We start from the raw sequence: 72,089 nt of genomic DNA on the forward strand, positions 1-72,089 counted from the left end.
AGAAACATTCGAGAAGCTTGACACCATCCAAAACAAAACAGCCTGCATGATTGGCACGCCATTGCCAACCTAATACATTCACTTCCTCCACCGCTGACGCACATTTGCACAGTGTAGTGTGTTCTATATAGAAGATGAGCACTGCAGCAGTTCACCAAAACTTCTTTTACAGAAACTGACAAAAGCCTGCAATCTTCGCCACTGAGAAAGACAATGGTAACAGGTGAATAGAAGCACCACCTGCAAATTCCCCTCCAATGCCACACATTATTCTGACTTAAAATATTTCATTGTTCCTTTGCTGTCAAGTATTCAAGATCCTAGAACTCCCTCCCTAAAGCATTGTGGGTGTATCTGCCTCATATGGACTGCAACAGTTCAAGAAGGCTGCTAAAGGATGAGTAGCAATGGGCAATCATCTTTGGCCCAGCTTACATTTCATGAACGAATAAATAAATATATATCACATTAAATGATGAGCTGTATGATTGGAAAATTACTCCTTTTGGTGATATTTCTCTTTATCTGGCTTAATAATAAAGTAAATTATATTTTGAGCTCACCAGTGCCAAAATGTACTGCAAACATTCATTCAGTCAAACATCCTAGACAGCCCAACACAGCTTGCAACCCGGTAATGAAAATCCAATGGCATTCCCATTGAATTGTAATTACCATCGAGCCAACACCTTAAATGGGCAATCTGTGTATTAACCATGCCACAGAGCAAACAAAAGCACTGTTGGAGGTGTCCTCGTGCCTACTACTGTCTTTTAGAATGTTTTTATCTGCCTGATTTCTAAGTAAGCAATGGGTAGATACAGAAATTGAGACGCAAACGCATTCCACTGTCCAGCAACTAATTGAAATGCATCATACAATGATTAATAATCTGTTGAAAAAGAGATTCAAAGTATAAACCAACACACAAGTTAACTTAGTTTCCACGCAATGAATAATTGAACAAAAAGCAAATTGATAAGATTTTGTATTTTGTATGATACAGAAAATGAATAAAGACATTTCTCTGAAAAAAAATTTCAATATACTTGAATGGATCTGAACAATAAGAGAGCTAATTTCCTGCAAGGCAAAAACTGCTTATGGCGTAGATATGCTTGCAAATGCTGATTTACTGTATTATTTTGGAATGTAGTTGTGATTCTCATTTCTGGATCACTCTCACTATTTTATCTTCATCCCACAGACAGCAGTTTTTTTACATGAGAGCAGATTATCTCCTGCATAATTACAATGTGGAGGTGCCGCTGCTGGATTGGAGTGGACAAGGTCAGAAATCACACATTACCAGGTTATAGTCCAACAGGTTTATTTGAAATCACAAGCTTTTGGAGTGCTACTCATTTGTCAAGTGAAGCAAAGAGAAGCATATAGGCACAGAATTTATAGGCAGAGAGATCAAAAGATCATACAAATGGTGTCAATGGAGTGTCGACGGGCTGAATAGGAAGTCTCTGCAAATGATCAAAAGTGTCAGCTTGTAATTTCAAATAAAGCTGTTAGACTATAACCTAGTGTCGTGTGACTTCTGGCTATGTAATTATATATTTTAATTAATGATGTTCAAAAACTGCCACAAGAAAAATGAAAGAAGTGCATTTGAATGCAAGTTTTTTAATAGAAAATCTGCACTCAATTTTCTGTGGCATTGCACAAGGTGCGTCAAGCCCGAATGTTGTCTTCAGCTGTTGAAAGGGAGGAATTAGATGGACTACAGCACACAGTTGAAATTTATTCCAGTTTGAAGTCAAACATTTTAGATCATAGAATCATATAATCCTGACAGTGTGGAAACAGGCCCTTTGGCCCAATAAGTCCACATCGACCGTCAGAGCATCTCACCTAGACCCCCTAATATACACATCCCTGTACACTACAGGCAATTTAGTATGGCTAATCTACCTAGCCTGCATATCTTTGGACTGTGGGAGGAAACTCGAGCACCCAGAGGAAACCCACGTAGACACAGGGAGAACGTGCAAACTCTGCACATACAGTTGCCCCAGGTTGGAATCAAACCCAGGTCCCCAGTACTGTGAGGCAGCAGTGGTAACCACTGAGCCACTGTGCCACCCAAAATCGTTTACTTAGACCAATGAGCCACCCCCTATAATGCTTATATTTCCAATTGCAAATAGCCTATGCCTGTTATGTCATCTTGCTGAATAAGGTGAAATAAAATAGGCTCACTAATGTCCTTCAGAGATGGAAACTGCCATCCTTACTCAAGTCTGGCCTACATATGATTCTAGACCCACAGCAATGTGGCTGACTCTTAACTGCCCTTGGTGCAATTAGGCATGGGCAATATGTGCTAGTCTAGCCAGTGACGCCCTCATGCCATGAATGCATTTAAAAAAAGAAGCAAAGGAGATAGGAGCAGGAGGAGACCAATCAGCCTGTTGATCCTTCTCTGCCATTCAGCATGATCATGGCTAACCTTCTAGCTCAATGCCATTTTCCCACACTGTTCCCGTATTTTGTCTTTAATATGTGCAAATATTTCGACATATGTCTTGAACGTACTCTGAGCCTTCAAATTCCTCTGGAGTTGAGAAGTCCAAAGTGAAGAAATTACTTATCATCTTAGTCTTAAACAGACTATCCCTTTTTTCTGAGATTATGCCCCCACTTCTAGAGTCCCCAGCTCCATGAAACATACTTCTTGCATCTACCTTGTAAAGCCCTGTAAAAATATTGTATGTTACAATGACAAATAATATCACCTCTCAGTCTTCTAAACTGTAAGGAATAAAGGCTCAGTCTCCTCATAGGAAAATCCTGCCATCCTAAGAATCAGTTTAGTGCAATCTGTCCATGGTAAGCATAACACTCTTAAGGCTGCAAGACCAAAATTGTACTCTTTAAGTGTGTTCTCATGAAGGCTGTGCACAACTTCAGCTAGACACCTTTACTCCTCTGATGCTGCCTCTATAGGAGGTCTTTAATAGGTCTTCATCTTTACTAAATGAAAAGATTAATTAGGCAGTTTCCATGATAATTGGACCAGTTGACAGGAATTGATGCAGATGTCAGATTTTTAATACATTGACAGAAAGAAACCCTGTTTAAATTGTATATCCTTGATGTTACTTAAACTCTGCACATTGCAGGTTACTTAATCAAATTTCAATACTTTGAACATTCAAAAACAATTACAAATTGTCTTGTTATACTGTCAATTACTTAAATATTCTTACGTCTAAATTTGATGATCCAAGTAATGCAATGGGATTAATGATTTGAATGCAACTCATGTAATTTAACCTTCTTTAACAATTTTTCTAATTATTCACACCATAGAATATAACAGTGCAGGCTTCTGCAAGTCTTTGCTAATAGATATATGAATGCACCTAATAGATGTGGTAGAATTTTCAGGTTGTGTGTGATAAATATTTCAGAGCATATGAAGAGAATGTAATGTAACTGGAAAAATACATGGGCTCTTGTGGAGCAGTGATAGTGTTCATTTGTCTGAGCCAGAAGGCCCCAGTCAAATCCCATATGCTCCAGGGGTATATCCTAACACAGTGATAAAATACGATAATACAAGCTATTACATATAAAAACATTTATCACTGGAGGGGTGACCCAGTCAATCAGCAAGTCAGAATGAAGACTACACACAGAGAGCGGACTACAATTCCCATAGGACTTTGCGCGGAGGTGCATTCTGGGGCGAGGTGTGGAACTCTCGCGAGATCTCTCTGAACTCCCTGTTCTTTAGGCCGGGAGGCCCCGTAGACAACCTCTTTTTCTAAGATGGCTCCGAAGGTGAAGAAGGAAGGTGAGAGGCTCCGGGCCTGGTGCTGGAGTTGTTGTTTCAAACACCGACAAACAGGCTGTTGGCAGTCTCTCCGGCAAGAAGGAGACTCGGCTCTTCCTCATAGGAAGCTAATTGCTCCGTATCAATTCTAAATCGCCGAGATACTCACCTTCGGTCGGATCGGCCGCCCGCCAACGTGGTGGCTGCAGGGCCTGAGGCCTGGGGTTTCAGGCTGGCGAGGGGGTGTTTGACAGCACCGAGTCTGGGTGCTGGCGGTTTAACCTGCACCAGGAGTGAAAAATGTCATGGGGATCCCGGCCTGGACTGTTCCAGGGCTCGGTCCCTCATGTGGAAATGGATCCAGCAGTTCAAAAGCTCTGATAGCAATATGGTTTTGATTTGGCTTGGATTGGCCGATGCTGGTGTTTCTATGCCAAGTGCTATTCCTGTGCCGTTTAGAAGCCTCTAGTTGGTGAACTGTAAATGTATTAATCGTTAAAATCGGGTCTACGAGTGTCCGGAGTACATTAGTGCATTGCAGCACTATCATATGTGTTTTAATAGCCAATTGAAAGCAAATTTCTGCTCATTTTGAAGTTAGCGTGTTTTATAAAATGTATAAAGGTTAATGGGATCTGCAGGAGGACATCTCGCCCATCCCCAAGATTCATTCACCAAGATCATACTTGATCTTCTGCCTCAAAAGACTTTCCCACCAAATGTCTCATTTGGGTCTGCCTAGCTCAGTTGGCTCAACTGCTGTTTTGCGATGTAGAGTACTGTTAATATTCACGGTTCAAATCCAGCAGTACCTGAGGTTATCCTGAAGGACTTCTTTTCAACCTCTTCCCTCACGGCCCATCTATTCGTTAATCCAAGATAATAAAGTGTGGAGCTGGATGAACACAGCAGGCCAAGCAGCATCTTAGGAGCACAAAAGCTGATGTTTCGGCCCTAGACCCTTCATGCTCCAATGGAGGGTCTAGGCCTGAAACGTCAGCTTTTGTGCTCCTGAGATGCTGCTTGGCCTGCTGTGTTCATCTAGCTCCACACTTCGTTATCTTGGATTCTCCAGCATCTACAGATCCCATTATCACTATTCTTTAATCCAGCTGGATTGTTTAGCTCAGTTGGATAGAAAGCAGGGTCATGCAAACAGTGTGGATTTAATCACCACACTGGAAGAGATTACCATGAAGGATTCTCCTTCTCAACCTTTTTCTTTACCTGAGGTATGGGGACCCTTGGGTTAAACCAGTTGTGTGTATCTTTTCTCTCTCTAGTGAGAGCAGCCCTATGGACCGAAAGGACGATGGCAACTTTGTTTCTCTTACCTGTGGCCTAACAACTCTACTCGTTATAAATCCAGTGATTTGTCTTGAAAACACAAAAGATTCTGTTCCCTCTGCATGAAAATACCCTCCTAACCTCTGCCTTAAATGGTATTCTCTTTATCCTGAGAAACAGTCCCCTCCCTAACTGCCCTGTTGAGCCCTGTAATAATAATCTAAAATTGCTAAGATTTTAAAAATCAAGCTGTGTATAACAGTTATTAAAAATGATGTTTAATGTTCTTGCTGGAAATAAGATGGGGCAGGTATAATAAAAGACTCTTTATCATCTTTAGCTGTCCCTGCCAAAACGGAGGCTAAATCCAAGGCCTTGAAAGCAAAGAAGGCCATTTTGAAGGGAGTTCATAGTCACAGGCAGAAGAAAATTAGGACAACACCTACCTTCAGGAGACCAAAGACACTCAGACTGAGAAGGCAACCCAAGTATCCCAGAAAGAGTGCACCCAGGAGGAACAAGTATGTCTTCAAACCATTCATTTTTTTTTCAATCAGCTTTACTTCGCTTAATTGCCATGAGGGCTTGTATTTGAAATTCTCATCTTTTCTAGAAAGGAGAGTAAACTTGGCATTTCTTTTCCTGGAGAAAAGCAAAGCACTACTGATGCTGAAAGTGTCAGGTTAACATTTCAGATTAATGACCTTGCACCAGAACTGGTAAAAAGAGAAATATTGATTTCAAGGAAGGCTAAGATACTTTATGCCAAAGTATGAGACCCTCAGCAGCCATATGTTGAGTTGAATTGACTCTTCACTGTGTGTTGGTCTGTGGCTTTTCCATTGCTGGCAGTGGAGGTTTTCACTGGTCCGCAACCTGTAGATACTGATCAATTTTGTTAGTCCAGTTAGTGTTCCCTAATCCAGTATAGATGCTGGGTTGAGAGTTCTTTGTGTGTACTAAATATTCAAAGCAGTAGAGTCATAGGGTAATACAGCATGGAAACAGGCCCTTCGGCCCAAACTGGTCCATGGTGCCTACTTAGTTCCAATTGCGTGCATTTGGTCCATAATCCCTGTTAAACCCTTCCCATCCATGTAGCTATCCAAATGTTTTTTAAATGTTAATATTGTACCTGCCTGAACCACTTTCTCTGGCAGCATCCACCACCACTCTCTGCATGAAGAAGTTGCCCCTCAGGTCCTCCCTAAACTTACTACTATTCGTAACATTCTTGGAAATTTTCACACACTTTCCAGTTTAACTATGTCTTTCCCAAATCAGGATGACCAGATCGGACACAATACTCCAAGTGTAGTCTCACCGACAACTTATGCAACTGTAACGTAACGTCCCAACTTCTATACTCGGTACCTCGACCAGCGAAGACCAGCATGCTAAATGCCTTCTTCACACCCTGTCCACCTTTGACACTGCAGTCGCTGAATAATGTACTCGTCCTCCTCAGTCCCTGTGTTCCACAACACTCCTCAAAAACTTGCCATTTACCATGTAAGACCTACCTTGGTTTGATTTTCCAAAATGCTACACGTCACACTTATCTGTATTGAATTGCATTTGCTAATCCTCAACCTACTTCCCCATCTGATCAAGACTCCTCTATAATTTTTGATAACCTTCCTCACTATCAGCAATACCTCCTAATGTTTTATCACCTGGAGACTTGCTAATCATGCCTGGTACGTTCACATCCAGATCATTTATGTAAATAACAAACAACAATGCCTCAGCACCGACCCCTGTGGCACTCCACTAGTCACAGATCACCAATCCGAGAAACAACCTTCTACCCTTGAGCCACTTTTGAATCCATTTAGCTAGCACTCCCTGAGTCCCATGCAACCTAACCTGACTAGTTTTTACATGTGGGACCTTGTCAAAGGCCTTGCTAAAGTCCATATAGATAACATCCACTGCCCTGTTCTCATCTATCCTCTTGGCTATCTCTTCAAAAAAACTTTAAAAGATTTGTCAGGCATCACTTCCCACGCATGAATCCATGCTGATTACCCCTAACAAGACCTTAACTATTCAATGTTGGTTGATCCTGTCCCTTAGTGGCAGAAGGGTTATTGGAGAGGATACTGATGTCAGACTTGCTAGCCTGTAGATCACTGGCTTGCCTTTGCTATCTTAAAACAATGGAGCAATATTAGCCACCCTCCAGTCTTCCAGAACTACTTCAGTGGCTAAAGATGAAGCAAAAATCTCTGCAAGGGCCTCTGAATTTCTTCCTTAGCTTCCCACAATGTCAGAGGATGGACTTGATCAGGCCCAGGGTCTTATCCACCTGAATGCAAACATCTCCTCTGGTAAAATGTATGCAGTCCAAAATATCCCTGCTTGTTTCCCTTATTTCCAGTAGAATACAGTTAAACTCAGTTCGTCCATTGATTCACTAGGGAGTGGACTGGTCTTGCACTTTAAGCTTTGGAATAGGAAGGTGTTGGTGGTTTTAACCTTCTCTTTTCCACATTTAAACACCTTGCTTTATACCTTCCCATTTCTACTTGTACATTAGATGTAAATGTTTTTTGACTGTTAGGGAAGACAATAGCTTGAGCAAAAAGAGAAACAAAAAAATGGGTTTCTGTTTATACATAAGAATTTTCAGGAACATAGCGGTGCAGATGATGTCTTTTAGCGATCAAAGCATGAGAATTTATGATTATCACAATTTTTGTACTGATGCACCTTTACTCTGCAGATACAGGCAGTACAGTTTTTTTGTGTTGATAATTTGTAGTACTTTTTGAAATGTTGAGTTCCTGTTTTCCAGCAGAGCTTTTACCTATTTTTCATGAGCCAGATTTCACTATTCAAATTCTTTTCGCATACTGTCCTCAGATTGGACCATTATGCTATCATTAAGTTCCCTCTGACTACTGAGTCTGCAATGAAGAAAATTGAGGACAACAATACTTTGGTTTTCATTGTTGACATCAAGGCCAACAAACATCAGATCAAACAGGCTGTCAAGAAATTGTATGATATTGATGTAGCTAAAGTCAACACACTTATCAGGTGAGCAAAAGAATATCAAATGTGAATGCTGAATGTTTAAGCACTGATCTTTGTTGTAAAAAGTGAAATGTATCAGAATATATCTCAAATTTGAAGACCTGTGTATTGAATTTGGAAGTTGGCTTTAGATTGGATTCCTGAATTGTGTAAGTTGGTGAATGCTTGTCTGACTGTTTGTTTGTTTGTTTGTTTTTGCAGCATTTACACGAGGATTTCAGTAAAATTGGCTGGTGACTTTATTTTCAACTGCACTATTTGGAGAATAGCTTAGGCTGTAATGTTTAGCATTCATCAGCTTGGGGTCAATGCAATAGTTAGTGTCCCAAAAAAATGTTTTATTGCATTAAGTATCCTCCTAGTTTGCAGTAAAATACCTGGTTGTGGATTGTTCTGTTGGTTAGAGAAGTCACTGACCACCAGGACTGATATTACAAGTTCTCTGAAGTAGTTTAAGTGGACCTTTTGACTGTTAGGAAGTTTATACAACCATTTTGCAGACTCCAACCCAAAAAGTAAGATTGGAGAACATGCCTAAAGGTATGTGTGAGGTTCAAAAAGTCGTGTTTTGTGTTATATGCATATTTGATCAGATTTAATCTCAATCTTGCTACTTACAGATGTATATCCCAATATTACCATACTGTGGAGGCTACGTATAAATTGTGTAAAGTTTTTCTTGGTGCTAAATTTGATGGATAGTTCACTCTTTAAACATTGTAAAAACTGACGACTTGTACTGTACAAATGACAGCAAACTCTAGGAGGCATACCACCTAGTTTAAACTCTATATGGTCTCATAGATAGCAAAAGTTCATTTTGTAACTAGTGGTAAAGCTTATGGCATCTATGGCTTATGATGAAGATTGCTTCTATTGATCTCTGGTATGGATTTCCCCTTTGCATGATTTTGAATATGCCTTCAAGTTGATGAGATCACTAGATGTCCAATAGGTTATCAAGCTTGTTTCAGCTAATTTCAGTAAAATATTCTCAGCCATCAAAATAGGAAGTAAAATGCACCGAATCTACTTACTGTAGATGTTCATGTAGAATAGCAATTGGGGCATAATCATGTCGACATGTAATTTTTAATTATAAAAACCCCATTGGTTAATATAACAAGATATCTCAATATGTGGAGTAGATTTTTCTAAATATGCCAGAAATTGATAATCTAATAACGGTATCACCAAAGGGGAAATTATTCAGTCTTGTCTTTTCTAAAAGATTGTCCTCTGTGGAGATTACATTTTAGTTATGGTGGCTGAGTTGTAAATATAGACCTGAACATGGGAGAACTCTGCTCTCACCCGAAGAATGAGTTGCTGTTGCAGCTTGCTATTGGATTTGGGATATTGCAGTCTTTGAACAGGAGTTTGAAACTCTTAACTGGTAGTATGTGGTCTGCAGAACTTTAACCTAGGGCTCAGAATTAAAGACACAGGATGATTCTTGCTGATATTTGAACAGTGATACAGAGCCTAGGATTGGTGATCTGAAATAGACTGAAGAACTTGAGTCTTTATGCAGACCTGACTTGTGATTCGTTAGAACCATAAAATTGTATAAAACTCATTGTGTACAATGATGGAAACTGTTTCACCTGATCAATGTGAAGAATTTGATTCAAAGGAACCACTGATGCACAATGATAAACTTTGGGTATGCTTTGGTCCCCTTTGGTTTTTTTGTCTCTGGTTTCTAACAATTGGTCTCTTCTCAGGCCTGATGGTGAAAAGAAAGCATATGTACGACTGGCCCCAGACTATGATGCATTGGATGTTGCTAATAAGGTAATGGTTTGAATGTTTACAGAGTTTGTTGTGCTCTCTCTCACTTGTGTACCTGAAGATAGCAAGCTGCAACAGCAACTCATTCTACACTGCCTTTTAAATACTTTATAGCATAGCCTCCACACTTTGGGTAAAATAATTTACAGGCATTCAGCCTCCCAGAGAAGAAACACTCTTGCCTCTGATTTAAGTTCTCAGTTCACAAATTTGCCATAGTTAAATCATTAATTAAAAATCCACTGATACTTTTTCTTCAATTTAGTGTATTAAATGCCCAAAAAAAGTCTTGTAAAACATTTGTGCTTTATGTGCCATTTCTGCTATATATCCTATCCCTGCAGTACAAATAGAGGCCATTTGGTCTGTCAAGTTGGCATAGATCCTCTGAAGAGCATCGTGCCAAGACCCAGCATATCCATCCTATCCTGTAACCCCACATTAACATGGCTAATCCACATAGCCGGTGTAACCCTGGACATAATGGGGCATTTAAAGTTTGAGAAGTTTTTGTAGCTCAGGTTGTGGATGAGGTTTAGACTTGCTCGCTGAGCCGGTGTGGTTGATTGTAGACATTTTGTCACCTTGCTAGGTAAAATCATCAGTGTGTCTCCAGTGAAGCGTTGGTGTTCTGTCCTGCTTGTTATTTATATGTTTCTGTTTGCCCTTGTAAAACAGAACCAGACGTGATATCAACCACCCCAGCAAACCGAGACATATAAATAACAAGCGGACAGAACACCAATACTTCACCAGAGGTGCACTGATTATGTTACCTAGCAGGGTGATGAAATGTCTGCAGTCAATCACACCAGCTTGGCGAGCAACTCTACTGCCTCATTATAGGGCAATTTAGCATGGACGTTCTGCCTAACCTGCACATCTTTGAACTAGCATTAAAAGAGCAGCCATGAGTTTCTTCCTAGTTCTTCAGAAATACAACTTGCCCCACTGCCTCCAGTGTCCTCTGTCAATCCTTGTCTCTGGGTTTTCAGATTCAATTATCAACAAACCACACTTGAGTGAATCTATTCCATAATTCTTTCAAAATTCTATTCCTTTTTGAATAAAGTTTATGCCTCCTCCTTTCCTACAGAGAAACTTGAATTATAGAATGTGGAAGGTGGTCATTCAGCCCATCAAATCTGTGCCTACCCCCTCCCTTAACCCTGTATTTACTGTGGTCAATCCACCTAACCTGCACATCTTTGGTCCGTGGGAGGAAATTGGAGTGCGCAGACACAGAACGTGTAAACTTTGTTCGTGTCTGCTGGCAGCACCTTCTGTTCTGATGGATTCTGCAGAGTGCCACCTGACGTCTCAATGGGTTTCTGTTTGTATGCTTCTATGATGGTTTATAATCACATAACACTTTTTTTACTGAGGTGATGCCATTGTCACGTCTTGTTTACTTAAAACTAACGGGTGTTTATAATGTTCATGTCAAAAAGTTCTCGAGTGATTTTGCTGCTTGTACAAAAGTGCAGTGCTTTGAAATAGCACCTGATGATACATGCGAGAGATTTGGTTTATACCCTTGCCCAGTACTGGAATAGTACTGTTTGTTTTGGAATGGCTATTGTAAAATGCATTTATGCTGCATAATCCAACCTGGATAAACATCTGCTCACTAATCAGTTTTTTTTGTTTTTGTTTTTCAGATTGGTATCATCTAAACTGGCTTCACGAAGAACTGTAAAATATTTCAATTAAAAATTTTTAAAAGTTCTTTTGGTAGTTTACAGTTGAGTTTTTCCTTTTGGTTACTTGGAAAAATCTTATTAAATGCTCAGTGTTTTTTGATCAAAGACTGTTTATTCTAACATTACCAATTTTTAAAAAATGTACGTACTGTTGCATCTGTTTTGATCCTGCATCTGGTGATTCACTGCTGCAACTTCTGTTTGCTGCCGAACCCTTCTCTTGTGCTGTTGTAGCTTCCAACTCTTTGCTCCTATTTTCCAGCCTGTCTAAGCTTCCATCTTATTCAAACTGGTGATGTATTCTGAGATAGTAGGAACTGCTGATGCTGAAGTCAGATAACAAGGTGTGGAGCTGGATGAACACAGCAGGCCAGGCAGCATCAGAGGAGCAGGAAAACTGATGTTTTGGGTCTGGACCCTTCTTCAGTGGTGTCTGTATTCTGGTGTTAATGCAGTAATTGTCAGATTATGTTTACTGTCATTTAGAACTTCCTTGTGGCTAAAGCCCTTCATTACCTCAGTTACCTAATTTCTGTAAACTTCTCAACTCGATATCACTTCCCTTTAAGTTACATCTCATGCCTTGTGTGCATTACTTTTAGTCGAACCACGTAAACGTGTTTAATATTGCAGTGGCCCATGCTCTGCCTAAGCATCTCTTCATTAACACTAATTCACTGAACCAGGCTTTCATTCATGTGTCCTAATTAGACACTGACCAAAGTAATATTCTTAAGGATAAGAAATGTGTGTTTGGCAGAATTCTGACTTTTAAGATCATAGAACACCATCTTTTGGGGGTGGGTGGACAAAACCTGATCTCTGGATGGGCTGTCATTGGCTGAGCACCTGTTTTTAAAACCTGCCAATTCTGACTTGGCTTTGACTGGCTTTCAGTGATCAGGAAATACCACAGTTCATTTGGGGAGCCTGGGAATGCTGTCCTGTGCTGGCCTGTTATCCTGATGCAGTCTCTACTGTAGGAATTGCCACCAATGGCACAAGATAGCTGGATCTTCTCACTTGGCGCTATTACTGATTATTATGACTGATATTGTGACTCCCCAATCACAGGAGGGAAAAGACCCTGTCCGTAGTCTTGGGCCACATTCCACCCTCAAGCATCCAGTGATTAGAAGCTGCATCTTCTGGCTTGCAAATTTTGGGCTACCAGACCCTGAACTCCAACCCCTGGCAAGAAGATGCTTTCCCCTCCCCAGCATTGTAGATCCAAATGTTGACGAAGGATGATCCAGCCACTTGATGCTTGAAGTGATCCTGTGAGGAACCAAGTCTGAGCAAAGTTCAAAAATCTTGGTCTTGGGGGATGGAAAAGGGACCAGTTGGAGAAATGGGTGGAGGAGAAAGGATCCAGTTAAAATGTGACAATGGAAGAGAAGGACTTAATTGAATCTTTTGACATTTTGGAATATGAAGAGTTTCTGAATCCTGCATGAATACAAAGTATTTCAAACATCAATACATATAGATGATAATTTGCTAATTTAATAACAAAGTTACTACATGGTGTTCATTTACAATTTTCCGTCAAGATATATGGGCATTGGCAAACTAATCTTAGCCAATCCCTAAATGCTGTTTGAGGTTATGATGAGTTAAAATGAGGTTGTATTGAAGGATAGGATAGTTTATATGACCTCAATTTACATTTGCAGCAGGGTCATAATCAGTCAATATGTATAACACACCTTGTACACTAACGGCATTGAATGCTGATTGATTTCCTATAAATGTATCAACCCATGGTCTTGATGTTCACTGCAGGTAAACAAAAGGACTAATTTTCTGCACATTGAAACTACTTATATTTTGCTATAGAACAAAAGTATTTTAATGATGATTGGCCTGTTAATCCAGAGACCCAGTGGAGCTTGAGGTGGGAGGAAGGACAGGTTAGGGAGGTGGGGATGAGCTGGGCTGGTTTTGGGAGGTGGTAGGGGGACTTTGAAGCTTGTGCCCTGGTTGACTCATTGTCTCCACCTGCTCCTGCCCCACCAAACTTATCTCCACCTATATGGACTCCATTTTCTCTCCCTTGGTCCAGGAACACCTTACCTACGTCCATAACACCACCCACGCGCTCCAGAACTATCAATTTTCCAGCCCCCAACACCTCATCTTTACCATGGACATCCATTCCCTATATATCTGCATTCCCCATACCAATGGCCTAAAGGTCCTCGGCTTCTTTCTGTTCAGCAGGCCCAACCACTGACACCCTTGTCCGCTTAGCCGAACTCGTCCTCCCCCCTCAACAACTTCTCTTGATTACTCCAACTTCCTACAGACAAAAAGGGTGGCGATGGGTACCTGCATAGGCTCAAGCTATGCCTGCCCCTTTGTAGGTTATGTGGAACAATCCCTCTTCCATACCTACACTGGCCCTAAGCCCCACCTCTTTCTCCATTACATTGATGACTGTATCAGGGCTGCCTCATGCTCCCATGAGGTGCTTGAACAGTTCATCCACTTCACCAACACCTTCCACCCCAACCTCAAGTTCACCTGGACTATCTCTATCAAATCCCTCACTTTCCTGGACCTCTTGTCTCCGTCAACCACCTGGAAACCAATAGCCATTTCAAGCCCTCCGACTCCCACAGCTACCTAAAATACACCTCCTTCCCACCCACCTTCTTGCAAAAATGCCATCCCCTATTCCCAATTCCTTTGCCTCCGCTGCATCTGCTCCCAGGATGAGGCATTCCACTCCCGTGTATCTCAGATGTCCTTGTTTTTCAAGGACTGCAACTTCCTGCCCTCTGGTCGAGAACACCATCGACTGTGTCTCCCACATTTTCTGCAACTCATCCCTCAAAACCCCTCCCTGCAATAAAAACCAAAACAAAATCCCCCTCATCCTCACATACCACCCCACCAACCTCCGGATCCAACACATCAGCCTCTGACACATAGAACATTACAGCACAGTACAGGCTCTTCGGCCGTCGATGTTGTGCCGATCTGACATACCGATTTCAAGCCCATCTAACCTACAGTATTCCATGTATGTCCATCTTCCGCCATCTGCAATCCGACCCCACCACCAAAGACATTTTTCCCTCCCCACCCTTATCTGCCTTCCGGAAAGCCCACTCTCTCCATGATTCCCTTGTCCGTTCCACACTCCCCTCCAGCCCCGCCACTTCCGGCACTTTTCCCTACAACTGCAGGAAGTGCTACACCTGCACCTATGCCTCCTCCCAGGCACCAAGAAGACTTTCCACATCAGGCTGATGTTCACCTGCACATCTGCTAACGTGGTATGCTGTATCTGCTTTACCTGTTGTGTCCTCCTCTACATTGGGTATCCCAAGCAGAGGCTTGGGGACCGCTTTGCAGAACACCTACGCTTGGTTTGCACTAAACAACTGCACCTCCCAGATAACAAAGTGTGAAGCTGAATGAACACAGCAGGCCAAGCAGCGTCTGAGGAGCACAAAAGCTGGCGTTTCGGGCCTAGACCCTTGCACCTCCCAGTTGCGAACCACTTCAATTCTCCCTCCCATTCCGTCGACGACATGTCCATCCTGGGCCTCCTGCAGTGCCACAACGATGCTACTCGAAGGTTGCAGGAACAGCACCTCATATTCCGTTTGGGAACCCTGCAGCCCAATAGTATCCATGTGGATTTCACAAGCTTCAAAATCTCGCCTCCCCCCACTGCATCCCAAAACCAGCCCAGCCTGTCTCCGCCTCCCTAACCTGTTCTTCCTCTCACCTATCCCCTCCTCCCACCTCAAGCCGCACCTCCATTTCCTACCTACTAACCTCATCCTGCCCCCTTGACCTGTCCCCTCCCTACCTCCCCATCTACACTCACCTTTACTGGCTCCATCCCCGCCTGTTTAACTTGTCTGTCTCCTCTCTACCTATCTTCTCTTCTGCCAACCTCCCCCTCTCTCCCTATTTATTTCAGAACCCCCTTCCCCTTCCCCCATTTCTGAGGAAGGGTCTCGGTCTGAAATGTCAGCTTTCCTGCTCGGTCCTGCTGTGTTCATCCAGTTTCACACCTTGTTATCTCGGATTCTCCAGTATCTGCGGTTTCTCCTATCTCTGCAGTATCCTAGCCGGGGTAAAGGAAACGGGAAGCTTGGTGGTGTTAATTGTACCTCGGTTTTTAACCCGTTCATCAGTAGTGCCCGTACACAAACTGCGGGGGGGAGCGCCGAATCCTTTCCTGAGCAGAGCTCAAAATGGGTTACAGCTAAAGTGGGACGTGTCACTGTAGGCAGGGCCTGCATCTCAACACCTTCAAGGAGGAAAATATAGAACCAAGCCAAAAGAGGTTTAGAAAATGTCAAATCTGAAGGCGTCAGTAATTTTGTTTTGGGGGGGGGAGGGGACTCAAAATCTGAACCGAACTAAAGTGCAGCGAGAAAGCAACACAAAAGAGAGCGACCGAGACCGCGACCACATGGACGGCGTTTGGAGGAGCAGGGTGTCAGGAGCGTGATTTCCGGTTCCGGTTTGGGCTGGTTGCTAGGTAACCAGGGCCTGGTGCGGAGGAGGGGGAGAGTAATGGTGGAGACTGTCACGTCGCTGCAGACAGCGTGCGCCTCCTTGCCCCTAGCTGCTGGCTCTAATTTATGGTACTGTCTCTGAGAGAGGCCCCGGTCAGCAACCGGAGGACGGGCTTGGTCAAACCTCAAGGTCTGGGTGGATGAACTAAACTGTTCCCTAAACTCCACAAGCATTTAAATAGTAAGTTCGGGCCTTTGAATTTTACTGCATGCTTACCGTTTTTATCGCCAATGATAAGGTGCTTTGCTGTCCCGTGTTGTGTAAAACGCCAGATTTTCCACACAGACAGTGCTAAGTGTTGTTGCAACGCAGTGGTAGTGTTCCCACCTCTGAGCCAGGAATCCTGGGTTCACGTTCTGCATGCTCCTGAGTTGATCAGAAAACATCTCAAAATCAAGGTCAGGGTACACTGGGAAAGTGGGGTTCCAGGACGATTAACATTTTGTTTGAATAATAGCGGGAGTCTGGGGGACAGGCAGTGAAAGGCCATGTGTTGATGTCTGCAGGATTTATCCAGCCAAAGTTGGCAACTCTGTTATAATAGAGATAATGGGAACTGCAGATGCTGGAGATTCCAAGATAATAAAATGTGAGGCTGGATGAACACAGCAGGCCAAGCAGCATCTCAGGAGCACAAAAGCTGACGTTTCGGGCCATCAGAGCTCTGATGAAGGGTCTAGGCCCGAAACGTCAGCTTTTGTGCTCCTGAGATGCTGCTTGGCCTGCTGTGTTCATCCAGCCTCACATTTTATTAACTCTGTTATAATAAATGTTTTAAGAGACATTGTCTAGCAAATGAACTGTGGGTGACAACAAGCTAGTGACAGCTCTGTTGTGATGTGATCAGTGGTTTCAGGAAGAAAAACAGAGTTTGGCATAGATTTCCTGTCCCACAGGCCCAGTTTATACTTGAGAAAAGTGGGAAAATCAGGACATTTGACAAAATTATCAGGACACTTCATGAAAAACCAGCACAGTCCTGGCAGAAGCACACTTAGGCCTTTGTGTTATCTGCGGTTGGCGGATGCCCTCTTCATGTCACACGTGAAGCAAGATGATAAGCTCTAGTACCCCATTTCCCCAGAGCTCTGATCTCGGATCTCCAGATTTTACAAAAATTGGTGGGGTGGATGAGGACAGCCTTAGGTTGCAGGAAGATATAGACAAGCTAATCAGTGAAAAACAGAATTCAGTCAGGATAAATGTGAGGTCTTTCACGTGGACAGGACAAACAAGGCAAAGGGATATATGATGAATTGTTGGACTCTAGTAAGTACCAAGGATCAGAAGGACCTTAGAGAATGTGTATATACACCGATCCCTGAATGTATTAGGATAAGTGGATAAAGCGGTTAAGAAGGTGTTTGGTATACTGCCTTTATTACCCAAGGCGTAGAGTTTTAAGAGTAGGGAGATTATGCCGGAACTCTGGAAAACTAGATCTAGAATTTGCGTGCATTTCTGGAATGAATGTTAAGTGGAGGAATATGAGGCACTGGTTTAGAGGGGATTTACCAAAATGTTGCTTGGGCTGAAGAGTTTCAGTTATGAAAAGAGATTGGATTGACTGGACTTGTTTTCTTTGGAGCAGAGAAGATTGAGGGGAGATATCATTGAGATTTATAAAATTTTGAAGTGCTTATATAGGATAGATAGAATCTTTTCTCCTTGATGCAGGAGCCATTGACCAGGGCATAGTTTTAAAGTAAGGGGCAGTAGGTTTAGAGGAGATGTGAGGAAATTTTTTTTTCACCCAGAGGGTGGTGGGAATCTGGAGTTCGCTGCCTGTAAGTATGGTAGGGGCAAAACCCTCATAACATTTAAGAAGTATTTAGACGTACACTTGTGATGCCAAAACAAACAAGGCTATGAGCCAAGTGTTCGAAAATGGGATTGGAATAGTTAGGTGGTTGTTTTTGACTGACACGGATGCAGTGGATTATAGGGACTTTTTCTGTCCTGTAGGTCTCTGTGACTCTAGAACTTAACTTTTAATACCTCCCACATCTGCACCTACCTTTCTTTACAGCACTAAAATGACCCTGATCAAATTCAAAAGATATTATCTAGTTGTTGCTGTACTGCGTACATTATCTCTTCCTGTTCTTTTTAACCTCTCTTCAGCCTTTGAATTAGTGCATCATCAATTCATCAACTGCCATTACTTACTTGCAATTTTGCCCATTTAATTGTAGGTGGAGAATCTCCTGTAATGGTTTCTCTGCCTACACCCACACTCTTTCTCTGGAGTTTGCTGTGAATCTAGCTCTCATTTTCCTCATCTACATTCCTTTGGTGACATTATACAAATGCAAGAGGTCAATTTCCAACTATACATTGGTGCCACACAGCTCTACCTAACCTCCACCTCCCTGCGAACCTTGCACTCCCTCTTTGTTTTCAGACAGATAGGCCATAATTTTCTCCAACATCTGGAAAAGTCAAAGCCATTGTTTTAAACTTGCCTCTTTACCTGAACTGCGTTCCATCAATGGTAATTCCATCTTCCTTTCTGAGCATTTTCTCACTGAGCCAGACTATTCAGCGTCTGTCTGGCATGCCTGGACCCCGATTTCCACAACAAGGAAAACCTTGTCGAATCTTGGGAACATCACTAGTTGCTCTCTCTGCCGCCTCAGCTATTTTGCAGCTGACAATACTGCCTTTGAGTCTGTCCCATCTTAACTGCATCTGTTCTTGAGTCACCTTCAGTTGTTTGAATTCCCAGCCATTTTAAAAATAAAATTAAAACAGCCTGCCTGTGTCACTGAGAAGTAAAAAAGAACTATGCAAAAGAAATTAATTTATTTAAATTCCAAGGCTTTTTAAAAAGAAAATGGTTCTAGATGTTTGTTGACAGTACCAGAAAGTGTGTTATTATGCCATTACTAATCTTAGGTTGTGAAAAGCAATCCATCATTATCTGAACTGGCAAGGGATGATAAGTGACCCGGTGCTGGTTAGGATGCACGGATTAACGTTTAACTGGTAGGCCATCACATTGTTTGGGGTCATGGCTGTCAATGGAAAGTGGTTGGCGGGGTTGATAAGAGATGAGGGCTAAAGTGTTTAAAATTAAAGGAAAAATCTTAGCATCCCAGACAACTCAGATGGGCCTTTTAAATACCCCACTTTCAGACTCAATAGTCCTTATGACCACCTGTAATCTACTTCTGGGGCAGTGGGCTTGAATCTGTTGAATACCTGCACCGGCCTTCAATCCCTAGACTTAAAGTCAGGTCTGTCAAGAAGATAGACCCTCTTGCATCAGCCTTGGCAATGACAACACTTCCCAAAGAGGTTTGAAAAGTGTTATGGATGGATATTTGTGTGGGCATGAAGGTAGTAAGTGGACCTTAACTTGGGGAAGCTTGAGATTATTGACTTTTGTGAGATGCATGAACGTATGTTCTCTGGAGTTTAGAGGATTGTGAGGTGACCTCAATTAAATATACAAAAGTTTGCGTGGTTTTCATGGTGCAGTGTCTGGAAATAGAGTGCATAGTCTTGGTATAGAGTTTCCCATTTAGGGTGGGGCAGTATTTACTCAAATGGTTGTGAATTATAGGAATTTCCTACCCCAGTGATCTGTGGATGCTTAGTCATTGAGCATATTTACAATGAAAGCAGTAGATTTTTGGATGCAAGAGATCAATGGATAAATGGATCAGGTGGGAAAGGAGCTTGTGGCTGAAGATCAACAGTGATTTTATTAAATGGCAGAGCAGATTGAAGTGGCTGATGTTTGCTCCTGATCCTGTTTAGTGTTTTCTAATGATGCATTGTTATTCATATTTGGATTCTACACCCTCTTCTTTCTACTCTGAACGTCCCCACTCCCAACAACTCTGTTGAATGTTAGTATGCCCTGACTGCTTACTGGAGGGCAATGCCCGAGTGCCCGTTGCTTTCTAGTACCTTCTGGTTGCTACTTCATGTGACAGCCTAGTCAATATTTGAAGGATGTTTCACTTTTGCAGGCATCGTACCCAAAGCAAGATTCTATCCTCACTGAATATTCACGCACTGTATATATTGGGTAGCACCAAGCACTAAATTGTGCCGCAAATGGTAGCTAGCCATTTTACCCATCCCAGCTAAGGTACCTGAGTCAACTTGCTACATCGTAACTACTGGTTGAATTGAATTATCTGTAGAGACAGTGAGTCAAACCTTGGGCCTTCTAGCTCGTATGATTTGAGTACTATGTTTAGTGGTGCATTTACTTGCTGGACTGTCACTATTCTTTCCACGAAGAGTATTTCTGTATAGTGGTTTGATTAAAACAATTTGCTGTTGACAGATGGAGTTTTTAAAACAGGCAGCAATGTCATCTGTTATGTCAAATGAAGCTGCCAGGTGCCTGAGGAGGAGTCTCTGGCAGTTTTCCTGGTTACAGTTTGTTCGTCGTTGTAGCTGCAAGAGGGAAATATCCAACGACAGTGCATCAGTCAAACAGAAGCTCACAGTTAAATCTGAGAAGGCATCAAATTCAAGTAAGATCCATGGACACGACTTCAATAAGGCAGAACTGGATGTTAAAGGTAATGCAAAGAGATTAACTGAGCTCCCAGAGAGCTTGCACAGGTCTGCTGCATTGAAAAAGGTAAGAAGACCAGCAATGAATCTTTCCACTGGAACTTCAAGAAAACAAGATGATGCTAGTTTTGTCTGGCAGTCTCAGAACCCTTCCAAAGTCATACATACACAATCAAGCTTGAAACCTAGTCATGTCCGCAACTTGGAATTTCACAACCTGAGAAATGATGATTTTACAAAAAGAACAGTGCCAAAAATTTCTCCATTGACTGAAAGAGAGTCTCATTCAGAGATGTTGTTTGGCATTGCACCTTGTAACCTGGCCCTTTCCCAATTGCGTAGAAAGATTTTCAGACTGTTTGTTAAAGAAAATCGAAGACAGCGAGCTGAAATACAGCAAATCTATCAGCGAGTCAAGGAAATTGGAGTGCCAGTACATCAGGTGATGAGGAAGGTGCTTGACAGGTTAAGTGGGAACCATGTTCACCAAGGTATTTGTCTTGAGGTGACACCTCTGGACTATGTGAACTATGATCAATGCTCTTCAACAGATATTGATGGTTCTGAATTTGAACGCAGTGACAAACCGATCTTGTGGCTGGCACTGGAAGAAATCCAGGATCCCATGAACATGGGAGCTGTGCTTCGTTCTGCTTACTTTCTTGGAGCAGATCTTGTTCTTGTAAGTCAGCAAAAAAGGTAACTATGAACCCCTTGTATTTTAAATTAACATTGATTGGCTTTGAGCGTAATATGTTTTAAATAGCTGTTTATCATAATCTGTAAAATATATTGGCATTTAAATATTGTCACAAATGTATATGAAAACCAAACATTAATAAATTAAATTATTGTTCAATTGGGTGATAGAAGTGTAAAGCTTTAGTGCCAGGAGGAATGATAATCATGCAAATGGATCCTCAGTTTTTGACATCTGTGCAGTTCATTGCGTTGTCGTGAAAGGACCTGAATAAAAGTTAAATAAAGAGTATTTTAAAAACATATCAGGTCTGGCACTGTCTGTAAAGGAGAAAACAGAGTTAACGTTTTGGGTCCAGTGACCCTTCCTTGGGTCCTCGCTGGACCTGAAACGTTGACTCTGTTATCTCCATCACAGATGCTGCCAGACCTGCTGAGCCCTTCCAGCAACTTTTGATTTTGTTCTTGATTTACAGCATCCGCAGTTCTTTTGGTTTTTAAAAACGTATCTGTTGATCTTGGAATAGGGTACGATGAGTTATAATTATTTACTCAGTATCTGTAGTACTTTTACCACAAGAATAGCTGTTTGAAAGAAAACAGACATATAGTTCTTCTATAAATTGTACAAATAACCTCATTGATTTTTGATATACGTGTTGTAAATGCTGTGTCTGCTCTCTCTCAATTGTCCAGCAGGTGGCACTCAAACTCAGTTCATTAAGTAAGAAAGGCTTCTTCACCAACCCCCTTTGCAGACTGGACTAGTTAAAGCTATTTAAAGAATACTGGCACGACTGTTTGTCAAGGCGGCATTTTCCCACTTTAGGGGTGCCCAAGAATGCTTTGTAGCAGTGGGGTCAGAGAAACAATTTTCTTTGTCATTGAAAATCGACAAATAAATTAGGACGAAAATTGTTTTTGAATTTGAGTTCTCAGTGCTGGTCTAAAATCTGTCTGCATGAATGACATTTTTTTGTGTTGACTAGGTGTTAGTAGAAAAAATTAAATTGGTGAAGACATTTTGAAATGATAGACCTGTATGAATCACAGTAATGTCAGCAACTGATAGTGTTTTATTTAAACCCTGTCCACATGTTACTGATTGATAGATCATTTATTGAAAATATTTTTAGCAGATTATAATACTCAGAATGAACATAATAATCTGTTAAAAATATTTTCAATAAATTTATTTTGACATGTTGCATTGTTATATTTTAATTTGCATTGTGATATAACCAGTGTTGGTCTCAATAGGAGACAGATTTATGGCATAAACTGTATAAAATCTGTTCCCCTGAAGTGTTGGGCCAGTAATTTTGAACTTGTTGTATTGATCCATTTACTGTTAACTAAGTGGCAATTGTTCTCAGTGAAGGTACTCATTCTTCTGGGTTTGAAAGCTGTAGACTCAAGTTCCACTGCAGGACTTGACCACATCAGCTGGAAAGCCATTTCAGTGCATTATGGAGGGAATACCACAGTATTAGAAATGTTATATCTTTGATCAAATGTAAAACTGAGGCATCACTGACATGGAAAATTTCATACTGCCTTTTAAGAGATAGAGTAAAAGAGTTGTACAGCACGGAAACTAACTCTTTGGTCCAACTCATCCACACTAACCAAACATCCCAATCTGACCTAGTCCCATTTGCCAGCATTTGGCCCATATCACTGTAAATCCTGAGTAAAGATAATAAAATGTGAGGCTGGATGAACACAGCAGGCCCAGCAGCATCTCAGGAGCACAAAAGCTGATGTTTCGGGCCTAGACGCTACATCAGAAAGGGGGATGGGGTGAGGGTTCTGGAATAAATAGGGAGAGAGGGGGAGGCGGACCGAAGATGGAGAGAAAAGAAGATAGGTGGGGAGGTAGTGAGGGGATAGGTCAGTCCAGGGAAGACGGACAGGTCAAGGAGGTGGGATGAGGTTAGTAGGTAGGAGATGGAGGTGCGGCTTGGGGTGGGAGGAAGGGATGGGTGAGAGGAAGAACAGGTTAGGGAGGCAGAGACAGGCTGGACTGGTTTTGGGATGCAGTGGGTGGAGGGGAAGAGCTGGGCTGGTTGTGTGGTGCAGTGGGGGAAGGGGCCGAACTGGGCTGGTTTTGGGATGTGGTAGGGGAAGGGGAGATTTTGAAGCTGGTGAAGTCCACATTGATACCATTGGGCTGCAGGGTTCCCAAGCGGAATATGAGTTGCTGTTCCTGCAACCTTCGGGTGGCATCATTGTGGCACTGCAGGAGGCCCATGATGGACATGTCATCTAAAGAATGGGAGGGGGAGTGGAAATGGTTTGCGACTGGGAGGTGCAGTTGTTTATTGCGAGCCGAGTGGAGGTGTTCTGCCTCCGCTTGGTTTCCCCAAATGTAGAGAAAGCCACACCGGGTACAATGGATACAGTATACCACATTGGCAGATGTGCAGGTGAACCTCTGCTTAATATGGAAAGTCATCTTGGGGCCTGGGATAGGGGTGAGGGAGGAGGTGTGGGGGCAAGTGTAGCATTTTCTGCGGTTGCAGGGGAAGGTGCCCGGTGTGGTGGGGTTGGAGGGCAGTGTGGAGCGAACAAGGGAGTCATGGAGAGAGTGGTCTCTCCGGAAAGCAGACAAGGGTGGGGATGGAAAAATGTCTTGGATGGTGGGGTCGGATTGTAGATGGCGGAAGTGTCGGAGGATGATGCGTTGTATCCGGAGGTTGGTGGGGTGGTGTGTGAGAATGAGGGGGATCCTCTTTGGGCGGTTGTGGCAGGGGCGGGGTGTGAGGGATGTGTTGCGGGAAATGCGGGAGACACGGTCAAGGGTGTTCTCGACCACTGTGGGGGGAAAGTTGCGGTCCTTGAAGAACTTGGACATCTGGGATGTGCGAGAGTGGAATGCCTCATCGTGGGAGCAGATGCGGCGGAGGCGGAGGAATTGGGAATAGGGGATGGAATTTTTGCAGGCGGGAGGGTGGGTGGAAGGAGGTGTATTCTAGGTAGCTGTGGGAGTCGGTGGGCTTGAAATGGACATCAGTTACAAGCTGGTTGCCTGAGATGGAGACTGAGAGGTCCAGGAAGGTGAGGGATGTGCTGGAGATGGCCCAGGTGAACTGAAGGTTGGGGTGGAAGGTGTTGAAGTGGATGAACTGTTCGAGCTCCTCTGGGGAGCAAGAGACGGCGCCGATACAGTCATCAATGTAACGGAGGAAGAGGTGGGGTTTGGGGCCTGTGTAGGTGCGGAAGAGGGACTGTTCCACATAACCTACAAAGAGGCAGGCATAGCTTGGGCCCATGCGGGTGCCCATGGCCACCCCCTTTGTCTGTAGGAAGTGGGAGGAATCGAAAGAGAAGTTGTAAATCCTTCTTGTTAATATACCCATCCAGGTGCCTTTTAAATGTTGAAATTGTACCAGCCTCCACCAGTTCCTCTGGTAGCTCGTTCCTTACACACCTCACCCTCTGCATGGAAAAAGTTACCTCCCAAGCCCTTTTTACATCTTCCCCCTCACTTCAAACCTATGTCCTCCAGTTTTGCATTCCCCCACCCTGAGGAAAAAGACTTTGGCTATTCACCCTATACCTGCCGGTCATGATTTTATAACCTCTGTATGGTCACCCCTCGGCCTCCAGTGCTCCAAAGATAAAAGCCCCAATCTATTCAGCCTCTCCCTATAGGTCAAATCCTCCAGACCTGGCAATGTGTAAATTTTTTTCTGCATCCTCTCAAGTTTAACAACATCTTTCCTTTAGAAGGGCAACCAGAATTGTGCACAGTATTCCAAAAGTGGCTTCACCAATGCCCTGTAAAGCCGCAACACGACATCTCAACTCCTATACTCAGTATTCTAATCAATGAAGGCATGCGTGTCTTCTATTTTCTTCACCACCCTGTCTATCTCTGACTCCACTTTCAAGGAACTATGCACCTGCATCCCTAGGTCTTTTTGTTCAGCAATACTCCTCAGGCCCTACATTGAATTGTCTAAGTCCTGCCCTGTTTTGCCTCACCAAAATGCAATACCTCACATTTATCTAAATTAAACTCCATCTGTCACACCTTGGTCCACTGGCCCTTCTTATCAAGGTCCTGTTGCACTTTGAGATAATCTACTTCACTGTCCACTACACCTAGGTGGGTGTCATCTGCAGACTCACTAACTGTACCTCCTATATTCACATCCAAATATTTATATAAATGATGAAAAGCAGTGGACCCAGCACTGTTGCTTGCAGCATGCTGCAAGTCACAGGCCTCCAGTCCAAAAAGCAACCCTCTGTCACCATCCTCTGTTTCCTACCTTTCAAGCTAATTTTATATCCAATTGGCTAGGACCCCCTGGATCCACATGATCTAACATTACTAACCAGTCTACCATGTGGAACCATGTCAAACACTTTGCTGAAGTCCATATAGACAACATCTACCGTCTTCAAAAAACTCAACCAAGTTCGTGAGACACAGTTTCCCGTGCACAAAACCATGTTTACTGTCCCTAATCAGTCCTTGCTTTTCCAAATCTTCTAGTTCTCTAAATAATACAATATCTCACAAACCATGTCGTCAAAACAGATTAAGTCGCAATCTCATCTATCTCCGTGTGGTTTGTGGGATCTTGCTGTGCAAAAGTGCCAACTTCAGTGTACAAGAGCACAAAGTAGGAGCAGAAGTAAACCATTCAACCTGTCTTGCTCACTCTGATATTCAAATCCACAATGCTGCCTAAAACCAGTAACTTTTGACTCCATTGTTAATGAAGAATCCGTTCACCTCTGCCTTTAAAGCCGTTGGGTAGTCTTGCCTCCAGTGCTGTCTGGGGAAGAGAATACTAAAGAGTTACATACCTCAGAGAAAACAATTCCCTCTTAAATGAGATACAATTTGTTTTTAAATGTGTTCCCTATTTCTCATTATGGGAAGCATCCTTTCAGCATCAACCCTGTCAAGTCCCCTTAGGATCTTGCCTGTTTTAGTAAGAATGAACCTTGCTTGTCTAAACTGCAAAGAATGCCAGCACAGCTTGCCCTGCCTTCCTTGGTAAGACAACCTCAACCACACCCCGACTCCCAATCTCTGAGGATCAGTGAATTAGTTGAGTGAACCTTCTTTGAACTGCTTTTTATGCATTTACTGATCTCCATAAATAAGGAGATGAAAACTGCACAGTATTCCAGATGTCTCTCCAATGCCATAGACAGCTTTAGCACCAATTCGGGATTCCTTTCTCCTTGCAATAAATAACAATGTTCCATTTGCCTTTCGAATCACTTACTGTACTTACATACCAACTTTTTCTTGATTCGTTTACCGAGACACACAGTTCTCTGTATCTCAGAGCTCTGCAATATCTCTACCTAAATAATATGTCACTTCTAAACTTCCTGACAGAATGGAACTTTTCCCACATTATACACCACCTGCCAGAGTTTTGCTCACTCACTAACTATATCCCTTAGTAGACTCTCTGCAAGTCACTCTCCTATCGTTCTTTACGTCATCACCAAGTTTAGCTATTGTACATTTGGTCCCTTCATCCAAGCTTTTGATAAAGACTGTATGTAGTTGAGGCCCCAGCAATGATCACTGTGGTACTCCACTCATTGCATTTTGTCAACTTGAAAATGACCCAGTTTTGCTCACCCTCTGCTTTATATTAGCCAAGCTTTCATCCCTTCTTGCTACTATTTTATTTCATGTACCATGAGCTATTGTTTTGTGTAAGAGTCTTTGATGTTGCATCCTGTCAAATGTTTTCTGGAAAGCTAACTACAGTTGATTCACTGGTTTCCTTTTTATCTATATTGCTTGTAGCTTTCTCAAAAAACTCAAATTAATGAAATGGGATTTCCCTTTCACAACATCATGTTAACTCTGCTTTATTGCATTAAGATTTTCTAAGTACGCTGCTATCACCATGTTTTAAACAGATTCCAACATTTTTCCTTTGACAAATGTTAGATTAGCAAGCCAACACTTTCTTGTCTCCCTTCTTTCTTGAACAGATGAGTCGCATTTGCTGTTTTCAAATCAGAGGGGTCGTTTTCTAGAATCCAGAAGAATTAAAGCCAACACATCATCTACCACGATAAAAACCAAAAGAACTGCAGATGCTGTAAATCAGGAACAAAAACATAGTCGCTGGAAAAGCTTAGCAGGTCTGGCAGCATCTGTGACGGAGAAAGCAGAGTTAACATTTCGGGTCACCAGACCCGAAACATTAATATCTACTACCTCAGCAGCCTCTTTTAAAATCCTGGGATGAAATCCGTCAGGGTCAGGTCACCCGTCAGATTTTAGTTCTAATTTTTTCAGCACCCTTTATGTAGTAATTGTGTTGTTTTAAGTTTCTCACTGACTTTTACATTTTGAGTCAGTTATTTTTGGGATGTCATTTGTATGTTCCACAATGAAGACAGACAGAAGATAAATGTTTATTTTATCTGCTATTTTCCTATTTTAGTTAATCCCCTCCGACTCATTCTCAAAAGGACCAGTGCTCACTTTCCTTCCAATTTTTTCTATTGAATCTCTGATTACCCATTGTTCTATGTCTATGTCTAGCTAGTTTCCTTCTATACTGTATTTTCTTTTGCCTTATTAATCTTATAGTCATGCTTTGTTTGCTATATTCTGAACTGCCACACCCCTTTCCAGAATTAGAGATAATGGGAACTGCAGATGCTGGAGAATCCAAGATAACAAAATGTGAGGCTGGATGAACACAGCAGGCCAAGCAGCATCTCAGGAGCACAAAAGCTGACGTTTTGGGCCTAGACCCTTCATCAGAGAGGGGGATGGGGTGAGGGTTCTGGAACCCTCACCCCATCCCCCTCTCTGATGAAGAGTCTAGGCCCGAAACGTCAGCTTTTGTGCTCCTGAGATGCTGCTTGGCCTGCTCCTTTCCAGAATTAAATGCTTTTCCTATCAGTCTGGTATTACCTTTTACTTCCGTAGTTCACTAAAGCTGGTGCATCCTTTTAGAATCCTCTTTTTTTTTTTTCACTGGAATGTACATTTTCTATGTATTCTGAAATAACTTGTGTGCCACTGTATCTCCTCTGGCCTATTGCTTAATCAAGTTTTCAGTTCACTTTAGACACTCATGTCTTTATTCCCTCATAATTGCCCCTGTTTCAGATACTTATCTTTGATCCATTCTGGCCTGGTGACTGATTTCTTGTTGACTGTGGAACAAGTGCAATCAGAAACAATCCCAAAAACACTATTTACATATTCAGGCCACCATCAGCAATTTGGCTAACCCAATCTTTGTGTGGATTAAAATATCCCATAATTGTTGCCATACCTTTCTCACAACCCCTATAATACTTCTTACTATATACCTTGCCTTATAGGGCGGTTGCAGTGAAAGAGGTAGTGGGTGGGGGCATTAACCATTCCTCCAAGAGTGATTTCTTCAAGTTATTAATTCTCACCTGACCTTTATGCAAAATGATTCTACATCCTGATATCAACAAAGGTAATTTCCTCTCAAATGTACCAATGCCATCTGTAATGAACAGAATCCCATCAAATTTAGTTTCTTGTCCTTCCTACATGTCATGTGCCCTTGAAAATTTGGCTACCAATCTTTGTGATCTTATGACCATATTTTTGTAATAGTTATAGCTCATACACATTTTTAAAAACTCATTCATGAGATGTGGGCATCCCTGGCGGGACCAGCATTTATTGCCTATCCCTAATTGCTCAGAATCAACCACATTGCTGTGGCCTGGGGTCATATGTAATCCAGAGCAGGTAAGGATGGCAGGTTTCCCTCCCTAAAGGACATTAGTGAATCAAATGGGTTTTTCCTGACAATTGACAATGGATTCATGGTGATCATTAGACTCTTAATTCCAGACTATTATTGAATTCAGATTCTACCATCTGCCATAGTGGGATTCAAACCCAGGTCCCCAGAACACAAGTTCCTGCCTAGTCCCAAGCAGATATCCCGAACTCTAGCATTGAGAAGGCAACACAGCTGCCTGGATTCTCACTTTCTGCTACAGAAAACTTAATCTTTCCGCTTAATTATGCTGTCCCCTATTACCACTACATTTCTTTCTTACTATCCCTGCTAGCATGGCTTCCTGTGCTATGTTCTTTTTGCTCACTTATACAAGCCGCAAGGACCTCAAACTGCTGGAAAATTGCGAATGCTGATCCCCCTTACATACCCCTCTTGTAGTTACACGCTTTTGACCCTGATCACTTGCCAAATTAGAAGACCCTATCTTAAGTGGAGGGAAGGGAGGAATAACTGTCTCCTGGAATAAAATGCCCAAGTAACTTTTCCTCTCCCTGAAATGTCAGTTTTCAGCTCACTGGCTCTGCCTTGAAACTCTGTGAGCTGCAAACACTTACTGCAGATTTGCCTGCCCAGACTCATACTAGTGACCAAAGTGCTCTCATCCTGCATTTGCACTTACCCTGCCATCTTTATTATGTCATAGTTAATTAATTAAGAAGTTATACATAAATAATTCATAGCGAACAAACCTGACACCTTCCAATAAGCTTGATTATTACCAATAAACATTAGTAATACTACTAAAGCCCTAGAATTACTCAAATTACTCAAGTTGTGAGCCATACTTAAGCAAAATACTCACTTAACAATCATGTAATATTTCACTGTGATGTCATGCTTTGACTCTTTTTTGCCCCCCCTCCCCCAGTTAGTGGTTGTCAGACTCCTTTCAGAGGCCCCCCCCAGCCTCTGCCCATCAGCTCGCCACTTCAAAAATGATGCCTCACCCCGCCTAGCTCCACTACGATTAATGGACACTCCCCTGCTCTCGTGCTGCTTTTTCATTAGCACTGAAACATTTTTGCACCATTCTGATGTTGTAAACAACACTATTTACTAATGTCAAGTCTGTAACAGTAACCTGTAGTGCTAAGAGTTACAAACAAAACTGATCAACTCCAAGATCTTGTTACAAAAATTAGCTACTGCGTTACAACTTTAACACAACACCCAAGAAGGTGCTGCGCTTACATGAGCATTATCCATTGAGCGCAGACAAGGTATTGTGGAGACAATATACTGCGCTACCAATCATCGGAATTCAAAATAAGATCAGAAAGGTTTAGTTTTATATTGAGTCCTTCATGATCACATGAAGCCCCATGCATTTTATGGATAATAAAGTAGTTTATAAACATGTACTCAGTACTGTAACAAAGGGAAAGCAGCAGCTGATTTCCATACAGCAAACACACCCACAAACCGGATATTGATCATGACTAGATAATCTATTGCTATGATGTCAGTTGGAGGATAAAAATTTACCAGGATTGCATGGATAAGTTAATTTCGTCTTAAATAGTGCCATGAAATCTTTTATGTCTACCAGAAAGACAACGCTTCCTTATCTACCAGAATTTGGCCTGAATTTAATGTCTCATTTGAACTCAAAACTTCCAACAATGCAACACTGCCCTTACTAATTAAAAATCTGTCCAGTACAGCTTTGATATACTTATTGATTGTTAGCCCTTTGCAATAAACTATTCCACAGTGTCACTGCTCTAGGAGAAGAAATTTCTCCTAATTTCTGTCTTAAATGTTCAACCCAGTACTGGACTCATATACTAGTTTTGATTTTTGCACACAATTCCTGGAGTGGGGCTTGAATCCATAACGTTCTGAATCAGTGGTAAGAGTACAAACAACAGAATTACAGTTAACAATAGCTGGATATTTTCAATGTGAAATATGTGTCTGCGGTAAATGGAGATTCAGTGTCCTGAGAGACATTGTATATTTATGCTTATTTTGCAAATGTTTGCTTTGTACTGTCTTTCAGTTGTTCTCTAACTCCAACTGTGAGCAAAGCTAGTGCTGGAGTTCTAGAAGTTATGACTGTATATTGCACTTCTAGTTTACCTCAAGTACTAAAGGTAACAGAAATTTAGATTTTGAACATTATAACATTACCTTTGGAGTGTTTCAAAATAATTTCATAACAGCCCTGCTGTTTGTTTTTAACTTATACAGACAAAAGGAGCCCAAGGCTGGCAAATAGTGGGAACAGTTGGAAAGTCTACCGAAGCCAGCTTTATACCAGTCATTCCTTGTACAGAGTTCCAGTGGAGCCAACGAACCATCCTGGTTCTGGGTAGTGTAAAATGCAGCTTAATTTGCAAGTGTTGGACAGCGGTTGTATTTAAAATTTTCTTGCAGTAAATTGGATGCTTAGACTCTACATTCAAACCAGACGAAGCGATGCTGTTTTGTGGAGGATTACTCTGTGAAAACTTGCATGAAGTACTACTTTGTTCAAGTTATAGGAACAATTTATGCCTTGTTAAAAGTGATGCTCCTACAAAAATGTGCCATTTGTGATTGACAAAGGTTATGGGGGACAAGGAGGAAAATCAAGTTAAGACAATTGTCACATCAGCCATGACCTTGTGAAAGGTGGTGCAGTTTAGAAGAGCCAAGTGGGCCGCTCCTGCTCCTCATTCTTATGTTCCCAGTTGCTTTCTATTTACGCCAATTCTATGCACAGTTTTATAAAACTGGCTTGTCATAGATGTCTGTGCTTTGATATAATGTCATTATTTCCTCAATTGACTTGAGCTCAAAATCTAGGCTGACAGTACCAAGGGAGTGCTAAATGCTTAGAGCTGCTGTATTTTGGATTAAACATTTAACCAATCGATTATCTGCCTACTCAGATTTTATAAGTATGGTATGAGATCTCACTCTATTGTTCAGGGACTAGCAGGGGAGTTCTCCAGATGTCTTTGTCAATATCTGTGCTTCAACCAAAATCACCAGAAAAGATTATCTGGACCTTTATCTCCAACTTTTCTGGGACATTACTTTGTGGAATGTAACTACTGCCATTGTCTACAATATGACTATATTACAAATGTAATAAGTGGTTTTTGGGTGCTTTGAACTGTCCTGCAGATATGGAAAGCAATGTTGAAATGTAAATAATTTTAGATTTCTTTTATGTTTGTTCTTTTGCTGGTATAAAATGTTACAGGGAAGAAGTTGGAACTGACTGCAGCAATTTGCTTCTGAAGTATAAACAAATAGAGATGAGTAAAGGTAACTTTACTCTGCAGCTGGCTGTGGTATTCCTGATCTGAGTTGTTTGATGTATGCAAATTGTTTGGCTCTTTAGTTGTCTGAGCACAATACTCCCTAGAATGTTTGAGCCAACATTATGATAATTGCACATCAACCAAAAAGCAGCATTTTAGGCTGTGATTTGGTTTCCAATTTGATGTCCAAATGTGTGGATGTAACAGTGACTGCAGCACAACTACAGTTAAAATGTCACAGCCATTTACTAGCCTTTATTTTTGAAGCCTTTAATATTGTACTCTCACTCTTGCCTACACTCACTTAACATTTTTAAAATGAGCTGCAAGGGAACAGAGTGCGTGTCAAAGCACAGAATACTTTTGTCACTGGACATCAGTGTTGACCAGATTTAAATTTAGTCATCAATATGATTGGGATTCGCAAACTGCAGACAATGATTTCAGAAAGGCAGGAGTTGTAATACTGATTTTGGCAAGCAACCAAATTGTCATAGCTGCTTATACATCACAACTACTAGTTTTTGCTTTGCATTTAACATTGAGTTTGTCGCAGTTAATTTTACATATGCACACCTTTTTTTCCCCCTGAACTCCAGGAAATGAAGGTTTTGGCCTTTCTGATGATGTAAGCAGCCTGTGTCATGCAATGCTGACGATACCAGCAGGTAGAGGCTTGCAACCTGGGATTGAATCCTTGAATGTGTCTGTTGCTGCAGGTAATTGTTAGAAAAAAAAAATCCACATCAATTTAGACACTTGCACTCAGTGTCGTTTTTTTCCCCTAATCAGAAACAACAGTTGTGCACAATAAAAACCAAATGTTATAACAAGTAAATAGAAGACCTTTGGGCATATACTTCACATTGAATAATTTTTGGAAGGATTCTGAACATTGCCAAATGTGCATTGTGAAAGGTGTAAATTGCAGTTTAATTCAGAATTAATATGAAACATTCGTTGCTGATGTGCACATTATATCAGAGGCACACATTAATTCCTTTAATCATTTGACTAACGTGAATGTTTGCCTGGTGGCTCACGTGTTATGCTAATTTAGGCATTACAATTTATTTGCCACTTTCTGGAATTACATTTTATATTTGGAGTTTTTTAGTTTGAGCAGTGGAAATTAATTGACAATTTCTGTTCACAAAACTTGCAACAGATAGTATTATTTATGAAACATATGGAACAAGTTAGTGTAAGTAGATATGTGTAGATTGCCTGCGTAACCTGAAGCTCAGGGTTAGAGCTAGTAGCTACCTCAATACTTGGAGAAGTGGGCCACCCATTCACACTATTTCACTAGATTCAATCCAATTTGACATCACCTTGAGACTCAATATCTTTCATGATAAAGGTAACTAGGTTCTTGTTTACCCAGTTATGTTTTGTTGTTGAGACTTGATTTTCCTTAATTTCTTCTTTCAGGAATTCTCTTACATTGTATAGCCAGCAGGAGAATGAAAACATGACAAAGACTTATCTCATTATGATGGCCTCCTTGCACTGCTTTGATGCTAAAATGGCTTGCTTTGAATCCAGAAACAGTTTGGTGGCTGCCTGTAATAAAGCTTCCTGGTTGGACAAATTTAAGTGCTATTCACCTCAGGCCTGTACAATTTGTAATTCACTATCATATGAACCCAACAGATACAGAATAAATAATGCTGCTTTATACACTGATCTTTGTACAAGTGGTGTTTGAATGTAAATGTTTATTTGCATAAATGTGACCATCTGCATGGGTCAAGATTTGACTTCCATCTTCACTACTCTGTGGAGGAAGAAGGTATTTTACCTGGAAATTCCTTTTTGTGTGATATTGTATATTGCAGTCAGCTGGGCATTAACGGTGGAATAATGATAATCATTTGGAACCTGCCAAGATTGCAATGAACGTATAACATATAACATTTCTTAAAGGAATGTATGCATTATATTTAAATAAAATTTACAACACAGAAATAGGCTATTTGGCACAATGGATTTGAGCCCTGCACAAGCTTCATTACACTGTACTCCATCAAACTCTTATCAACATACTCTTCTGTTCCTTTTCCATTCATTTTTATCTAACTTGCTGTTAGGTACACCTGTTAAGAGAATTTGTGTATTTAATAACTTCAGAATACCTTAAGTTACATTTTAAACAACGCTCTGGTTTAGTCCAAGGCCATGTCAGCAGCAGCCTGTGTATTGTTAAAACTTAAATATTTTTGTAGTGTTAATTGTCACACTGCAGGTAACCTGCATGGAATAATGGTTATTTTACATATTGTGCACAGATGAAATACATTTTCTATAATTAGGCAGTGTTATGTAACCTTTAAAATAGGTCAGGAAAATAATACTCTTTCTGCTAAATTATGTGTAATTTTTACTGTTGTGCATTGCCAATTTTTGCCTATGCACTGATATTTCTTTGCCACTGCACGGTTGCACAGGCAGGAGTTCAAATGCACAAGTATACAAAGTGACAGATTGAAAAAGATCAGTTGATTCATGACTTCTTTCCCATTCAGCCTCATTGCAACTAATTGACAAAGCTTGCAGTGCTCCAGCCTTCCAAAATGTTGCGAGACCTTGTGGGAAAGGCAGAAAACAGATTAAAAGAAACTAAGATAATAAAATGTGAGGCTGGATGAACACAGCAGGCCAAGCAGCATCTCAGGAGCACAAAAGAAACTAGCCCAAATCAGGTAAAGAATCCTTGGAAACTGTTCATATGCCCTCACGCCCCCCCTCCCCCCGTCCCAAAGGTGATGAAGAGCAAGTTCTTGGAGCTAAAGATGACCATTAGGTACATTCCACTTAACTTTTATACACAACATTGACAACATCCAGGAATTTGTCCAGTAAGTTTGCAATTACTGGACATGGCAATGATCTATTCCAAATGCCAACAATTGTTCAGGCATCTAACCTAATTCTAACGTAGCTTACATCCATATTCTCTCTCATTTTCCCTAATTTATATAAATAATAACCTATTAATTTGTGCATAATCTTGAATTCCCTTATTATTATTACTCCTGGCAAGATTCCTTGCACTTTTCTAAAGTAAAGAGATCAAATAATAGTTATGGACTTTTAGATTTGATATTAATATAGGTTTCCTATCCTAAATGCATCTATATCAACCATCATGTGAGTAGACTAATCTTAGCTGAAGTCTTATTTTGGGACATTACAGTATTCTATGTTCAGCATTATAATCTTCTGTGCCAAACATCTTATTTGTTTTAGCCATGCTGTTTACTTACTGGTCATGAATGCTTAAACACTCTTACCACAACATCCAGCTTCCTATATCAAACATTAAATACAGTATATCAGCACCAAATGTCATGAGCCAGATTTATCCCTCTCTTTCCATTGTCGCCAGGTCATATTGATTAGTTTAGCTTAGATTCAGATTTATTGTCACATGTATGTAAAAATACAGTGAAAAGTGCTTGTTCATGTGCAAAACACAGTGTCGCTGTGCTCCGTCATCCTGCAACCCTGAATGTATTGTGAGATTCTATTCAACAGAGCTCATCTTTCCCTCTTCTTCTCATTACCCTCGCTACTCCCTTGTTTGCTGCTTAATGTTAGCCTGCGCCCCTGTAAAAGGATTCCAGGGTCTCGGTTATAGCCTATCTCCACTGTCACCACCAATCCTGAAATTGCCATGTTCAAGCTGGAACCTGGTCTCATACGTCCTGCTCCTCTTCCTTTGCTCCTCAAGACACTGCTATGGGTCATTGGTTGCAGTTTTCTTCTAATATAAGCACAGATTTACATGTCACCTGCAAACTGGCAGAAGAGCCCACCATATCATCCGTATCAATGATGCATTTTGAGGGGTAGCGGTTAATGCTGTTTGCTACAGGACCTCATTAATAGCTGGTCTTCACACAAATCCTTTGCCATGTATGAAAACTGTCAATGAAAATGTTATCAATTTCCTAACAAACCCAGAATCTGATTCAAAATCTGGAGGGCTGTCTATTTAGCCTATCGTGAAGCATCAGAAATTTTTTGAGTCTAAACTTCAATGTCTGTCAGGCCACCTATGTTCATCAACGTGGTTGTACCTTTGAAGAGTTCAGTCATGTTTGTAAGACTTCATGACATATCCTTTCACTTGATGAAATCTTAGAAATTCAATATTCCAATATCCATCGCAAGTCAGCAGTAAGAGAGTTCTGTTGTTACTTTTGTCTCTCATCTCCCTAGTGATAGTGACTTCTGGTGGGTCTGTTTCATTTAAGTTAATCACCCTCAAGTATCTTGTTCATTTCTTCAATAATGAGCACCAATGAGTTATTTGCTCACAGGAGATGGTGGCTCCAAACCAGGATTATTTCAGTCCTCACCTGAGATCCGGAGAAATAAAACATCGAATTCTGAGAGGGTGGTTTTCCCCTGATCGTAGAATGTATAATTAGGAAGCATAGTCTCTGAATAAGGGGTCATTCAGTTAGGAATCATATGAGAAATTATTCAGAAGATTGTGAAACTTTCAGATTGATAACTGAGAGACGACTGTGAGCCATGAACCTATTTAAGACTGAGACGGATAGATTTTTGAGCTCTGAGAAAATCAAGGGATATATGGAGTGGACTTGAATGTGAAATTGAAGTTGAGGATAAGCTCATTATATCACTGAATGGCAGAGGAGCCTCAAGGTAGCAAATATTGTCTTTCATTTATTATATTCTAATTGATAGGTGAAATGAAAAATTGGCCACGATTTCATCTCCATATTGTGTTGTAGAAATGCATGTTATTGGTACCAGGAAACCCAAACGACTCCCCCCCCACCCTCCCTCAACTTTGAAGTGTGGACCTGGCTGAGATTAACTGCTTCAGCTCAGAATAGGAATTGAGTTTGGGATCATTCTCCGTTGGTCTGCATCTTTACTTGCTAGGCTATCAACGAAATGTCAGCTTGTTAATTTATTTAATAAGCCCATAAGAAAGAAGAACATTCAGCACCTCAAGCCTGCTCTGCCATTCAACATTCCCCCTATCCACTTTCCTGCATTTTCTTGTAACCCTTGATTCTCCTACTGATCAAGAATTTATCTATCTCATCCTTCAATACATACAAGGATTCTGTCCCCACAGCTCTCTGTGGCAAGGAGTTGCAAAGACTCACCAAAACACCAAGATAAGAAATTCGTCTTCATCTCAGTCTTAAGTTGGCACCCCTTTATTCTGAGACTGTGCCCTTTGATTCTAGACTTTCCCATGAGGACAAAGTTCCTCTCAGCATTTACCTTGTCAAGTCCGTTTAGAATCCTATATGTTTCAATGAGATCACTCTCATTCTTCTACATTGTGTTGAAGACAGTCCCAATCTGTTTAGGCTTTGCTCATAAGACAATTCTTCCATACTAGGGATCCTAGTGAATCTTCCCTGAACTGTCCCCAGTAAAATGATATCTTTTCTCAAATAAGGGGACCAAAACTGCTCACAATACACTTTGATGTACACAGATGGGCTCACCAGCATCTTGTACAGTTGCAGTAAAACTTCCCCAGTGTTATACTTTAATCCCCTTGAAATAAGGGCCAACATTTCATCAGGTTTCCTGCTTCCCTTGCTGCACCTTTGTGCTAGCTTTCTATGTTTCGGATACAAGTACACACAATTCCCTTTGTGTTGCAGTTTTCTGCAGTTTTTCTCTATTTAGATAATTTTCTGTGCTTTTGTTCTCCCTTCCTAAATGAACAAGTTCACAATTTTCCCACATTATATTCTATTTGCCAATTTATTGTCCACGAAGTAACCTACCAATTTCTCTCTGTAAACTGCATTCCTCTCGCAATCTGCATTCCACCCATTTTTGTGTTGTTTGAAATGGAAAGTAACCTTTTGGAAATGGAAATGTTTGTTAAAATTTTTAATGTCTGAAATATTTATGCCTGAATCTACAACTCAAGCTGCAATAACAGTAGTGGCCCAAAACTTGAGCTGTATGGCTAGTGTGTTTCAAAGCTTGACATAGGGCTTAGAATCATTGAATGCTGAAATGATTATAACCAGGAGATCATTCAACCCATCACTGCACTGCCACTCTGTAAAAGCTAAAAGATGTTCGATTGTATTTTTGTTACTGTCATGAGTCATATGGAATTTCTGTCCTTTTCATTCACTTAATAGTCTCAGAGTAACAGAGTTGCTGTTTCTCATAATCAGTTTGGCTGAACTAGGATAGTGATAAGGATGCATGTAAATAGAGCAGGTAAAAGAGAGAAATAAAGAAAAATCAGAGCACAAAAAGATACTAAGTGAAATGTTGTTTTTGTCATTTTTATATGTGGATGTGCTTGAGTCCTATGGTAATTCAGTAATAAAAATGAGATTGGCTGAGGCTGATATTAAATTTAGTCGCAACTGAGCAGTGAAGGAAGGATTCTGGCAGTTTAAAATTGTTGGTTACAATGTTTGCTCTTCCAGATGGTGCTCATTAATGTGATTGTCACGCCTGTGAAGCAACAAGGGCTGATTTTTTGTTACTACAGTCTGTCTTAGTGCCTGTAAAAGAGTCTGCTCACTTTGAAAGGATAAAGTGGGATTTAAACAGCATATGATTCCAACAGCTTGGGAAATTGGCTAGGTTTGCTAACTATCTGGTGCGTAACTGTGTAAGTTTCCTCGCTGATGTCCATAAAACACTATCACTCTCTTTTTCTTGTCAAACATAGGCCACACGCTGCACCATATCGAAATTAAATTGAACCTGCTTCCTGAAGTTTTATTTAAATTTGTTCCTGGTATATGGGTAAGGCTGACAACATTTTGTTTGCCATTCTTTGTCATCTGAAAATTGTTTGCAAACCACACTGGGTAGAGGTGTGAGGATACAGTAGTGAGGGACAATAGTAAATCAGTTTTTTTATGACAATAGCCATTTATCTAAAGCAAACCCACAAATTATCAGATTTATTGAATTCCATTTCAGAATTTGCCATAATGGGTTTTTAGCTCATGACCTTGGAATCGTTAGTCCATGACTGCTAACCTCTAACACCCTATGATACCCTAGCGACCAGTGTCTGTATACAGAGAGTTTTTGAAATTGCAGTTTTCATTGCTCTGTGGAGTCCTGTATAACTAAACTTTAATACAAAGACAATGTTTGATCCATAGATTGATTATTCAATGAACACATGTTATCATTGTACTGAGTGAACACAGTGACAGTTCGCATTTTACAACAGCTTTTTGCAGGTGAATGCAAATCTATTGAAACTTCATTTATTTCAAACAATGATGATCCTTCTGTTTCAAATGATTGTTAAATATCTTCAAGTATCACCTCTGAAAAGGCCTTTATATCTTGTTTTCCGCTTTAAAGGCTGGTTGCAATTATTATTATTTACCTTCTCAGCAATGTAGGTTGTCCGAACTCTCTTAATATATCATAATTAGTATTACATTTTTTTAACAATGCTATGGTGGTCAGTTAGCTGGACAACTAGTTTGAACTGCAGAGTAGCATAGGTTCAATGCTTGCACCTGCTGAGGTTACTGTGAAGCAATCTCCTTAGCCTCTTGCTGTGGTGACTGTCAGGTGTGTGTGTCTCTCTCTCTCTGTCTGATGAGAGAGCAATCCCCTCTGGGATATGTTGACTTTATATTTACTAATGTTATAATTATTAGTTGGTTTGCTAAATCTCAAGCAATAGCTCATTGGACAATTAAGAGCATGTTCAAAAGCAAGACTGCAAGTGCTCGACTTCTGAAATACAAACAGACAATGCTGGAAGTCAGGAAGCATCTTTGGAAAGAGAAAAGTGTTTATGGGGCACAAGTCTTTAATTTAGCAACTAAATGTGAGGGCGGGCTGGGTGGTTCGGTGATATCACTTCAGCATCAAAATAAATCAGCTTGTGCAGAGCTGACAGGCAGAGCTTAGGCAGGTTTGTCAACATGTTACAGACTCTGAAATTGGAATCCTTTGTTGCCAAATAATGGAGTGTCAGTAGCTTTTGGATCCTAAAAGCGGTTGGTCAAGGCCAACTCTTCAGAGAATCTAGCCGTGAGGAGGTAAGTGCTTCTTCTTGCCGGGTTAAATGTTACGGGAGAGAGGTATCAGGAAGTTTGGAGGCAGGGAAAGCTGTTGCCTTTCAGAGTTCACCCCCTTGATCTCCATCCATGCCTCCAATTGCCTCTAGAATGGGGAAAATGATTTTCCCCGAAACATGGCAGACAGGTTACCCTGGCTTCCCAGTTGAGCCATTTTCCTACCCAAGGTGACCAGGAAGGAGGTGAGTTGAACCTCTTTATGAATTATTGGTTATTATTTATATCTAAATGTTTCCTTTAATCTTAGGATTAAAAATTGTCCAAATCCTGCAGCAAACCCCGTGCTCTTGTCCAAAACATGTGACAGATGTGAATGTAACAAGATCAGCCAGCGAGGAGGCAAGTGCTTCTTCTTGTTGGGTTAGATGTTATGGGAGAGAGGTATCAGGTAGTTTGGAGGCAGGGCAAGAATATGAGTCCCTGAATCACGTTGTTAATGAGGTCCAAACAGGGAGCCCTGGCTGACAGATATAAACAGGAGTGTCAGAGGTTCTTTACTCTGTGAGAGCTGGCTCTGAGGAAACTGGACTATGCATGTGTAAATAAAGGGTGATTTGGTGACAGGATGCCAGCCTCTCTGGGCTTATTTCAACAGATATGAGTTAAACCTATCTTAACAATTTTTTTGAATGAGTACCAAGTTTATAATCTTTTATGTTGTCTTCAAATGCAGCACTTCCTCAGATTCTGAAGTGTTAGACTCCACTGAAATAGGGAATTAAATCCACATGGCTGGATTTTTAACAACTATTGGAGCTGGGACAGGTAGGCTTGAAACTGGACATTGGCCAGCTGGAATGCTGGTTCCTTGCCATTATCCTGTCTGAGTGCCATTTTTGCTGCAGTGAGATTGGGACATGCAGGGTTATTCACATACATGTGTCAGTCAGGTTTGTCAAAAACCTAACTAGGGCCAATTAAAGGAGGCTTTCAGAGATCAGTTTCAGAGGTGAATGTCTGGCAACCATCTGAAGGACTAGTGTTCCACAGAGGCCTAGAGGCCTGGTCTGCCTGCCTGGGCGCAGGCGTTCACCTTTGGGTAATGAATTAGCTGTAAAATTTGTTTTTCTAAACTCTTCATCTTCTTCAGTTCTCTGCTGAAAGGCAATTCTGACCCACATCACACAACCTCCATCATTGGTAAGGGAGAGAGGCAGGTGCTGAATCCACCCCAACTAGAACATCGATTAAACCCTGTGCTGTTGGCAATCTGATTGACACCGACACCCCTCCTCCCAAAAGGCTCAAGTTGCAATAGCAACACTGACTATTACATGCATGTTGTCATCTTCAGCTAAAGCTGCAACCATTGTGTAGTTGACCAGGAATTTCTCCCATTTTTAACTCCTGCTCTTAGCATATGTTGAAAGGATTTGCTGGTTGCCAATCAACCTGCTTGGCTGTGATATGAGCAGACTTTTCCTTGCCATCAAGTCTAGGCATGGGACTTGAACACAGAGCTTCCAGCTCAGAGGCAGAAACACCACGCTGCACTGCAAAACCTCCTATTATAAACTTAAAGGATAAAAGAGTTTGGACAGAGGCCACATCCAATTTGAAGCATCTTCTCTCTCACTTACCTTCCATTGTAGCTGGCTGTTCATGTCAAAGCTTCTGGCCCTCTAGCTTTAAGAGCCTGTGCACCATCTTTAGGTGAAGAGCCTGTCTCCAAGCCAGTTAAGTTGGGTTGGAGACAGCAACAGATCACTGTGCAAGTCCCAGGCGTGGGCCATTCCTCAAGGTGGGATTGGGAATAAGTCCTGATATTTGGAGAAAAAAATCCTTCCTACTGCTTTGGAGACAGCAATGTTTCTATCCAAATTATTATCCCACCTGCAAAGAACGAACTCATCACAGGTGAAGTTTTGAACTGAGAACCAAGGGTTTGTAGTCAAGTTGTGCACGTGACACAGTTACCCATGAAGCCAATCCAGGAACTTGACAGCCCTCTGATAGTTGATTCTGTAATAAAATCCATTAAATAATCAAAATCAGGAAGTAGCCTTGATGTGGGTTTTGGTTCCATCAGGGTGTTTTTATCTAATTAGGTAATGCTTACGTTATCTCTCGTAACAAAAAATTAGATGACTAATATATTGCTATAAAGCGGAGGTTGACCCCTGCTCTGAGAACTAAAAAAAACCGAAACACCCAAAGAGGAGTGCCTCAGGACAAGCCAAACAGAGACATGCACGAGAATTCCTAGAAGCATGGCATTCCAACCGGAACTCCATCAACAAACACATTGGCTCCAAATCAATCTACCACCCCCTGAGAAAAAGAATAGGAAATGACATCACCAACCCAAGGAAACCCAAACAGATAAATAAAAAGCGGGACATAACACCAGCGCTTCGTCAGAGGCTCACTGATGATGTTACCTAGAATGGTGACGAAACGTCTGAAAACTAACCTTCCAGCTCAGTGAGCAAACTCACATCCAGAACCTCAACCTGAGCTACAAATCTTCTCAAAACTCGCTAGGAGTGCCTCACTCTATAAGCGGTAAAATGAGTGTGCAAAGCGGTGTAACCTGCCTTGCAGCAACTCCCAAGTGGTTAAACAAAATAAATCCCTGACACTCATTTTACAGGCAACACAAATATTTTACAAACACCTAATCCACAAATACTCTACCCAATTTCACCACAATATGTTACGTAAACAGGCACTTCAGTGTTTGAGTTTACATTAAGCTTTTCAATTCAAAAAGTGAAATGTTTCCATTAGCATCTCATGCTTCAAGTCACAGTGTATATGACCCTCATGCCCTTAGGCCACATGTTGCGATGCAGCGATGATAATAATGAGCAGGTCTCCTAAGGGCATGCTGACATACTGGCTGAGCCTAATGTGGAAGGTGCAAATTCCACTTGGGCTGGAATGGAAGTGTGTGTGACAGTGTGTGCAGGTAGGAGTGGCACGAATTGAGAGTTCGAGGGCAATGGCAACAATGTGTGCGTGGAATCCTTTAGCTCAGGGCAGCTATTGTGTTGCAGCTACCACATGGGAACTAAGAGTCCTATCTTGAATCCAACTTTTTTCCCAAAAATTACATATTGATAAAATTTGTCAAAACATGAACTTGAATATTGCAAAATATACAAGAGAATTTAATTTCTCACAATAAAACATGTCCCACTCATTATGATTATAATAGTCTTAACTTTTAGAAAATGATTTCTATGTCAGGTATACAGCCTGAGAATATGATGTTTCAAACTGGAACGTGGAGAAAGTTGAATAGATATTAAAAATTTTCTCCAGTCACCACTTTAAGATGGCTCAATACATTGAATTAACAGTATTCAAATACTGTTAATTCACCACGTACAAACATTGCAATTTTCCCCACATGCAGTTGCTGAGAGAAAGGTGCAATCTGCTGTTAGGGCAGTGTGCTGGAAGCTTAATCTTGCGTCCCAGCACTCAAGAGGGAAGTACTTGATGATGACACTGGATGAAAAAATGTCCTATTTCTCCTCATCTCAATAAGCACAAAATAAGTCAAATAATGAAACTGATTCCGCTTATGCTACACGATTCATTTGTACAAACCATCAAATACTGATCTAAAGGTCGAGAAATACAGTCACTGCAAATTAGATTACTCATGCAGATAATTCTTATCTTTCTGGTTCCCCCTTCTTTCTGCAGTTTCTCTCCCACAGCGAAGATACTGATCCTGGACAGATTTACAAGAGTAATAAAAACAAAACCATTTCAAAGCAAGGTTATACTTATACACTTAATTATAGTTTTCTCATAACAAATCATATTTTCACTGCCTTGATGCATTACTTCAAGCCATCACCCTCAGAAATATTTCTCCTGCAACTGAAAATGGTTGATTAGCAGCGAACTGTTTGGCTTTCACAACATGAATTTTAGCACAAGATTTTCAAAGCGATGCAGCTGCCGAAGAGGGAATGGAGGAAGTATTTTTGTTTCCTGAGGGGATGATTTTGTCTTGTCTCCTTGTATAATGAGAGTGGGAACATTTACTCTAGCAGGTATTCCTGGTAATAATGGGTATGTTCGAAAATTAAGACACATTAATGATTCCACTCAAAATGCTGATTACAAGAAAGTTTCAAATATTTGCATATGATCTTTGCACAGCAAATGGTGACAAGACATCACCTCCGTGGATGCCTATATGGATTAAAGGTGCCTGCATTTGGCAATCCCCTATGATCCTGAAAACTGCTGAAATCCTCATTCATGCCTTTATTACCTCTATACTTCACTGTTCTACTGTTTAAGGTTTTCGCGAAGGTTTGTAGCTTGGGTTGTGGATGAGGTTGTAGACATGCTCACCAAGTTGGTGTGTTTGATGGCAGACGTTTCATCGCTCTCCCAGAAAACATCATCAGTGCGCCTCCAGTGAAGCATCGGTATTCTGCTCCGTTTGTTATTTATATGTCTCAGGTTGCTGGGGTGATTGTTTGGCTCCACTACCACGCTAAATGGAATAGATTTTGAAGAGATTGAGCGAGTCTAAACTCAGAAGCCATGAGGCGCTCTGAACCATTAGCAGCAGCAGAATCAGATTCCACAACACCATTTAACCTCATGGCCCAGCATATCCCCACTCTATCATTACCATCAAGCCAGGGATCAACCCTGATTCAATGAAGAATGCAGAAAGGCATGTCAGGTACAATACCAAGTGTACCTAAGAAGGAGATGTCAACCTGGTGAAGTTACAACACAGGATAAGTTGTGTAGAATGGCATTAAGAGCAGTTGGGATCAGAGCTAAGCAACCGCACAGCCAATGATTTAGATATAAGCTCTGCATGGTTGGTGGTGTACAATTAAACAACTCATTGGAGGAGAAGTCTCCACAACTTGAAAAGGTTCTGCAAATATTTACAAGGATGTTGGAGGGTTTGAGCTATAGGGAGAAGCTGGATAAGTTGGGACTGTTTTCCCCGGAGTGTCGGAGGCTAAGTGGTGACCCTATAGAGGTTTATAAGATCATGGCGGGCATAGTTGGGTAAATAGGCAAGGTCTAGGGTGAGGGAGTCCAAAACTAGATGGGGGAATCAAGTTTAATGTGGGGTGGGGATCCTGGATGGGGACAACTTTTTTGCATGGAGGGTTCTGCGTGTATGGAGTGGGCTGCTGGAGGAGGTGGTGGAGGCTGGTATAATTACAACATTTAAAAGCCATCAAGATGGGCTCATGGATAGGAATGGTTTAGAAGGATATGGGCCAAATGCTGGCAAATGGAACTATACTAATTTAGGATATTTGGTCAGCAGTTGGGTCAAAGGGCCCATTTCCGTGCTGTGCATCTCTATGACTCTACGACTCTAAATACTCTCATCATTAATGATGGCAGAGTTTAGAACAGCAGTGCAAAAGATGAGGCTGAAGTATTTGTAAGTATCTTCAGCTTGATGATAAGTAGATGATCCATCTCAGCCTGCTTCTCAGGTCCTAACATCAAAGTCATCAATTTTTCTCCAATTCAGTTCACTCTGCATGATATCAAGAAACAGCTTAAAGAATTGGATTGTGCAAGGTCTAAGGACCCTGACAACATTCTGGTAATAGTACTGAATATGTGTGCTCCAGAAGTGGCCATGCCTCTAGCTAAGCTGTCCCAGTACAGTTACACACTGGCATCTCTCGCCAATGAGGAAAATTGCCAGGTATGTCCTGTTCGTAAAAAGCAAGATAAACCCAACCTGACCAATTACTGTTCCATCAAGCTACTTTTAGTCATTTGAAAAGTGATGGAAAGCATCTTCAATCGTGTTACCAAGTAGTATGTACCCAAAATAACCAGTTCACTGATGTTCAGTTTGGGTTCCACCATGCCCACTTATCTCCTTACCTCATTACAGCCTTGATTCAAATATGGATGAAAGAACTGAAATCCAGAAGTGAAAAGAATGTGACCGTCCTTTCGTCAAGGCAGCATTTGATGAACATGACATCGAGGAACTCCAACGAAACTGGAGTCAATAGGAATCCGGCACATAAGAAGATGGTTGTGGTTTTTGGAGGCCAAACATCTCAGTCCAAAAACATCATTGCAGGAGTTTCATAGGGTATTGTTAGAGGCCTAACCATCATCCAGCTTCTCCATCAATGATCTTCTCTTCATCATAAGATGGAATGTTCATTAATGACTGCATAATGTTTGCAAACCCTCAGTCTGAATCAGTCTGCATACAAATGCAGCAATATCTGCAGAACATTCAGGTTGGATCGATAAGTAGCAATTAATATTTTGGCAATGCAAATGCCAGGAATGACAATCTCTAACCAGAAAGAACATAACCATCATGCCTTCACATTCAATGGGATTGCCGTTGCTGAATCCCTGACTATCAACATTCTGGGAGGGACTGGTTTTACCATTGACCAGAAACTGAACTGAATCAGGCATATCAAAACTTGGCTATAAGAGCTGGTCAGAGGCCAGGAATTCTGCAGAAATTTACTCTCCTCCTTACTCTTCAAAGTGGGTCCACCATCTATAAAAGGTACAAGTTGGAGTGTGATGGAATACTCGCCACTTAGCTGGATGAGTCCAATTCAAACAATAGAAGAATCTTGGCAGCATTTAAGCCATAGCAGCCTAGTAAATTGGCACCCTTTCTAACACATTCAACATTCACTCCCTTTATCACTGATCCACAGTGTCAGCAGTGTGAATCACATACACTGCATACTGCAGCAATTCACCAATTCACCCTTAGACTGCAATTTTGAAACCTGTGACATCTACACCTAAACCGACAAGGACAGCATATATCATAGAACATAGAACATAACAGCACAGTACAGGCCCTTTGGCCCTCATGTTGTGCTGACCTGTCATACCAATCTGAACCCCATCTAACCTACACTATTCCCGAGTTCCCGTCTAAGCCACACATCATCATGATTTGAAACAATATTGCTGTTCCCTCACAGTTGCTGGATCAAAATCTTGGAACTCCCTCGCTTACAGCACTACACCAATGCAGCAATGCAAAGTAGCTGCTCACTAAGGCCTGCTCAGGGACAATTATATTAGGGCAGTACATGCCTAGCTAGTGACCCCCGTGATTGAATTTTTAAAAAAAGAACTAATTTCTTCTCTTACATCTGGAACTTTCCATTGTGCTGTACATATCATGCTGAACATGAAGGCAATTGCAGACATCAATGTTTTTCCAGAGTTGATATGAAAGACTATGTACATCATTGAAGCAATATTTTTCTTGGTTTTCTACAGATGATTGATACGAATGTTACCAAAAAAAAATACTTATATAGTGTTTATAATTTACCACAATTTTGGATTTAATTTAAAGTGATGTCTATTAATATTATAATATGCTGGTTTGGAAGAGCTGGTGCTGTTAGTGATGCAGTAAAAAGTACATTTCTAGACATATTGAAATGAAGGAAATATGTAATCAATGAAGCAGCACACCATTATGTGTAATATAGTTTGCTTTTTCTTTTCGTGTTTTGCCATTATTTGCTTTGTAAATGATTGTATTTATTTCTAAGTTTCTACTTACCCATTATATTTTGTGGTGTTAATGGTTAAAACATACATATGCTGGAACGTAGCAACATCTTGGGCAGAGGAAAGCCATTCGTGCAACTCACCTACCAAACATCCCATCAGTTTCTTTATCATTCTTCTCAAACAAATGGACAGGAAATCAAACTAATTTTTAAAGCACATCATGGCTTTCTGTTCCATTACCACTGACTAGACACTTTCTCTGCAATGCTACCCTTCTCACACAAAGAAAATATCTGCTTTACACGTGATACCCTCTTCACTTTTATCAAAATTCTGTATCTATTACTTTTCAGTATCCAAATGGTTCATATAAAAGACTTCAATCAAGCCCCACATTGATTTGCATTCTCCTCCTTCCCTACCTTTCCAAAAAGGTAGACAATTTTTACATCGAAACCTGGCCTCTGATTACTCAAGTCTGCCTTGTGTTCGCACCTCCATGCCCCAACCCCCAGCCCCAACCTCACAGACAAAATACACTCCCTCTTGTCATTCTACATCATATCTTTGACATTGACTAAAACTGAATAGAGTTGTAAATGCTGCCTCAAGGTTAAATACACCTCTAATGTTGCATACTCGGATATAGAAATCACAGTAAATGCCTACATTTTATTTGCATTCTTCACTGCAGGTGAAAACAGAACCAGCGGCTTTGGCTACTTTAATTTTAAACAGTTAAATATGACTTCACTATTCTTCCCATTTGGAACGAGTTGTATCTGTTCAAGTTAACTTGTAATTGTTAAACCAAAGTTGTAATATTAGGTAATATGTTGTGTCCAGGAAAAGGAGTCTCATTGCAAGAACAGTCTGACCTCTAGCAACATTAAGAAAAATAAAAATTAAACTTATGAAGCTTCAAAACAATTTACTTGCCTAAATTTGATTCAACTGACTTAACATTGCATTGTACTTGCATAGTTTGGATCAATGCAATCAAAATCGCATTATATATTGATGCAACATGGTGTAGTATAATAACAGGCTCTGTGTATCCCTGGTTGATTCAGTGGCAGCAAGTTACCTTACACAATTGCTTTTCCAGAACACTGGCAGTCTTATACATTGGAATTACTCTCTACTTTGTGACTTACTAGTGCAAAAATGACCAAATCATTTAAGGCACAGCCAGAGTATCTCCTTCAAGATGTCCACATTTTCAGTACCTAATGCAGACTGAAATTGTTATGTGATATAATGGCAAGGCTGGGAGCTTGAAAATTCATAACAACTCAAAGTTGCAGGCTGAAATGGCTTTTCCACTGTTCTCTAAAAGACAAGTTCAATTCATCATGTGCTAAAATAACTGTTAATCAATAGCTTTCTTTTACTCTACTCTGTTCTTGAAAAGCTTGTCTTTGGGCCACTGTCAGTGTGAAGAAGTAACTGACTAGCTGTTTTTAACATTTACTTATAATCCCACGATAGTGATTTTTGCTGCATTGAATCACTTCACTATTTTGTGGAACATGACGGTCTTTTTCCTCCGCAAACAAAGGATAATCCAAATATTCTTTTAATTAGGACAGTTTTCCTTTGATGGTGAACTTATATTAAACTGTGTATTGAACATATATAAACATTATAATGAACTTTTATTATCAATACACCAATGCTAATACCTAATACGTGGGCTGGAGACTTGATTTCATGACAATACTTACCAAAATCTTGGACTTAATGTAGATAGCTCTCTCTGTTTTTTCCCTTTAGTCACTCACGGAATGAGGATGTTGATGGCCAGGGAGCATTTATTGCCCATCCCGAATTGCCCAGAGGACAGTTAAGAGTCAACCACATTGCTGTGGGTCTGGAGTTACATGTAGGCCAGACCAGGTAAGGATGGCAGTTTCTTTCCCTAAAGGGCATTAGTGAACCTGATGGATTTTTCCCCAACAATCAACAATGGATCAATAGACATCAGTCATCAATAGACTCTTAATTCCAGACATTTATTGAATTGAAATTCCATCATCTGCCATGGTGGGATTTGAACCCAAGTACCCAGAACATTACCTGAGTCTTGGGATTAACAGTCCAGTGATAATGCCAATTGGCCATTGCCTCCCCTAGTTGTTTATGACAATCTTGGCTCAGCGGTTACACCCTCAGCTAACTCACTCTGAGTTAGAAATTATGGTTTTGGAGTTTGAATCAGAAGGTCAATTGAAGACTCGCTCTAAAGACATAAGCATGAGACTTAGGCTGGCACTTCAGTGTATACCAATGGCATGCAGAAATGTCAGAGGTGCTGTCTTTCACATCAAGCCTTTCTGGCCCCCCAGGTGATCATTAAAGATCCCACTGCACTTTTTTGAAGAACAGCAGAACTGTTCTCACAGTCACCCGACCAACATTTATCCCTTAATTGACATGGCTAATTCTGATTATTTGATCTCTATAACACTGCTCTTTGTAGGTTTGTATTTGTGGTTCAAAGGGGAAATAAAAGAGGCTATGGTTTACTGTACCTCCCAGTGCCACCCATAAAACTAAGGGAAAATGATGTCTCAGAAGCTTTCATGAGATTCTGAGCTCAGGATTGAGTGTCCTCAGTGGTGAGAGCACTGCTTCTTCTGATGACTTTTCAACAGATTCACTTTTCAACATAAAAGTGCCTTAAAGCAACATCCAGCTGTTTTGGAGCGCTTTGCAATTACGTTCTTCTACTGGTCCCTTCCAGGGCAAGGTGCTTATATAACTGGTAGCAGAAAAACACTTCACTTGATTGTAGTGGATAATTGGGAGTTAGCCACACGGCTTGATTTGCCAACAGCTGTCTTTTTCCAAAAGCAAAATGCCTGGAAATCAAAAAATAATTATTTAAAAAAACAGTAAATGCAGTAAATCTTTAACAGGAGCAGATTACATCATGGTAACATAGTTTTCAGCTGCCTCTTCCTCTTAAGACAATTCATCAGTTGTAAACAAGAAGATAATAGCACATGCTAGTTGTTTATTTTATTAGGGTAAAACAAAATTGTATGTGGGTATGTTGGACACAAGGAAACAGTGAGGGTCTCTGTGAATCTAAAAAGAAAATTATTTCAAACATGTTGGAACAGACGAGCAAACATTGCAACTGCAAGAAAACTCCCAAATGAAATACTTCACCAGTTTCCTTTGTAACATCTGATATGGAAATCCTTTTCTTTTCAATCTATTGAATTAATGGGATGCTCTGTAGTTCATTCACATACTTGTTTCGTTGACTTCCTGTGAATTATTTCAACTGTTTCTTTTTGCCTGTCTTTTAATCACTTTTGTTTTCAGAGCACTAATTTCTCTGGAACATCCACTTCCCTGGGAAGACCATTATTTTTGGTTCTCCTCCTTATTGATCGAGCCATCTACCTCTTATGCTATTAATTAAAGTTGTAAATGTGGTGCCACTGCCGGTACAGTCCTTTATTGGATTTGAGAGACTTAATGCATTTAAAACTAAAATAGCTTTAGGCAGGAAAAGGTGGCCTTGATTGCAACCAAGTCCAACAGTAACGAGTTGAGTTTATATTTGAGCCTGACAGAGAGAGAGAAAGCAAACTGCAATGTAAACAATAGCTGTTCATTCATTACAATCTGTCTCTTACCTGAATAAACGACACCACTGGGTAAAGTTTGCAATTCTCTGGTTGTAATGTGGTGATAATAGCACTTTGTAAATGTAATCAACCTTGGGTCTTGTTAGTTCCACAGGTGCAATTAACATTACCATCTGCTAAACTGTGATTAATGGTGTTTACAAATAGGCTACAACATGTTAAATATTGTTGTACTCTCCTCTCTCACTTTCTAGTAAAAAGGGCAGAAGAGTTTAAGATTTTCCCGGTGGAAGGCATGCTATGGGCTTCTGTTAATTAGCAGAATATTTCTTTGTTGTAATTATGAAAACTATCATTAAACTCTGTACCAGCTGCAGTGCTGACAAGGTCAATACAGAAGTCAAAGCAACTAATAGCGATTTGATTTAACCTGTGTCTCATCACTAATTGATGAATATGGATAAAGCTCTTTTGTGAAATATAACATATGGCACATTTAAGAAAACACATCTTTTATTTTTCTAAATTCCCACTGCATTTTGATCATCTGTGAAGCATTAATGTTCTCGCCTATAATTCGGCTTTCGATAAGTAAGGAGTATATTGCTGTCTGCATTTTTCTGTTGACATGAATGTGAAGCTTGACCACATTGATCTTTTATCAATAGTCCTACCTTGCAAATATTTTTCTAATTGAGGCATAAGTAGCTCATAACAGTTGAACATTATTAAGAATAAGCAAGTTAAAGGAAAACATTGGAAACAATATTGAAATATTTCAGCTGATTGATTGCCTTCGTACTATACAGCATTAAATGTTTGTTGAAGCAAAATGTGAAAATACAATTAAACACTGGGGAAGTTATCTGACAGAATTTTAATTTGCCAGTACATTCAGCAAATATGGTTGGAACAACTTTCTTTTCAAAAAAGTGAGACAGGATCAGTCATTATTTCCACTGAGAGAGATATCACAAATTCGAAGAGTCAAAAAGTCATACAGTACAGAAATAGACCCTTCAGTCCAACTCACCCCCTGCCAACCAAGCATTCTAATCTGACCTAGTCCCAATTGCCCAAGAGCTTTTGTTATTGCTATATGACGCTCCATCCAAACTGCATCAATGATTGCTATCTTCTGATCCATTGTTAGATGTGAAATATTTTATTTGAATCAATTCTTTTTATTATGCTTGATTTGAAAAAAAAGGCAGAACGAAAGAAAGATCTTTGTTGTGCATTATTCTGCCACTTTTGCTTTGTTGCTAAGTATTGTATTGTACAAAATGCTTGATTGACACTTTCTATATGTGAAGGACGTGAGTGCTAAAGTAACAGCAATCAGTTCTACGTTTTTTCAGACTGAGAAGTTTGAGGGGAGATTTGTTAGTGCTGTTCAAAATAATGGAAATAGATAAAATAGTCACATTTATTATCACTGTTAGGTATTTGAGGACAAGGGACACCAATCTCAAGATAAACACCAGATGCATAAGTGGGAGATTTGGAAAAAAACTTTTCACGGAAAGAGTTATTGGAATATGGAATGCTTTCTCACAAGTGATGATTGGTGTTGCATCGATTGAAGATTTTGAAATGATGCTGGATAATTACGTAAAGAAAAATATAAAGGGTGAAGGGACTGAGCAGTGAAACGGGATTAATTTGGACGAAAACAAGAGCTGTAAGATCAACACTCAAAATTATATTTAGGTCAAGTAAAAAAAATGCCTTTGCCAATACCTTTATATTGATAATGTGATTGATGGAAAATTCTAAGTGCTTTATATATACACCATTAGCTTAAACTTATAATTAACAAGAAGGAGCTACATGAAGGCTGTAATTAAATCCAGTTTTTTCTAAACTGCCATTGACAATTTTCATTTCACATTACAATTCAAGTGAAGTCTAATCTGAAAAATTTGCTGTACCATTGTTTTATTTGATCACTACGTAAATAGGAAAGTGGTTTTTATTTGGAATCTCCTAATGGCTTATGGCAACACCTTGTGGCTCAAATGCAGCATTAGACCATGCAGACAAGGTAGGCCTTGCTTTGTACTTTGGTATTCTCAAGCCAGGCATCTTTCTGGGGTATAACGATTGGTCTCAGTGCTTCTAGGCTAGGGAAGAGGTACAGAAATAGCAAGAATTTACACCCTTCATCAACTTTCCTGCTCCTTTGATACTGCCTGACTTGCTGTGTTTCTCCAGCTCCACACTGCATTGACTAGGGAAGGGGTTCTGTGTTTGCTGGAAATTGTGTGCATAAATGGAAGTCAAAAGAAGGTGGGACTTGACTAAGGTTAAAGGATAGGATGTTTCTCTTTTTGGGAGAACAAGAACATAGTCTGAAATAAAGAACTGGCTCTTATCCATGACAACGTGACTGAGTCTTTAGTATTAATTGCAAACCCTATCGTGACAATTTTATTTACCACGACAAAGGTTTGCCCAGATTGCAGTAGAAAGGGGACCTCCAATAATGCTCCTAACATGAAAAAGATAGCTTTGGGATTAGAATTTACAAGCTGAGAAAGAAAATGAACAGAAGCAAATCCTTTGGAGCCAGGAAACATTTTGGACTGATCCTGAGAACACAGAATATCTATTTAAAAGGTCAGTTTAAGTTGTGCCTGGGAAGTATTTTCTCTAGCTTAAAATGTGAAATATTGTGCTTTCAGCAATTAACTTGGAGGTTCTAAATTGTTCGGTTTCTATTGAGATCAAAGAAGGCTTTCATAGAACAAGGCTTACGATGTTTTAGGTTTTATTGGTAGGGGGATTGAGTTCTGGAGCTGTGATGTCGTGCTGCAACTGTACAAAACGCTAGTGCGGCCTCGTTTGGAATATTGTGTGCAGTTCTGGAGACCCCATTACAGGAAGAATGTGGAAGCATTGGAAAAGGTGCAGAGGCGATTTACCAGGATGTTGCCTGGTCTGGAGCAAAGGCCTTATGAAAAAAGGTTGAGGGACTTAGGTCTGTTCTCATTGGAGAGAAGGTGGCTAAGAAGGGGATTTAATAGAGACATTCGAGATGATCAGGAGATTAGATAGGGTGGACAGCGAGAGTCTTTTTCCGAGGATGATGACGTCAGCTTGTATGAGGGGGCATACCTACAAATTGAGGAGTGATAGATTTAAGACAGATGTCAGAGGCAGGTTCTTTACTCAGAGAGTGGTAAGAGTGTGGAACGCCCTGCCTGCCAATGTAGTGAACTCAGCCACATCAGGGGCATTTAAACAGTCCTTGGATAAGCATATGGATGATGATGGGATAGTGTAGGGGCATGGGCTTAGATTGGTTCACAGGTCGGCACAACATTGAGGGCTGAAGGGCCTGTTCTGCGCTGTATTGTTCTATGTTCTATGTTCTATACCTTTTCAAAAAAAGGGGTCTCCCATTTAAAACAGATATAAGGAGACTTCTTCATCCAATAGAAGGCTGAGAGACTTTGGAACTCTTTTCCTCAAAATTTGAGTGCAGGTTCATAGTTCCTTGAAAGTGGAGCCCCATTTAGAGGCATAGGTTTAAGGTGATAGGGGAATGGCTTAAAAGGGACCTAAGGGACAACTTTTCACACAGAGGGTGGTGCATGTCTGGAATGAGCTGCCAGAGGAATGGTGGAGGCTGGTAAAGTTACAACATTTGAAAGGCATCTGGATGGGATATATGAATAGGAAGGGTTTAGGGGGACATGACTCAAATGCTGGCAAATGGGACTAGATTAATTTAGGACACCTGCTCGGCATAGACGAGTTGGACCAAAGGGTCTGTTTCCGTGCTGTACAGCACTATGACTCTATGTAGTGGTTGCAGAGTCCATGAATATTTTTAAGGCAGGGCTAGTTGGATCCTCAATAAACAAAGGGGTGAGGTGAAAGGTTTAATGGGTTACACAGGAATGTCAAGAAATCAGATCAAGCATGATTTTATTGAATTGTGGAGCAAGCTCGAGGGGGTGAGTGGCCTATTCATGCTCCTAATTTGGTAACTTGGTAACAAACTTGTAGATAGTTGGTATGCTTATACAAAATGAACAGTCATCAAATTGCAATTCAAGTCAGCACCTTTGAAAGAGATGAGAAAATTGAATGGGAAAGCATAAAAATAAACCCTTCTTCCCCATCTCTGCTATGAATAATGAAGTGCTTCTGCACCAGATTACAGCATTACAGTTCTTCTGCCACTTGCTGTCTTCTGTTGGGCAGCAATGGCATCATGATGCCTTGAAAATGTGGCTCCATACATGTGTCTTTGGGTCTTGCACACCGGTTCAATTAAAGCCAATCTCAGGGGTTGGCCTCCTGTGCTTGGATTCATAGTTGAGTAATTGTGAAGCCCAAAACCATTGTAATAGAGTTTGATTCCCCATCTCCCAACCACAACGCCATGTGTAAAAAGGGCCGAGTGACACATTTGAAGTGTTTTCCCACAAAATGTGATCAAAAATCCTGTCAAATACAAAAGCGCCTCAGTGTAACCGTAAGACAAAATCTCATTTACAGTCTGAAGATGCAGCAAAGGTGGTAATTAGCTCGGCTAAAACTGTGAACATGTTGACAGACAATGCAGCTTGGTGTTTATAATGTGTGTATCTTCTAATTTATACGACTGGATAATGCTGTCCTTATGTTCCAAAAAAGCAGGCAACCTATTTTCTCCATATGTTGTACTACAGTGTGGCACTGCATGTTAATACAAATTTGCATTGCTGTATGGCAGTGACAGAACCAAACATGCTGTGCCAGAACAAGTCATCACTAACAATTTACTTTAGTACATTGTAATTACCCTCCATGTGTGTCAGGAAAAATAGTGAAAAGTAAATATGGAAACATGTTCCTTGTACTGTGACCCTCTGTAGTCAGTGTGGAGTCTCAACAGATGGGAATATAGTGCTTCAGTGTTATAGCCTGTCTGGTGGGTTCAATCTGCTTTTGTATCAAGAAGTTCACCACAACCTTCCAGGCACTACACTTCAGAATGGCTTTAAAAGATACAGAAAAGATTTACAACAATGGTTCCCACAACGAGGAATTTCAGTCACAATAATACATTGGAGAAGCTTGAGTTGTTCAGTCAAGACAGAGCACATTGAAAGATTTGTTGAGTTGTTCAAAATCACAAGAGCTCTAGTTAGAAAGAAATTATTGATATTGGTAGAATTGGCTGTAATTAGAGAGTCCAAATTTAAAATGATTGTTAAAAGCAGCAAAGGTGAAAAGAGGAGAATCTTTTGTATGCTTCAAATATTTGTAACCTTAATTCTGACTGCCTGAGAATGTGAAGGATTGATACAACAACCGAAAAGGACAAGAAATGAGACTAGCCAAATTGCTCTTGTGAAGAACCGGCATGTTCTAGATGGGCCAAATGGCCTTCTCTTAAAATTGACAGCTATTCCTGTTCATCACTACCCAATCAGAGTTGAGCAGGTGATGTTATGACTGTATGGGAATTTTTAGGTAGAACTGACAGACAGTGAATGGAATTAGGACTGAATGACTGCTTAGAAATTGGACCTTGATGTACTGTGGATACTTTTACCTTGAAACATAACAATGTGTTTCTTAAAAGAAAGCTGTCAGAAAGAAAAATGGCTGCGAATATAAATTCAACAGCTGTCCACAGAGAGAGAATAACAAAATATCACAGATATGAATATGAAGAGACCTTCAAACAACAGCCTTAGAAAGGAGGAAGAAGCAAGTCGAAACAGACTGGACTGTGAACGTTTGTGAGGATAAAGACAATGAGGATCTGACCACCCGCAGCTCTGTGTATTATGTTCCAACTGCAGATACGATTATATTTCTTCCTTTGAAGAATACATGAGGTTAAGGGTTAAAAAGCCAATTACAACTCTACTGAAGTGTGCTGGGGGATTGAATGTTCTCATGTATATTAGCCTGGATTCATCTGGCAGCTACAGGGAGATCATTTTGTGAATGGTGAATGTAATTCTATAAGCTTTGGGATATTAATGGATAAGGATAAGACCGGTCCCCAGACGAAACAGCGTTAGACAGAAGCTGGAGAAATGAGATTGGGGGTGGTTGTTTGAGGGGAACTCACATCTGACATGTGGAAATCTTTTAAAGGCCAGTTAATCAGAGTTCAGGACCAGTATGTTCCTGTGAGGACGAAGGCTAAGATTCAGGAGCTTTGGATTACAAGAGATTTTGTAAGTATAGTCAAAAAGCAAAAAGAAGCACATGTAAGTTTTAGGAAGCTGAAATTAAACAATACCCTTGAGGAATATAAAGAAAGCAGGAAGGAACTTAAACAAGGAATGAGGAAAGCTAAAAGGGGCCATGAAATGTCCTTACCAAGTAGGATTAAGGCAAATTCCTAGGCATTTTATACACATGTTAGCATCAAGAGGGTAGCCAGCAAAAGGGTCGGTAGGTCCACTCAAGAACAGAGGAGGGAACTTATGCGTGGAGCCAGAGGAAATGCATGATGTCCTGAATGAGCACTTTGCATTGGTATTTACCAAGGAAAAGGACATAGATGTTGGAAAGATTAAGGATTATGTTGATGTTCTGGCGCAAATTGATATTAAGAAGGAGAAGGTGTTGGTTGTTTTGAAAAACATTAAGGTGGATAAATCCCCAGGGCCTGATGGGATCTATTCTAGGCTACTGAGAGAATCAAGGAGGGGAACTGCTGGAACTTTGACAGAAATCTTTGTATTCTCTTTAGCCACATACTATAGGAGCGATATGGAGGCTTTGGAGAGGGTGGGAAGACGTTTACCAGGATGTTGCCCAGATTGTGGTTGCTATAAGGAGAGGTTGGACAATCTTGGATTGTTTTCACTAGAGTGTCAGAAGCTGAGGGGCTACCTGATAGAAATACAGAAAACTATGAGAGGCATGGATAGGGTGGATAGTCAGCATCATTTTCCCAGGGTAGAAGTGTCAGGTACTATGGGGCACAGGTTTAAGGTGAGAGAGGAAAGTTTAAAGGCGATGTTCAAGGTGAGATGTTTACACAGAGAGTGATAAGGGCCTGGAATGCACTGCCAGGGTAAGTGATAGAAGCAGATACAAAAACACTGTTTAGGAGACATTTAGACAGGCAGATGAACAAGCCGGGAACAGAGGGACATGGAATATGTGCAGGCAGATGGGATTAGTTTAGAATGGCATCATAGTCAGCATAGAAATGGTGGGCTGAAGGGCTGTGCTTTTCTTTGTTCTATAACTCTTTTTGTTAACTTCAGAAAGCCTGGCTAAGTTAGTTCCTTTTAAAGTAGACATTCATTTGGGCTTGGGTGAAAAGTATTCATGAGGGAAGGGATCCATTTTAAAATTAACCTGGTTGAAGCTAAGTGCCTGCTCATCTCACCTTATCCCAGCATCAGTTAATTATCTCTATGGACTGAATACTTTCTTCCATCTTGTATAAAAGCCACTTAGAATATCAGTCACAGGCACTGATTAAAAAAAATAGAATTTCTGCCAACATTTGATCACTTCCTGCTAAGCCAAATTTAGGTTGGCTCAGGGTCCCTATTGTTTTCCTGACAAATATTTTTAGAGAAACTTTTCACATTGTGCTCTATACTGCAATTTTAATCTGAATTTCTGTTTCATTTCTCCTGAACAGTTTCTTAATCTCCTGAATCTTGTTCTATATTCATCTCTTTTTTTACATTACCTGAAAAGTTAGCTAAAATTATTGTTCTTCCTTACCTTCCAAATTGGATCACTTGTTGTCAACTGTTTCTTTCTATGCTGCAATGCTTAATGTACTATGCTTACTTTGAATTCTGATAATATAATCTGATAATGCTCCATTTATATTCTTTACTCTTCGCCCACCTTCTAACAGTATATTCCAGTTTACCTCTCTTGGGGTGTATTTATGTTACAATTCTGGGTTTCTGGAGCTGTGCACAGCTGTCATTTCCATAAAGACGATGTAGAGACACTGCAGTTGGTGAAAAAGAGATTTACAAGGATGCTAACAAAACTGAGAGGCTGTTTCCATCAGGAAAGATTGAACAGGCTGGGGTTTGTTTCTTTCGAGAAAGGAGAACATTGAATTGTGACCTGATATAGGTGTTTAAGGGAATGGAATAGCTTCGTCATAGATAGAGTGCAAATTCAGCCCATCAAAACCACACCAACATCCTGAAGAGCATCCCACCTAGACATATCCCTGAAACCTTGCATTTCCCATAGCTAACGCACCTACAGGGTAATTTTGCATGACCAATCCACCTCATCTTTGGAGTGTGGGAGGAAACTGGGACACCTGGAAGAAACCATTGCAGACAAGGGAAGAAAATACAAACTCCACACACACAGATGCCCGAGGGTGGGATTAAACCCAGGCCCTTGGCACTGTGAGGCAGCAGTGTTAACCACTGACCTACTGTGCTGACACCGTTTGTTTCAGTAGACTTGCAGAAAATATTTTCCTTTGCAGATGAGACCTGGTCTAGGGGTTATAATGATCAAATATAGTCTAATGAATCAGTAAATTGAGGGAAGTCTTCATCTTAATAAGGGGAAGTGGTGGTGTAGTGGTGATGGTATTGGCCTAATAACCTAGAATCCTTGGGTTCAAGTCCCACCGTGACTGATGGTGAAATTTGAACTTGAATAAAAACCTGGAGTTAAGAGCTCCCCTAATGGTCATCATTGTAACCACTCAATTGCCGCAAAGATCCCATTTGGTTTACAATTGCTCTTTAGGAAAGGAAATCTAGCATCTGTACCCGGACTGGTATACATGTAACTCCAGAGCCACCACAATGATGTGGCAGACTTTTGGCTGTCCTCTAGGCAATGAGCATTGGAAATTAAATACAAACCTAGCTAACATCAACCACATCTCATGAATGAATAAAAAAAAGTAAAAATGAAAAAAATCTGTGGTGTGATGAGAATGCAAAACTTCCTACAAAACGGTGAATAGGAAAAAAACATTTGAGGAATCTTGATATGCACTTGCAGAAGAAAAGAATAACAATTTACACTGACAGAAGTGCTTGAAGTGGCCTGGGACTGAAGCATAAAACCTGAAAATGGACCAAGTCTGTCAAAGGAGACCACAAGGTTTAGGAGCAGAATTAGGCTATTCAGCTTCACTGAATTGCTCCAGCATTCAATCATGGCTGATATTTTGTCCTATCTTCTCCAATAACGCTTGATCCCTTTACTAATCAAGATCCTGTCTATCTCTGTCGTAAAGCCAATCAATGATTTGTCCTCCACAGACCACTGTGGCAATGAGTTCCACAGATTCACCACCCTCTGGCTGTAGAACTTCCTCCTCATCTCAATTCTAAAGGTCATCCCTTTAACTCTGAGCCTGTATCTTAGTCTGTCCTACTAGGGGAAACGTTTTGTCCATATCCATTCTAGCCAGGCCACTCAGTATTCTATAAATTTCAATGAGCTCCCCCTCATCCTTCTAAGTACATCAAATATAGACCACTCATAATGACAAGCTCCTCATCCCTGGGATCATCACAGTAAACCTCTTCTAGACCCTATGCAAGGCCAGCAAACCCTAAATATGGAGCCCAAAACTGCTCGCAATATTCCAGTGAAGTTTGACCAGAGCCTTCTACAGCATCAGCAGCAGATCCCTTTCTCTTGTATTCTAGTCCATGCAAAATGAATTATAATATTGCATTTGCCTTCCAAACTGCATCTGAACCCACATGTTAACCTTAGGCGTCCTAGTTTAGGATTCTCTTACGTTCCTTTGTGCTTCAGATTTCTGAAGCCTTTACCTATTTAGAAAATAATCTCTGCCTCTATTTTTCCTACCAAAAAGCATAACCTCACAATATTCCACATTGCTACTTCTTTGCCCACTTTCCTAACCTGTCCAAATTCTTCTGCAGCCTCTCACCTCTTCAACACTACCAGTCCCTCCACCTATCTTCGTATCATCTGCAAGCTTAGCAAACAATGCCCTCAATTCTTTTGTCTAGATCGTTGATGTATGATGTGAACAGTTGTCATCCCCTGATCCCTGCGGAACTTCACTAGTAACCAGCTACCATTCTGAAAAAGACTTCTTTATTGCCACACTCTGCCTTCTGCCGGTCAGCCAATCTTCTATCCATGCCAGTAGCTTGCCCATAACACCATGGGCTCTCATTTAGCAGCCCTGTATGGCATCTTGTTAAAGGCCTTTTGGAAATCCAAATAAGTACATTCACTGGCCCTTCACCTGACAAAGGGGCAACACTTCAAAAGCTTGTGATTTTAAATAAACCTGTTGGACTATAACCCAGTCTTGTGTGACTTCAGACTTTGAATTTTTTTGCCTGTAGGTTGATTGGCAATTAAGGTTTCTTCATCCCTACACAAGCAGTCGTGCTCATCTCCAGCCAATTTGAGTATGTTCACCTCGTGAGGACCCTGATTTTACCATTCCACTGTTGATTTTGTATGGCAGCCGGATCTAGCTGTGGGCCATTTATCCCCGCAAAGACACACAAGGAGGGATTGAGTAAAACGGCAGAGCAGTCATTGATAATGTAACAGCAGGAGAGATGGTGATGTCTCCCCAGTAACTGAGTAGAAAGTGCAGAAAAAGGAATGTTTAGTAGTTTAGGAGGCTGACGTGGGTGAGAGTTGTTAAGTGGACATGATGCATACAACACTGAGAAAGTTGTAGTCTGTGAGCCTTGGTGAGATGTGTGTGCAGTGGTAGGGTTAGAGTGTTGGCCATGTGGCGATGAGGTGTGGGAAGAGAGTGGCACATACGCTTGTAGAGCATAGAAGATCCTTGGCTTTTTTCCTGCACTGCTGCGTGTTTTGCTTCACTCGGGTCACTGCACTGATGCAGCCACCATCTAGATCCAGGCTGACATGGTCTGGTGGTGTGGCCTTCTGTGGTGGCCACCTGGAAAAATTGCTGCCTTCTTGCCAAACACCCCATTCACCAACATCTGCAAATCCCAGTCCATAAAGAGCTGAATGAACTTTCCTTTTCTCTGGGCCATGTCCTGAGTGTAGAGAATTGAGCACCACCATGTGAGGGGTCATTCCTGGCTTGAAACATTTTGAAGTGGGGTACAGCTCAGCTTTAAATGTGGCACCAACAGCACGAGTACCGGAAGGTTCTGCCAGTAGCCAGCGTTTCCATCTCTCTAGCTGCATATTTATTCGAGAAACATGACCAAGAGCCAGTTGCATAACTAATGAGGTGACATGAGAAAAGTCACTTCAAACCATGGTGGTCTGTGTGCCATGGATCTCACTTGATAAAACAACTTAAATGAAAGTGGTAGATCTCTGCCCTAATTCTCAGATTGGTCTCATCCAGTAAATAAATGAATGCTTTGATTATCTATTGGAAAACTGCTTCACTGAACTGTACTTAAAGCAATGGGAAAGCTCAGAACTGTGACCTTCCCTTATGTGGGGTCAAAGTCCTGTCCTTGGTTTGTGCTGAGTTATTTAATGTTAGCTAGCATTGCACTGGCCTCAGTATTCCTAGATATACACAGGGGAATCTGAGTTATGTTTCTTATATATTCTTATGGGACTCGCTAGGGTACATGTGTTCTCCCTTTGTTGGAGAGTCCAGGATCAAAGGGTATAATCTGAGCAAAGGATCACTAATTCAAGACAGAGAAGAGATGTTTCTTCTCAGACGGCAGTGAATCTGTGGAACATTCTTACCGCTGATGGTGAGTCAAGGCTGGATCATTTCTGTATATTGAAAGTTGAAATAGACAGATTTTAAGCAGTGAGGGAATCAAGTGTTATGGGGATAAGGCAGAAAAGTGGAATTGAGAATTATCGGATCAGCCATGATCTCATTGAATGATGAAGTTGACTCAATAGCTCAATAGCCAATAGCTCATTTCTGCTCCTATATTGTATTGGTTATGGGCTGCCTGACCCTATGCTGATGTAACACTTTTACCAGCTGGCTGAAAGGCAGCAAAAGAGGAGAAAATACAATTTATTTAAATGCGTCTCACAGTGCAGGTAAAGAGAATCAGTTCTTGTCATCACTTATAAATTGAATTGAACAGTAATTCCTTTGGCTGGGGAAGATAGGCTTATTACTACTTATAATTGGAATATTGTGTTTATTGCTGTAATATTTTTGCAGCAATCAACCTCTTGACCTTTAAACACAGGCACTCGGTTTTCTTTGGATTGGTAAACAGTAAAACTGGTACAACTGAGGGTGCTGTGCTCATTTCTGTTAAGGTAGTCAATTTCAGGTAAACACTTCATGACCTCGGGAAAAGGAGGAGGAGCTTCTAAACGAAAACTATATTCCTCATGAGAAAAAGCAAATCCTGTCTGTGGATTCTTATTTTGCAAATTATTTCAAATGAAGAAATGTGGGATTTTATTCATCCAGATCATGTATAAGCCAACTTTTAAATAATGTTTGATGTTTGTGAAAGCTGTGGATTTTTGGAGACCACTGAGCTGAGACATTATGACTTTCTTTTGGATGGTAACATGGAAGACATTTCTCAAAGCATTCCAAACATGTTAACATTTTGCAAACACAATAATTTATACATTATCTCTGCAGGGATTTGACATTTAATGTGGTTAAAAAATGGTTTGCGATGAGAAACTCAGTGTATACATATATACATTATATAGGCACATGTTTAAGGGACTTTTGGTTTGACTATATTGGACAACATTATCTTTGTAAGATTGGAATGCAAAGTAACAGATGTCACCAGCTGAGGTTTGTGACTCCCAGTGATGCCTACATTTCTCTGTTTTCTTTAAAAATTGAACAGTGAAGTGTGGGTTTAGAGGTAGTCAACAAGTGACAGTATCCATATGGCCTGACTTGGACCTGAAAGAAATTAGGTGTCCAACAGGATCATCTACAGTGACTGCTACCTATTGACTGAAGCATTGATTAGAATGGGAGCTGAAGCAGCAATGCTCAGGGAGGGCTTCTGTAGTACATCACAATGATTCATCAGACTATTGACAGATTGGATTTTCTATCAGGAACCAATGATGAGAACAGACAGCAACTCACTATGTATGGGATTCAGCTAGGAGCAGCTGTCTGTCAGAATTAAACTTCCTGTGGACAAATTATTTACTAACACTGTCTTTATTAAGCCCCTGTCACCTGTAAGCTGAATCATACTGTATGAGCAGCAACAATTCATGCATAATTAATGCATTTTTTTTTACTTTGTCAATGCATTATCTGCATAATTAGCAAAAACTTCTTATACTTTACACGGCAGAGGCTATAATTGTCTTTTGAAAAGAGTAAAGTATGTTTCATTTAGAATTTAGCCTTTTCTGATTCAGGCATCTTTTGTTCTGCTCTCCATACTTCTTAAACTAGATTTTGTGCTCATGCATAGTTTACATCTCACCTGAATAAGTCTTTCCGAAATGGCCGACTTTAATGGCTCCCGATGGAGAGGCAGCTATCCGTTTGGGTGATTTGTGGAACAGTCAAGATTAACAAAACTGGGAGTGTATCAAATTGTTGTCATCATTGTCAACGGCAGCAAGGGCTCACTCTCGTGTATGATTGTCCACCTAGGAAGTTGGTAATGGGTCTGGGTTTGGTGGCCCCTTGTGTGAATGATGAGCTTGATCCTAGGGCCACATCTCCTACTTACCACGCATGTGGTATGTCTCCAGGAGGTGGAATTGGGCATTCATTTCTCCGGTTTCTTTCCTGGACTTCCTGTTGCCAACGAGCGTTCTTAAAGAATTGGGCTCCTTCATACAGGATGTTCCTCCAAGTCAGATTTTTTCTGAACCAGGCTGTTCTGTGCATTAATATCCATGTTTCATTTCTTAAGCGAAGCCTTCAACTAGTCTTTGAAACACTTCCTTTGTCCTGTTCTAGTTTAAATGTTTAATTTAGATCATAGAATCCCTACAGTGTGGAAACAGGCCCTTCGGTCCAACAATTCAACTGACACACAAAACATTCCACGCAGACCCACCATCCTAATCTACACATCCCTGTACACCACGGGCAATTTAGCATGGCCAATCTACATGGCCTGATATGCATCAGTATATTATTAAAGTATGAGATGCCTCATTGGCCATGTTTCTTTCCTCTTTAAATCAAGCTTCAACATTGCTGATGACTGCACAAGCAAACCTTTTGTGATTCAACTTCTCTCCAAGGTTTAACAGGATCACATTTTCTCAATGTAGAACTTTCCCCCTTTCAATCCTGAAAGTGTTGATTTTTATGTCAGATCTTTCACTAGTGTTTTCGATGTGTTGGATGTGGCTAATGAATATTCTCACCTCAGATTCACACTCAGACAGTTCACACAGGGATTTCTGGACAGCAGCCAGTAAAGGATTCTTCTCCCACCTGTCCGTGACCAGACCACAGTAAGTAACACCATCAGTGGACCTCCTAATACTATTCTGACTGAGGTCAAGCCTAGTCTGGGAATCAAACTTTGGACTTACCTGTTTGTATGGCCTGGTGTTGTACTCAATAACAATAGAATCATTAGGAGATCGGAAAATATTTGATGCTTAAATTCTTCAATACTTGTGCTTGTGGTTCTATAAAACTTTTTTGGAAACGGGATGCAAATACATTGCAGAAGCTGAAAGGGTGTTCATTTTTAACGGTTGTATGGCTAAACTGCATACAAGCTGGTAACCAAAATATCCCAAGAGGAGGGAAATAAAAACTGCATTATAAACTTCACAGAGAGAGGATTTGTCAGAGTAAGCAGAACAGTTGAGTAATTGGGCAGATAATACAGTCACCAAAAGGCAATGAAACCTGAATGTCATTAGAAAGTGCTCTCTAATAAAGATTATTCAGCAGTACAGTGCTTGTAATGCTGCTTTCTGTCAGTTTTTACTGCTGTCACATATCAACAGATGTCAGTCTGAGGAGACAATGGGTGAGGTCCCCAGACTCACTAAAAATGGCAAGGAGCATGTAAATAATATGGGACTGCAAGAGAGACGCCTGACACAGATTGAGAAAATCATGAGTTGGGAATATTCAAAATCTATGCAGCTCCTCTCTTCATTTACACATCCAACTTTATGATGCCAGAAAAACTGACCTAATTCAGTTTGTCACATCATTGTGATTTGCTGGGGAAAGAACCTCCATCTTAAAAGTGTCACAGGGCACAGAGATGCAATAAATTTGCAAAGAGGCCCCCATTGAGGTTTGAAAGTACCATTACGGGGTTTCCCATGCATTTTTTAAGATGGAAAATACATCATAAATGCAAATCTGTTACATCTCACTGTTGTATTAAAATGCACATTGCAAATATTTTAAAAGTCTATTCCTTTGTCTTAACCAACAACTTGCATTTTTATAGCACCCTTGTGGAGAAGTATGCATTAGGGACATTGCGACAATGCTGAGAAGGGTTAAGGGGGGAGCGGTTGATTGGAAAGTTGAAAGATTGATTTGCAAGAGAATTTTGAAGGAGCAGAGAAATGGATCAGAGAGAAATGGTTCCAGCAGAGCTCCAGAGAACAGAGGTACATAGTGACTGAAATACTGGCTACTAAAGATGGAGAGGATGAGGTGTGGAATCAGCAATAATCTAGAGTCAAAGTGATGAATATGAAGTGAGATGTATTTATGCATCATTATTATACATGTATTAAATTATATATATTTTGAATACTAGGAAACATTGGCAACAAGGAGGTAATTCATTAAAAATCTGTCACTTTTAATCTGGTTCCATTTTTTTTCAGTCAGATTACAGAAAATATCAAAGAAAACATGATACAGCGTAACTAGAACAAAGCAAGCCATGAAGAAAATAAAGTCAAGGCAACCATTTATTCAAATCCAGCTATCATTTTGCAACTTAAATTGATTGTTTCTAGAGATGAATATTAGTATACATTATAAATTCCAATCAATGGTGTGAAATGTTAAAATTTCTTTTGATAGGAGCTTTGAAACAGAAGTAGCCTTTAATCTGTAGAATGTTCCACCATGCAATGCATAGACACACTGTGGCCTAACTCCATATATCTCGCTTGCCCCATATCTCTTAATACAATTGTTAACCAAAATCTATTAGACCCATTTTTAAAATTAATAATTGATCTAGAAATAACTGCTGTTTCAAGAAGAGGTCCAAATTGTTACCAAGCATCAGCATTGAAAGCAGCTTAGATTAAACCAAAACAATGCTAAAACATTTTACATTATTGTTTAACTGAGAAATGTGATTTCCAAGTAGAAGTACAATCACTGACTTTGTTGCATTAACCCAGATTTTATCTCTGATAAATACAACACACCCCAATTGTACTTTTAGACTTGTTTTTATATCGTATACATATTAAAGAGTGATTTATACTTGATTTTATAACAAAACTGAAATCCAAAGTCAGGGTTACGATGTTTGAGATGGTCAGAAGAAAACTCAGAGGCCGTACAAAAACTTTTGAGATGCTGCTCAATCAGGATCAGGTCAGGATTTTGAATTTTAGTTGAATTTCCAACCCTGCATTGTGGCCGAAAACTCACCTGGTCTCAATTTTGCGGCCTATCACGACAACCCACTATATCCACAACTGGATTCGAAAAGCTTATTTCATCCATCCTTAAAATTTTGTAACGTTTAAAGTTGAGGTTTAAATGTTAAAGGTTAATTTATTTTAAGCAATGGCTTCCTGGTATTATCACTTGACTATTTGTCCAGAAACTCAGCGAATGTTCTGGGGACCTGAGTTCAAATCCTGCTGTGGCAGATGGTGGAATTTGAATTCAATAAAAAGGTTTTGGAATTGGGAGTCTAATGGTAACTGTGAAACCATTGTTGCTTGTCAGGGAAAACCCATCTGGTTCACTGATGTCCTTTAGGGAAGGAAATCTGCCATCCTTACCTGGGCCAGCCTACATATGACCCCACAATGTGGTTGACTCTTAAGTGCCCTCTGGACACTTAGGGATGGGCAATAAATGCTGGCTTAGGCAGAAATGCCCACAACCCATGAGTGAATAAAAAAAGGCTATTACTGAAGGTTCACTAAGAATAGAAAGATAAAGTTATTAACTAAAAAATCAAAGATGCCAAGATTACAGCACAGATAAGATAAAAGAATACATACGAAAGACCAATAACTCCCTATGATAATTGTTGGGGCCCATTGCTGGGGGTTTTGCATTGCTGAAGCGAAGAGGTTAAAACTTGAAGTCAAATCCAGCAGTTACCATGGTTTCCATAGTTGAATATTTGGTGTTTTCCTGTATGGGTGACCTTAGCAAGACAGCAGATTTTGGGATGGAGAGAAAGTACCTTATTGTTTAGTATTTCTGTGTTTCTGGCACTTTCAAAATGCCTGACTTTCCTTCAACAGAATGGTTGTGTATATGCTTTATTTTCTCCATCTTTTCCTTCCGTCAACACTTCCCATCTCTTTCACTCCCTCAGAAGAACTCCTGGTTGAGTTCTGCAAACTGCTGTCCTCACTCAAATTTCTTTTTATAAAAGACTAGAATTGCAGATACTGGCGGTTTCAAAAATTCAAAAACAGACTGTGCTGGAGAAACTCAGCAGGTTCTGGCAGAATTTGTGGCTCACAGGACTCAATATTTTAATTCTGTTTCTCTCTCCACAGGAAACTGCCACTAGGTAGCTGCTGTACTACTGGGACCAAACCAAATGATCCATGGCCTGAATTGGCCTGTTATTGTGATAAACTAGCTACTCACCACTTGCAGCTAGGTAGCTGTTCTACTCCATTTTTAATTTCATCCTTGTTCGCCAATAACAATCCTGTTCTACAGCTTTTTCATATGTCAAAATTCTGGTACATAGTTGGGAAGTTTAAAATATCTGTTGTCATTTTACCCTGGCTGTACTAATGGTGTTTGCACAGCTTGCAGGTAAAATCAATTACATCCCTAAGTTATCTTTCACAAAACCTTGGAAGGTCCATGCATGACATTACACATGGACATGTTCTGATACATCACTGGAGCAGTTGGGACTTGAACTCAGGCCTTCCGATCCCAAGATGGGGACATTGTACAAAATTACCACAAGACCTGAGATGAGATAAGTTAAATTATATGACAATGTCAGAAATATTTTTAAAACTGAGGGTCCTCAAAGTTCAGATAATGGAAATGATATTACTGTTATGCTTACAATTCACCCCCAAACACATGCTCCCCAACATTGTTAATGCAGGAGATAGAGATGAAAGAGAAGGATGGCTTTTGCCATTGTAAGACTTACATATTGTAGTCCCTTATTATTAAATACTAAAAACACACCTTCTATTAAGACATTTTTACAGTAGGCATTAGAGGTTTTGGAGGCTGACCAATTGTATCAATTTTTTCAGTGTAAAAAGATTAACCTATTGTGTCTTCCAGCGCAATAAATTACTGGTGATATCATACAGAGATATTTTTGTGTTGATTTATTAACTTAATTCAAATCTGTAGCTTGATTAATGTTCTGTCAAGTACATAAACATATACAAAGTTCATACTAATAAGTACCTTTAAACCAGGACAATAACAAAATTTGTGGAACTTGAATAAATCTCACTGTTATGGATGTAACTTAGCAGTATGCTGAATATGTTACTTCATTGAATTTTAGTGTGGTATTCTATACCATATAGATAGCTGCTTTCTGCATGTTGATTGATTAAAATATTACAGGTGTTCACTTTGCTTCATCAATAAAACTGTCAACAAATATATACAATTCCCCAGGTATTGACCACATGATTTTAAAACGCAGTTCTTCTGCATTCTACGGACTCTCTTGTTGTGAAACTACCTGTTGGAGGTGACATCACATCTCTCATTTCTTTGAGCATGGGAGTCAGATGGCTGGCTAGCTTCCAACTTATAATATACCTTTTATGTTGTTGTACACCCAAAGCTCCTTTGCATCAATCTGGAAATGGCTGTGTAACTGAAGTAATACCTTTGCAAAACTGAACAAGATGTGGGACTATGAAAATATTAGAAATTTGCAACGTGAGAGAGACATATAGTATTGCTCCTTTTAAAAATAAATTCACTGTTCAGTATTAAAGTAGTTTGTTTGTTTAACCAGTGCATCTCATTAATCAGAACAAACACAATATTTGCCATTTTGGATTGACTTCCCTACTGTTAAAAACTGTAGGGGACAAAAGTTATACTTTATGAAATCATGCAAGTGTTTTATTAATCTGAGCAGTGGAAGAGAACATTTAAATGGCAGACTCAGATATTGTTGAGTTTGATTCAAACTTGCCCTGAGGCCTTTTGTTAACTAATTACAGAAAACAGAAGCCACACATCTTGTCTTGCAGTCTTGATAACACTGCAGTCATCAACCACTCTATATTTAATTAGTGTTGATTGTTGTTAGTATGTTCAATAATTATTAATTAGGTTTGGGAAGGGCCTTGAAATTCCAGCTGTACTCTTCAAGCAGTGTTGCATAGTTCATGTTTGTTGTGAGGACACCGACTTTGTGGTGGTGAGTGCATTACAAATGGGCAGCTTAGGCATTTGAAGCAATAGTATTACGATTGTATTCTGGACAAGCCAAGCAGGATTCACCTGAAAACCTTTAGTTAAGAACTGAATTCACTTGGGGGATAAGGATGGGAAACCTGTAATAAAAATAATCAGAAAAATAACTGGTTGTTTGTAGGAAAACATTTATGTCATTTATTTGAGTCTCTGATTATATTTACAAGTCAACTACCTGCAACTAAGGCATGTTTGAGCTTCCCCTGCATGGTGTCCCAGTCTCACCCCCATCCACCATAAACTCCTAACCCATCTCCTTCCGTAAAATGCTCCTGGAATTCCCTACCTCACACATTTCTGCTGTTGGATATTCCAGGCAGAAAGTGAACCTGTGGTAAATGAGATGATCTGGTCTTGATTTCAGCATCAGCGGGAGAGTTTTCAATTCATCTCTTCACCATTTTCCCAGAGTAAAATGGAGTTCGATCATTCTTTTTCTTTATTTTCTTCTGGTAAGAGTAAACATTTAGAATCATTGAATCCCTACAGTGCAGAAACAAGCCATTCAGTCAACCCAGATTCACCACCACTCCAATCCCCCATCCCTGTAACCCTGCATTCCCCTGCACATCTCTAGACACTATTATCAATTTACCATGGTTATTCTACCTAGCCTGCACATTTTTGGACTGTGGGAGGAAAGCAGTGATGGGGAGAATGTGCAAACTTCACACAGACAGTCACTCAAAGGTGGAATTGAACCTGGGTCTCTGGCATCATGAGGCAACAGTGCTAACCACTGAGTCACCAATATAGTGGCCGTGTAAATCATATTTTTGTTTTACACAATGCATCATTTCAACTGTGGTTCAGATCAGATGATTAAAAATGAACTCTACTACTTTGGGAGTAGCAAACCCTTCATCTCACAGCTTAAAGTTACTGTCACATAACATGACTTTGAGTGACATTTACAATAACACCTCCATTCTCATTGTACC

General features: G+C 40.5%; 2 protein-coding genes and 1 non-coding gene across 6 annotated transcripts; all 3 read left to right on the forward strand.

Moving 5' to 3' along the window:
- Positions 1-3,692: 3,692 nt before the first annotated feature.
- Positions 3,693-11,641, forward strand: rpl23a (ribosomal protein L23a). Its single transcript, XM_048557506.2, has 5 exons — positions 3,693-3,811; positions 5,418-5,598; positions 7,946-8,122; positions 9,847-9,916; positions 11,575-11,641. Exons 1-5 carry the CDS (start codon positions 3,787-3,789, stop codon positions 11,587-11,589), a joined length of 468 nt encoding a protein of 155 aa, XP_048413463.1. The 5' UTR covers positions 3,693-3,786; the 3' UTR covers positions 11,590-11,641.
- LOC125464801 (small nucleolar RNA Z17) lies at positions 7,722-7,793 on the forward strand. Its single transcript, XR_007250090.1, has one exon. It is a non-coding gene; the product is annotated as a small nucleolar RNA Z17 (small nucleolar RNA).
- A 4,493-nt stretch (positions 11,642-16,134) lies between the features above and the next one.
- Positions 16,135-35,439, forward strand: mrm1 (mitochondrial rRNA methyltransferase 1 homolog (S. cerevisiae)). Of its 4 annotated transcripts, none has more exons than XM_048557540.2 (6): positions 16,135-16,341; positions 20,465-21,399; positions 31,201-31,294; positions 31,392-31,512; positions 33,052-33,171; positions 33,887-35,439. In XM_048557540.2, the coding sequence occupies exons 2-6, from the start codon at positions 20,465-20,467 to the stop codon at positions 33,928-33,930; spliced, it is 1,314 nt and encodes a 437-aa protein (XP_048413497.1). In that variant the 5' UTR covers positions 16,135-16,341; the 3' UTR covers positions 33,931-35,439. The 4 variants fall into 4 exon arrangements, 3 of the variants coding, with proteins under 3 accessions (XP_048413497.1, XP_048413499.1, XP_048413498.1); XM_048557542.1 differs by lacking the exon at positions 33,887-35,439 and adding an exon at positions 32,392-32,456 and having other exon boundaries at positions 33,052-33,159; XR_007250073.1 differs by lacking the exon at positions 33,887-35,439 and having other exon boundaries at positions 31,392-32,456; positions 33,052-33,101.
- The last annotated feature ends 36,650 nt before the right edge of the window (positions 35,440-72,089 follow it).

Source organism: Stegostoma tigrinum, chromosome 27 (genome assembly GCF_030684315.1).
Source record: "Stegostoma tigrinum isolate sSteTig4 chromosome 27, sSteTig4.hap1, whole genome shotgun sequence".
NCBI lineage: Eukaryota > Metazoa > Chordata > Chondrichthyes > Orectolobiformes > Stegostomatidae > Stegostoma > Stegostoma tigrinum.

Coding starts and splice junctions, on each gene's coding strand:
- mrm1 (XM_048557540.2), top strand. CDS start 20,465: ATGGAGTTTTTAAAACAGGCAGCAATGTCATCTGTTATGTCAAATGAA. Junction 31,295..31,391: donor GTTTACCTCAAGTACTAAAG/GTAACAGAAATT, acceptor TAACTTATACAG/ACAAAAGGAGCCCAAGGCTG. Junction 33,172..33,886: donor GAATGTGTCTGTTGCTGCAG/GTAATTGTTAGA, acceptor TTCTTCTTTCAG/GAATTCTCTTACATTGTATA.
- rpl23a (XM_048557506.2), top strand. CDS start 3,787: ATGGCTCCGAAGGTGAAGAAGGAAG. Junction 3,812..5,417: donor TCCGAAGGTGAAGAAGGAAG/GTGAGAGGCTCC, acceptor TATCATCTTTAG/CTGTCCCTGCCAAAACGGAG. Junction 8,123..9,846: donor AAAGTCAACACACTTATCAG/GTGAGCAAAAGA, acceptor GTCTCTTCTCAG/GCCTGATGGTGAAAAGAAAG.